Source organism: Myotis daubentonii, chromosome 12 (assembly GCF_963259705.1).
Source record: "Myotis daubentonii chromosome 12, mMyoDau2.1, whole genome shotgun sequence".
In the NCBI taxonomy this organism is placed as follows: domain Eukaryota; kingdom Metazoa; phylum Chordata; class Mammalia; order Chiroptera; family Vespertilionidae; genus Myotis; species Myotis daubentonii.
The window spans coordinates 42947378-43019466 of NC_081851.1; the positions used below are offsets into that span (position 1 = coordinate 42947378).

The following is a 72089-nucleotide window of genomic DNA, read 5'->3' on the forward strand; positions in this document are numbered from 1 at the left end:
TTGTTGATGATAGCCAGTCTGACAGGTGTGAGATGGTACCTCATTGCTGTTTTGATTTGCATCTCTCGGATGATTAGTGACTTTGAGCATGTTTTCATATGTCTCTTGGCTTTCTGGATGTCCTCTTTTGAAAGGTGTCTATTTAGGTCCTTTGCCCATTTTTTGATTGGATTGTTTATCTTTCTTTTGTTAAGTTGTATGAGTTCCCTATAAATTTTGGAGATTAGGCCCTTATCAGATATGTCATTGGCAAATATGTTTTCCCACACAGTGGGTTTTCTCGTTGTTTTGTTGATGGTTTCTTTTGCTAAATACAGCGATCTTAACCCTGAACTTTACTTTTGCTGGCTTTAAAGTTAGAAGTGACTACTTAAGTGAAAATAATTACTCTGGGGGCCGAACCTCTGATAGTGATGATGTTCCTAACAGTTTTATAACTTAATTGTTAAGTTACTAGAAGGCGCTACATTTCTACAAGTCTTAAGATGTGTGTGTGTTGTGGTGGTGGGGGGGGGGTAAGAGGGGGTGGATGGATTTGAGGCAGAGAGTTTTCACTTGAAGGAGGGGAAGAAAATGGGTATTTTGTGATTTAGGATTTGTGGAATAAAATTAAGCAGCAGGGAAGACCGATATATGGGGAGGAAATCAGATTTCACTGGGCCCTTGTGAGTTGTGAGGCTAGGAGTTGGGGGTGGAGCGATGTAGGAAAGACTAAGGGCGGGATCTCCAACAGCACCATAATACAAGAAGGGCCTTGTTCAGTGAGCAGCAGCACTAAACACGTTCTCTTCCTTAGTGTGTCGGTGACCATAGTAACAGTTGGGGCCGAACCCCCGCCCCCACCCTCCACCCCAGCATGCGCAGTGCCGAGCGAGCGGAAAGCATCCTCAACAATGTAGCCCTTCTTGCTTCTGTGGGAGAACTACAACTCCCAGGAGACCACTCGGCGCCGCGGCCCCGCCCCCCGCAGCGGCCCAGCCCGGGCCCCGCCCTCAGGCCCCGCCCTTCCCCTAGTCCCGCCCCTCCCTCCGAGAGTGTGTCAGTGACCCAGAGGCGGTGTGAGGCGGAAGGACCGTCGGGGGGCGCCGCCGCCGCCTCCACCAGCAGCACCCGTCGTGCCGCGCGCTCGGATTTGCGTCGAGCCCTCCGAGAGCGCACCACAAAGCGGCCCGGCGCCTGTCCCTCCGCCCGCGGCACCTCGGCGCTTGGCTTGTCGGCCAACTTCCCGTCGCCCGGCTTGGCTGGCTGGCTGGCGAGGAAGAAGGAGGCGGCGAAACGCCGCGCTGTCTGCTCGCGCTCCCAGCGCACGCACACGGCACCCCCTCGCTCCGGGTCTCGGAGCTGCGCTGGGCTTGGGGCCACCACCAACTGTCCGGTGAGTGGGCTCGGCGCGCCGTGGCGGGGCCGGTGAGGGATGCGGCGAGGCGGGCGCGCAACTTCCTCGGTGGCTTCTTCGGGCGGCGGGCCAGCTCCCTCTCCCTCCTGCGCGGCCGCGCGCCGGAGGCGGCGGGGAGCGGAGTTTGCGGCGCCCGCATCCCGCGCCCTCGCCGGAGGAAGAGCCTTTGTCAGGAGCTGGCCCGGCGCGCCCTCCCCCTCCGCCTGGGAGCCGGGCGCGCGGTGGCCAAGTCCGCGCCCCGCGCCGGCCGGGTGCTGCGGGAGGGCGGCTCCGCGGGGGCCGGGAGGGAACGAGAAATGAAGGGGAAACAAAGGGGGCGGTGGGCTCGTCTTTTGTTCGGGCGAACCCCCTAACTTCTTTCGCCTTTCTTACATAACGCCGACTTCCAAGTTAGTCATTCTTTTTATTGTTCTGATGATGGTCGTCATCTCTGCGTGTCTCTCGCCTTTCCTTTCATCTCTGGCTCGCAGAGCATTTTTAAAACGCTAATGAATGACACGTCCGGGGCCCCTACGAAACAAGTGAACACGCCGGTTTCTGCAAGCGGGTAAACTGAGGCCCGGAAGGAGACCCAACTGATGGGTGGCTGGGGTCTGAGGACCTGAAGGCATTATGAGTTGGAACTCGTCCTCCGATGCCCCGTGGAAAAGTTGAACACGCTCATCTTACTTACAGGTTAACTGAAGTCCAAAAGAAGCCCGGGTAATTGTTAGGTAGTTCAGACAATAACTCTTCTTACATAGTGTTTGAACCTCAGAACCTCAAAGGGACTCTTTAAAAAGGCCCGGAGTGGGGAAAAATGCAGTCAATCATAAACTCATTTCACCGTCTGCTTTTATTTTTGTCCGTGCAAGTCTCTTAAAGGCAAGAGGGCGACAATAAGGGAATGGGAGGGCAGAGATTTTTAAGTGCAGGTTTAACAAAACTGAATCAGTGCACCCAAGGAAATGTGTCTTGGTTTTAACAGCACCAGCAGCCGTCAAACAGTCTATCAACCAATTATCAGATGAGTTATTTTATCCATAGGTGCAGGGTGTGCCAAGGACTGGAGCTTTAAGTGCATGAGAAGGTTATCTCTCTATTTTGGTTGAAAGGCTGTGTACTTGCTCCACAAAATGTTATTTTGTTTTCTTAGCAGCGGATCTTTTGTTTCAGAGCTGGCTTTGTCTGTTTCCACATTGACTATGTGTTACTTTTATGGTTGAGGAGAAACATAATTATTCTTAAAAATTATTAATTTGCATAGTCATGTGAGTTAAAATTTTTTAATTGCGGAAGAGACTCCGTTTCTACAGTTTTGGATTAGTTTATGATGTTTATAACTAATAGAGAAAATATTTTCTCCGAGTGATCAGATTTACATCTCTCAAAACCTTGTCCTTATTGTGCAAATACAACATATGAATTCCTTATGTTTTTTTTATTCATACCAACAGCCTCTTCTGGGGGAAAATAGTAAACTCTGAGGACAAGTTTATGTATTTTTGGTAGTTGAACCAAACTGGAAGGTACCGAAAATTTAAATCAAGCATCTTTTCTACTAGTTATTTCCTGAGGTGAATGATGATCAGAACTGTAGTAACAGCGTGTGCTTTGACTTACCCTGAATTACCTAGTTGCCCCCAGGTTTTAGATTCTGATGTTTCCGTCAGAAAAGGAAAGTGAGACATTTGTTATTTTAACAGTTTTCCCAACCCCCTAACCAATCCCTTTCTGTAGTATGTTAAAACAAACGATTGGAAAATAGAACAGTTAAATATGTGGAAAGCTGCATGTAGTGAAGTGGATATAATGTCATCTAGTAAATATATAACTTTTTAAGTGAAAACTCTCACCTGGGTTTTTATTACTGTTAAAGAAGTGCTGTAATGTAACAATAGTATTTGAGTTGGAAAAAAAGTGAGCTGGAAATTGTGTCTTAGTGGCAGATTTGGGGTGGGGGAGGGGGATAAAATCTGTGCGCTCCTTAAAATTGTCATTTAAGTGAGCTGACAGTTGGTTATGTTGCACTTTTTCTGTAGCATTTATAAACCAAATTTACCAGAGGCATTGAACTTTAAGGAAGCTACTAACATAATACCTTTGCTCAATTACTCCAGTCCATGTGCAGAAATTAGAGTTGACCGGTGAAGGCTGGCATTGAAGGTTTCCTGATTTTTTGGGGACCCCTTAAAAGAAATGACTGAAAAGTACAGGGGAGGGACCTGAGCCTCTAGTACTGCTGAATGGTAAAGGAGAAAGGAGTCTGAGTAGGTTTCCATTTGACTTTGTTTCAGCTTCCTTTCAGGTTTTCAAACTATCGCTTGTACATTAAAGGTTCTGTCGTTTCAGAAAATACCTTGTCCAGTAGGTCATATGATAAGGACTAGAGTAGTCCTACTCTGTGAACGACTGTTTTCAGATAGAAGCTTCCGTAGCTGATAAACTTTTTAAGCCAGCAGACTTAGAACTGAAAACTATCTTTCTAACATTCTTATATATATACATCTTACATGGTGCATAAGTATGAACCTACTCTAGTATTTTTTAAATCAGAAACGCTCATATGGGTTATCATACATTTTAACTATATATTAAAATTTCATTATGACAAGTATTGGCAGCACTGAGATGGTTCTAGGAGTTTCTTTGGAAAAATCATGTTATTCCAAACAAGCCAAGCCAGTGGAAAGAAAAGAGAAAATCAACGAATGAAGGAAACCTGATGAAGATGTTTTAAAAGAGTACAATATTAAAGAGTCCTGGCAACATTATAAAAAATTCTAGCTAAAGTCTATAAACAGTGAATTCCACTCAGCACTTTCTGTTTATAGATTTCAGCCATCTTTTTCAGATTTGCTCTAAATAGATCACACAGGAAAAGTAAATAAAAGTCATTGTTTCCAGGGATTTGGGGTGGTTGGAGATTTTTTTTACACATGTGGTAGTGGTCATTTACTGTTGTTTTTCTTTAAGCTAGACCTCTGCCAGAGAAAAATTTCCCAAGATTAATGCGTGGGAACCTCAAAACAAAAAATATTGGTCCCGGAAAGAACTAGATATATCATTAGCTTTTTAAATGTTATCTTTTTAAAAAAAAAAAATGTTATCTTGAAAGACAACTCCTAATAATTTTTCCCTCCAAAGGTTAAAAATAATTGCCTAACATAATACACTTAGTAGGTTCTTCATAACTTTTGTTGTTGCTGAATGAATTTGCAAATAATAAAGAGAAAGCACAAGATTCCTTGAGTGAATGTCAGGAAATTTCTGCTTTTTTCCCCCCTTTTAAATAGAAATAAGTAATGGAAACTGGACCATCTGATTGGAGCCTTTAAATTAACATGGCTTCCTTCAGAAATAAACTTAGAGGAAAAGAACTTCATCAGGTAATTGAAGAGAAATGAATTATAAATGAGTCTAAGGAGACCTGATTATTTTTTCAGAATATTGTACAAGATGTTTTAGTTTTCTGAGTTTTTTTCCCCCCACAATAAACTCTTTCAGAAAAATAGGGTTCTACATAGTTCTTGTATCATCCCTGTAATACTTTTATACACCTCAAAATACCATTTACAGAAAAATAGATTATGTTTCTGGTGCCTATAAATGGGACAATCCTGACATTCATCATCTCCCAGTTAATCTTGACCATTCATATTGTGTGTGTTTTTAAGTTTTTAATTCAATACACATGTAATTTATTTTCTTTTCAAAAAAATGTATTGCTGATTTCTATTGTATAATGAACCTCTAGGGATGTTACTAATTCTGAAAATATGTGGTACCCCCAGTTTTCCACCGTCTTCTACAGTTTCTTTTTCTATTTTTTTTTTTGGCTATAATTTGCTTTTTCCTCTGAATTGTAAAATAAGCTAAGAAATGTTTAAACATACTTGACAAGTATGACAGTCAATAATTTATTATGCTAAACTTCAGTTCAATTTAAACGTAAAGGTATATATTGAATCTGGAGATAGAAGCACACTTATTTTGAAGAAGACTAAAGCAGAGCCAGCAAATAGATTTCACCTTGGGTACCAAATCTGATTGCTTGGTGGTGGCTGCCTGGAGTGTTAATGTTCAGTAAACTGGGAGACTTAGGACTCAGCAGGAAAAGAGAAGATTTTGCTATTGGATGGGCAGTAGACTTTTGGCATTGATGCCACATACTCATTTGGTAAGTATTTATTGGATATCTTTTATGTGTCAGGCACTGGTTTAGATGCTGATATCACACAGACCAAAATCCCTGCCTCATGGTGTTTATATTCTAATAAGACACACAATAAATATAAGTAAAATATTTAATTTTTAAGGGCAAATGACCTGGATTCTTCAAGAAATAAATAGCAAGAAATAAGAGAGGGAGATGAAACTATAAGATTGAAAGAGACTTAAAAGGCATATCCACCAAATGCAATATGGACCTTAGTAAGATTCTGCTTTTAGCAAACTAACTAAAAAGGCATTTATGAAAAATTGGGGAATTAGGACATTAGCTAGATATTTGATGACAGGGAATTGTGAAGTTTTTAAGATATGACAGTGTATTATGGTTTTTAAAGAGTCTTTACCTTCTAAAGATATAATGTACTTAACGAATTAAACTATGATGGCAAGATTTTTGCTTTAAAATAATTTTAAGGAGAAAGTATCAGAAACAAGATTGACCATATTTAAAATTGTTGAAAGTAGATGATAGATACATGAGATTTCTAATATTCTCTCTACTTTTGTGTATGTTTGAAAATTTCCATAACGAACAGTTTTACACACAGACACGTACACGAAAATAAAATAGAGAAAGGGGAGAGAGGATATGTATATGGAATGAGAAGAGGATGCAGAAAAGACCTCAATGAGAAAATGATAGATGTTTGAGTAAAAACCTGCAGGAGGTGAGGGAGTAAACCTTGCAGGTAATCTTGGGAAAGACATTCCAGGCAGAGGGAATAGCAAGTACAATGGCCCTGAGACAGGAGCTTGACTAGAATGCAAGAAACTACAAGAAGAGCAGTGTGGCTGGGTTAGAGCGAGAGTGTGTAGCAGGAGATTAAGTCAGAAAGATAAAGGGATGGTAGAGGAGAACAGATCGTGTAGGGCCTGGTTATCCATTCTTGTTTTGAAGTAAGGATATTTATACATCTATTTAAAGTAAGTCTACTTTGGTCGCCTTGAAGCTATACCTTATTTGAACAATACTAGATTACTCAAAATATTTTTGGAACTTTTAAAAATTGTCTTCTAAACCAGTTTAAATGCTACATATGAAAATAGCTCATTACTCTATATACTTTATATTTGCTCCTTGTGTTTAAGGAGAGGGGGGGGGGGATTAGCCACATGATATCTCATTTTATTTATCAGATATGACTCAGAAAGGATTTTGACAGAAAGAAAATAGGAAACAACCTCAAGCTATTGCTAAAAATCAGATCCACTCTGAAAAGACTGTGTTTCTAAAAATCAGATCCACCCATAGACTGAAAAGGAGTTTTAATAATTGTAGCATCATTTGGAATAAGTATATAACCTATTGACTAATAGAAGAGATTACACTTATTTGGATACTTAATTTAAGTTCTGTCTGATACATTAAAACATGTACACTTATACACAAGAAGGCCATGCACATTTCTTAATACTTAAGTACTCAAAACAGTTATACAGATAAGTTTCACTTGTGTCATGCATTCAAGACTGAAAAGGTGGCATTTATAATGTAATGAAACTGTATAACTTCCTTGTTGCTTGTCATACCCTGGGGAACTGAAAGACTTGCACACGTTTAGCAAAATGAATCTGGCTCTCAGATCTTGTATTTATGCTTCAGTTCTCAAGTTAGTTGTTGTTTCAAGAACATGCTAATTTTCCATAAAGAACTATTTTTAAATCTTTATTATTTAAAATAATGGGAAAACTGGGTCTCTTGCTCCAAATGTTTGAAAGTACTGCGCCCCGCCCCCCGCCAAAAACCATAAATAGGGATTTTTAAAATCTCATGGGACAGGGTACATGTAGAGATTACTCGTCTTGAATTATTTTTATAGGAATTGTTTTTTAATCCTCACTCAGGATATGTTTTTATTGATTTTAGAAATAGAGGAAGGGAGAGAAAGAGAAACATCGACGTGAGAGAGAAATATTGATGGGTTGCCTCTCAGACATGTCCCTACCGGGGATCAAACCCACAATCTTTTCGTGTACAGGATGATGCTCCAACCAACTGAGCCACTCAGCCACAGCAGGGATTATTTCTTATAAGAATAAATTTTCTAGCCGTAACCGGTTTGGCTCAGTGGATAGAGCGTCGGCCTGCGGACTGAAAGGTCCCAGGTTCGATTCCGGTCAAGGGCATGTACCTTGGTTGCGGGCACATCCCCAGTAGGGGGTGTGCAGGAGGCAGCTGGTCGATGTTTCTCTCTCATCGATGTTTCTAGCTCTCTATCTCTCTCCCTTCCTCTCTGTAAAAAATCAATAAAATATAAAAAAAAAAAAAAGAATAAATTTTCTAACCTAAGAAAAATAAATTTACTTGAATGACTTTTACTCTACTAATAACACTGAATAAAGAAAACCATTTTTAGTTAATTATGCATAACGAGAGGGCAGTGTTTTCTTTTGTATTTTTAGCCAATAATATATAGAATTTAATGGAATTAAGTAAATTTTTATTATATAAGTTATTGCATAAAGTGACCACTGAGAGCATAGGTGTATATAACTATATAAAGAATATTTTAACAAAGCTTCCTACTTGAAACATTTTTCAGAAAATCATTAGGTATCTAGTTCTTTAATTTACTCAGAGTTGTTATCCCCTTGGTGTACATATATGTATATGCATATGTGTGTGTGTAGATAGATATCTAGACCCTTTCTTCATATATTCCACATATTATCAGGATTGAGCTGTTAGGCTGAATTATTTAATGTGCTTTAAATGCTAGCCTATTAGCATAGAACACAAAGCCCATGTTTAATTCCTGGGCTTTCCTTTAACTCTGGAAAGTCTTTAACAGGCTGTCTTTGATTAATCTGGAAAATTTAAATGGCAGCAGTTCTTCACGAAGGACTTTGAAATTCTATGATGGTGACCATACTGGTGTGTGGCTCATTTTAGAAATAGCCTTCAGTCTGTTGATTTGGTGGTAGGATTATGAATCTGGTTTTCATTTCCAATTTTGTGGAATAAATAACTTAGGATGGGGGATAAAGAGATAGGAGGGGAGCAAGATACTTGTATTACACATTCCTGCCTCTTACACTTCTGTCTCAGGTTCATCTCCATCACTCTGCCACTAGCTCTGTTTATCTTCCTTTGCCAGCTTAGCAGTGCCCATTGCTCTTCCACAGTACTTCCTACCTTTGCCTGCCGTTTTGTAAACTTATAAACTAGGCTTGGAATGAATTAAGGCCCTAAAACAGTCATATGTAAAGGGCACTTTAACTAATTGTGTCTTAACTATGTAGCTTCTTTTTACCTTTTTTTGCCCTTGTTATTGGTGTGTGCTTTAGGTGAAGAGATGGTGTATTCCATCCAGTCAGACACCAAGCAATAACTGTGTGACCTATAGGATGCAATGCTTTTTGAACTGAATAATATCAAAAACAGTAATAAACTCATTGATTTTAAATCTTCATGACTTAATCCTGCATCTACCCAAAATCTCTACCTAAACTAGCAAAATTTGGTAGTGGAATTAACACCGTGGTGGAATTTCAAGAGCTATTTTCACCTCTTGTTGTACTAGTATGTTGTCTTTTTCCAAAAATGTCAAATAGACAGGGTCTTCATCATCACTGTAATGTTAGCTTAATTGTAAATGGTCTTGTACATAAACTATGCCTGGACTTCGACAGTCAAGAGGAAAGGACAGAAAGATTAGTAATGTGTTGAAATTTATAACTTCTTCCTTACTTCCATGGTTTAAATTACAAGTTGATTGGCCCTGATTTTTTGCTGGTTGGTAGATGCTCATTGTAATATACTAAAGGACCAAAAACTAGTTAAATTACAAAATCCAAATTACAAAACGAATTAACTTTATCATTCATGAGCAATTCTGTTAAATGTATGTCTGTTTAAAAATACTGGCTGCTTCTAATTAGAAACCACAGTCCTATAGACATGCTTCATGTAATTGAAAGCTTTTTAAATTTACTTAATTCTTTACTGTAATTTTCATTTGAAATGGGATGATTCAGTCTCTAAACTAGTCCTATCAGTTCACCAAAGGAGCAATGAATTATAAGGTCTGTGACTTCAGTGATACCAGACTTTTTTTTTTTCAATCCATCTTTAACACTCCAAAAAAAAAGAAAATCACTGTTTGCTAAAGCTTCTTTGTTGTGTCTCTTTTAGAAATGGCATGCCAATTTATTTGCATGTAGTTCAGCTCTTATAGACCAGTCTTTTAAGGTTTTAGCCATAATTTGCCTCCTGAAGCTCTTTCACATGGCTTCCAAAAAGGATTTGCTATGTTTCAGAACTGAGTAGGCAGTTAATGATTCAATATGCCCCCTCATTCTCCTCCCACTTCTTAAATTGAGAGCTCTTGCATAGCATCTAGGTACCCTGAGTCATCATGGCTAAACACTCAAGAAAAATTGTCATATGGAAAAACTCACCATGAAGTAAAAATTGTCAGAAAACAATTTGAATGAGTGATCATTGATAACAAAGATACAACATATAGGTTTGGGCTTTATTTAAAACTAGAGGCCCGGTGCACGAAATTCGTGCGGGGGTTGGGGGGGCGGGGAAGAGTTCTCCTCAGCCCAGTCTGCACCCTCTCACAATCCGGGGCCGCTGGCTCCTAACTGCTCACGTGCCTGCCTGACCGATCGCCCCCAACTGCCTGTCCCCCCACTGCTGGCCTGGTCGCCTGCAACTGCCCCCTCCCCTGCTGGCCTGGTTGCCCCTAACTGCCTCCCCTGCCAGCCTGGCCACCCCCAACTGCCCCCCTCTGCCAGCCTGGTCACCCCACGCAGCCTGCTGTTCAGTCATTCGGTTGTCCCTCACTAACCCCCCTGCCGGCCTTGTCGCCCCACACAGCCTGCTGTTTGGTCATTATTATTACTGTGATGGCATCCCAGGCAATTTGCATATTTGTCTATTATTAGTATAGATTTTTAATGTACTTACAAGTACATGTAAGTCTTTATTATAGGACTTGTGAATTCTGAGGACTTGTTTATTCCCAGTTAAATTTTAATTGGGTTGGTTTTTATTATCTATTACATGAAAATGTTTTTTAATTGATTTTATAGAGAGAAAGGGGGAGAGAGAGAAAACATCAACGTGTGAGAGACACGTCCATGGGTTGCCTCCCGCATGTACCCCCACCAGGGATTGAACCCACAATCTGGATATGTGCCCTGACCTGGAATAGAACCTGCCACCTTTTGTGTACAGGATGATGCTCCAACCAACTGAGCCACACCAGCCAGGGCAAGGATTTTATTTTTTGATTGAACAAATATATCAGAGAGGAGAAGCAGTGTGATTGAGGATAAAAGCCACTCTACCAGAAGTCAGGAGACCTCGAGTTCTGGTCCTTACCTTTACAAGGTTAGCAACTTTATGATAGCCCTTTTTAGAACCAACTCTTGGCAGGTATAGCTAATAGCTGACCCCAAATAGCTTCAGACTCTTTTTGATATAGCCTGGTCAACGGATATATGGTTGGCATTCTAGATAAAATTTACCTGTCATCTCAGCCTTATATCTCTCCCAGCTCCATGATTCCATCTTTAAATGATTTGCCTGTAGAAAGTATCTCTTGTTTCTGTGTCTTTACTGTCTCTTCACATTGATCAGTCAGGGTTAAACATTACTGTGTGAATTGAAGAATTCTTTGTAGTCACCGGTAGCATGTTTGCATTTCATGTAATGCTATAGACTGACATTTGTGTCCTCCCAAAATTCATGTTGAAACCTAATCCCCAATATGATGGTATTTGGAGGTATAGAGCCTTTGGGAGGTGATTAGGTCATGAGGACACAGCCCTCATGAATGGGGTTTATAAAAGACCCCAGAGAGATTCTTTGGTTTGGTGGAGGAGAAAAAAAAGAGAGGGGAAGATCTGTCCTTAGCCCAGGACCTCCTTCCTGCATTTCACATTTAAAATTTCAACTGCCTGCTAGACATATTAACTAAAATTATTCAAACTTACCATGGTCAAAAAAGATCTTTATTTTTCTTTCCTGATCTGTTTATTCCCGATGGAAGTTAATGTCTCATTCTCTACCTGCACAACTCAGGAACCTATTGGTTCTGCCTTGGTTTTCCAAGTGCAGTACTGCTTTTCTCTGTCCTCACTTCTACCATCTTAGCTAAGGTAAGTTCTTTATAATCTTTCACCGAGGCTGTTTTTAACTGATCTAGCTGGTATTAGCCTGCTCATGTTACTCATGTCCTCCTCCTTTTTCTCCTCTGCACACATCCTCCATACTGCTTTCAAGCTTATTTTTCTAAAAATCCTTTTTTAAAAAACCAATATTTCTTGAACATCTATGTAGAGCAAGCATGTCAAACTCAAAGGCTAACACGAGCCAAATAAAAGAGGCATGTGGCCCGTGGGCCATGAGTTTGACATGCTTGATGTAGAAGGTACTGTGGAGGCATTTAGTATACAATGAGAGAACAAAATGAGACCATTTCTTCCTAATGAAAATCCCTCATTAGTGATGGAGATAGATACTAAAAACAAATCAGGACAAGGTGCTATGAGAGAATAAAAGGATTATATTGGGTGGTCAGAGAAAGCAGTTCTTAACACTTGAATACTTAAGCTACTATCTCAATGAGATGGAGATAGCTAAGCAAAGAGCAGATAATATTGTTCCAGGCTGAGGGTATAGCATGAACAAAGACCCTGTGGTGGGGGAGTTGAGTATGTTTTAGAAGTGAAATGTAAGGATATAGGGATGGTCCAGACATCAAGCATGAGAAGGCAGTATTAAGAACTTCCAGGTTTCTAATATGAGCAATTACTGGGTTAATAGTGCTACATTCACTAAAACAGAAAAGAATAGGGGTAGGACAAGTTGGAGCAGGGGGTGGAATCATAAGTTTAGTTTTTCAAGTTTGAGAATGTGAAAAAAATAAATGTAGTTACATCAGTCCTCTTTTTGGGTCCCCATTTTCAAATAGATCTGTTTCAAATTCTATATTGGCTTATAAAGTCCTTAAATAGTAGGACTTTTGACCCTAACTTAACTTTTCTAACTGCTTCCTCACCTTCCCTTCATTACTGTGCTTAAGCCATAATGAAATTCTTACTGTTCTCAAAACAATTTTGTTTGTTTATTTATTTTTTTAGAATATTGTCATTACTTTTTAAAAATATATATTTTTATTGGTTTTAGAGAGGAAGGGAGAGGGATAGAAACATCAGTGATGAGAGAAAATCATTGATTGGCAGCCTCCTGCACACCCCCTACTGGGGATTGAGTCCGAAACCTGGGCATGTGCCCTGACCCAGAATCATACTGTGACCTCCTGATTCGTGGATCAACGCTCAACCACTGAGCCACACCGGCCAGGCCTCAAAACAGTTTTGACCCTTTGCCAATGTTATTCTGGAATATAAGTCTCTGGCTGAAGCCTTTTTATTCTTCAAAGCCTTGTATGTATTATTCTTCTATAGTGTCTTCTCCAGGTTTAGGTTAGGGTCTCAGGCCTTTTTACTGTCATTTGTTAATACCTCTGTTATAGTACTTATCACATTGTATTAGAATTTCTTTTTTAACATATCTGGACACATTTCACTAAACCATGAGTTATGTGGATACAGATATTAAAGCTTATTCTTTTTGTGTTTCCAGGATTAGCATACAAGGACGTAGGCCAGTGATGGCGAATCTTTTGAGCTCGGCGTGTCAACATTTTGAAAAACCCTAACTTAACTCTGGTGCCGTGTTACATATAGAAATTTTTTGATATTTGCAACCATAGTAAAACAAAGATTTATATTTTTGATATTTATTTTATATATTTAAATGCCATTTAACAAAGAAAAATCAACCAAAAAAATGAGTTCGTGTGTCACCTCTGACACGCGTGTCATAGGTTCGCCGTCACTGACGTAGGAGCTACTCAGGAAGGGACTGAGTGGATGTTGCTTGTCCATAAACCGTCTAACTCCAGGCCCTGACCGGGGATGAGTGTTCTTTGCTTCCATAGGATCCAGATACTACTTTTATCATGTTACATTGACATTAAATTACCTTACATAAGTTTCCTAAGGATAGGGACTGAATATTGCTTTTCTTTGCCTTTCTAGTGCCAGTATGGTGTTTAACTTCCAATCAGGAAAATGCTGATGGTAGATCATAGTTTCGTTATGGAATACCTCACCAATAATGCCCTTGGTGGGTGGGCATTAAGGGGGCCTGAGATAGTAGAAAGGAAGATCCAGTATCAACATATCTCAAATGCTTGCTTGCCATTCTTGATAAAAATACACATAAGGCCGAAACCGGTTTGGCTCAGTGGATAGAGCGTCGGCCTGCGGACTGGGAGGTCCCGGGTTCGATTCCGGTCAAGGGCTTGTACCTGGGTTGCGGGCACATCCCCGGTGGGGGATGTGCAAGAGGCAGCTGATCGATGTTTCTCTCTCATCGATGTTTCTAACTCTCTCTGTCTCTCTCCCTTCCTCTCTGTGAAAAATCAATAAAACATATTTTAAAAAAAAAATTTTTTTTTAAATACACATAAGTATACTCAAAATAAAAATAATAAAATTATTTCTTTGAAATAGCTGTGGAAATCACTTATTATTTCCATATTGCGAAATCCAGTGACATCTTACTTGACCTCTGAGCAGCATTTGACATTTTTGACTACATTGTTTCCTACTTTTGGAAACATTCTTCTTCACTTCCAGGATACCATACACCGTAACCATAACCAGCACCTTGATGCTGTTATTACTTTTTTTATTTTAGGAATTGGTGCTGCTTTTTCAGATTACTAAATTTTTGAATTCCTCAAAGCTTAATCTTAGGCTTTCTTCTCTTACGCTATATGCTTTCCCTAGGTAAAGACATCTGTATGTTAAAGGTTTCCAGGTTTATGTTTATCTATAAAGTGTGGCAAAATTAAGTTTACAATGATTCATATGGGAAATAATATAATAATTAATAAATAATAATACAGGAATAAACTGTTTCACATACTCGCAACTGTAAACCTACTTTTGTTCCAACCTGTATAAATACTTCCATCTCTTCCCATGGATGTCTCAGAGGTACCTCAGATTCCCATGTTCAAGGTCAAACTCATGGGAGCCTCAGAAGTACCAGACTATAGAAGTTTTTTACCCTTCATAAAAATTCATTTCCAGCATTCATTCCATACTAAAGTAATCATTTCTAAATAATAATATAAATATTCAAGTAAATAGAAAACGACTATCAGAAGTACTGTAACAATAAACCTTTATTGAGCTACTATTATGCACTAGGTACTTTGTTTAATTCTTTTAACAACTCTTGAGGTAGGTAATATTAGTCAAAAGTAGTCACCTGTAATGATTGTAAGTATAGACTCTTAGTCAAGACTTCGCAGATTCCTATCCCAAATGCCAGCCCCTACCACTTACTAGCTGTATGACCTCAGGTAATTTACTGATCTGGGCCTCAATCTCTTCATCTATAAAACAGAGATGGCCCTGGCTGGTTTGACTCAGTGGATAGAGCGTAGGCCTGTGGACTGGAAGGTCCCTGGTTTGATTCCAGTCAAGGGCACATGCTCCGGTTGCGGGCTCGATCCCCAGTAGGGGGCGTGCAGGAGGCAGCTAATCAATGATTCTCTCAACATTGATGTTTCTTTTTTTTTTTTTAATAGATTTTATTGATTTTTTACAGAGAGGAAGGGAGAGGGATAGAGAGTTAAAAACATCAATGAGAGAGAAACATCAATCAGCTGCCTCCCGCATACCCCCTACTGGGGATGTGCCCACAGCCAAGATACATGCCCTTGACCAGAATCGAACCTGGGACCCTTCAGTCCGCAGACCGACACTCTATCCACTGAGCCAAACCAGTTAGGGCTCATCATTGATGTTTCTCTCTTTCTCTCCTTCTTCCTTCCTCTCTGAAATCAGTAAAATATATTTTTAAAAAAAAGAGAGAGATGAGCCCGGCTCTTATGGCTCAGTAGTTGAGCATCAACCTAGGAATCCACAGGTCACCGGTTTGATTCTCGGTCAGGGCACATCCTAGGTTTCTGGCTCAAATCCTAGTAGTGGGTGTGCAGCAGACAGCCAGTCAGTGATGTTTCTCTCATCATTGCTTCTATCTCTGTGTCTTTCTCCCTTCCTGTCTCTCTAAAAAAATCAATTAAAAATATTTTTTTAAAACCAGAGATGATATTTATCTCTGAAGAATATCATTGGGAGTTAAAGAATTAATATGTAAAGATCTTTGTAAAATGCCTGGCACCAATTATGATGAGCACTGCATACATGTTAATATTATTACTTATTATCTTAGGTTTACAAATACAGAAACTGAACCTTACTGAAGTTGGTCCAAGTCTCACAGCTATTAAATGACAGTGCCAGGAAACAAACATAGACAGTCTGACTCCAGAACTCCCTTAACCACTCTATTTTACTTTATTTCAACTAATAATTTATCTCATCCTCTTGCACATAGACAGACTCCATATTAATGGTCTCATTGTTATAAGAGTCTTGTAATTCATTACAGTGCTCATACCTGGTGTTTAAAATGAAGATCTCAAATAGGTAGGTAGAAGCTCACTTCAATATGATCTGAGAAGCATGAGGATATACATCTTACTTCCATTCTATTATTTGTTCATTGTTATTCTCCCTTTCTTGTTAGCAGTTAAGTCATCAAAATCCCTAGAAAATGGAAGTACTACTTTTATATTACTCCTAAGTGTGATTTATGTACTCTGTTAAGTCTTATTTTCCTAAACATTTTCAGAATGACTTGAGGGTTCAGTATTAACATAGAGTGCCTAAAATAAATATTTTTGATATGTTTAACTATTTACTCTTTTGAAACTATATAATGATTTTGTCCAGAGTCTAAGATGTTTCAATTTCCCAAAGAGTTTTCCTTTGAATTTGAATTCTGTTAGCTGCTTTTAAAATAGGAGCTTTGATTTTAGTATTTTGGTGTCTTTGTATTAGAGTCTGTATGTAGTTGAACCTGTTTAATTTTTTTTTTAATATATTTTATTGATTTTTTACAGAGAGGAAGGGAGAGAGATAGTTAGAAACATCGATGAGAGAGAAACATCGATCAGCCGCCTCCTGCACATCTCCCACTGGGGATGTGCCCACAACCCAGGTACATGCCCTTGACCAGAATCGAACCTAGGACCTTTCAGTCCGCAGGCCGACGCTCTATCCACTGAGCCAAACCGGTTTTGGCGAACCTGTTTAATTTTATAAGATTTTGTCTTTGACTCTCATTAAGGCCTTTAGTAAAAAAGCACATCTGGTTACTATTTACAGCTTCTATAGATGATTCCCCACACCAACCCTATACTTACTTCTTTTTTCCACAGTTGATTTTTTTTATTCTTACTCATTTGTGGCAAAAAAAAAATTTCTTCACATTAAGGCAAAAGATACAAAGTCTTGTAGCCTTTGAATTTAGCAGGGAGGAGTTCTTCAGAAAGAGTGGACTTTGAAAAACCAGAATCATGTGAGGGAAGAATCTGTTTTTACCTTTTTTGGAATTGAATTATGTAACCTAGTGTACTTACTCTTGTGGAAACAAATACACTTAAAATAGTATTTCTATCCGTTAGACTCTTTCAGTGTGACAATAAAACTCCCCTCAAACTAGCTTAAGTGGGGAAAAGACATTGGTTTGTGTAAACTGGTCCAGGATAGATGTGGCTTTAAGAATGGCTCCACCCAAGAATCAAACAATGCTAACCAAGGCTTCATTTCTGTATATTTCTTAGCACTGTTTTCTTGGTTTTGGCTTTATTCCTCAGCCCTACATGAGCAAAAGATAACTTCAGTCCCTTCAGCCCCTAAATCCTCACAGTGTAGTGTGTATCTGGAAAGAGTGACCATGGTTTTTGCTAGAAGCCCAGCAAGTCTCATTGCATCTCAATGGCTCAGACTGGCCCATTCCCCTTGTAGGGAGGGGAATGTGAAGCTCTGACTGGGACTGAGCCTTATGCCTAACCATCAAGATTGAGGGCGTAGTCAACTCCACCAGATACTATAAACTATTTCCAAAAAGGAATGAAGACACTGTTATACCACAGGAAGGGTGAATGTTTTCTGGGCAGCAGAAAGTAGCTGTCCTTAACACTTGATAGTGTTTTCCTTTTCCATTATAAGGGTTAGCTCTTGTCTAGGAAAGAGCAGTTTGTATGTTTTGTTTGTTTGTTTAGTGTTTAGTGCTAATTTGAAATTTGTATGAATTCAATTCCAAATTGTTTTAAATAAACATACAAATGGGAATTGCTAAGACTTTTCACCTCTGAAGGTCTTTGAGAATATATCAACATAAAATTTGGTGCTACTTTAACAAATACCATAATATTAGTTTTCCTGTTAGCTGTAGTAATCAAATTTGTTGGTAGTTATTGTGACATAAGGCAGTGTCTTTAGGGGTTAACATGTTTTTCCAGGTTAACACTTTGTTTAATGTCTTAAGCAAACTGGGCTTTTCAACCAAGAAACTTCTAAAGAACCATGAAATCTAAGGTTCTGTTCTAGATACTCAGGGTCTTAGGAAGAGATGGAGTAAAGGGAGATGAGGGACACTAACAAAGGCTTTTGTATTAATTTCTGTGACAGATTTTAGTCTGAAAATGAAAAGTCAGTTTTTACTGAAAAGGAATATAAGATACGTACCTCTTAGGGGTTACTCTTCCTTTCTAACACCAAAAATATGAAATGAAGTAGAAAATGACACATTTTAGTCTAATATAGTCATTTAGGTAGCTCCTTCTGTTTTTATGTTTATATATATGAATGAATTAAGAATTTGTCTTTTTTAAGTATTAAGAATAGCAATTAGACAAAACCTATTTTAATTTCTGTTTATTGAGGTATTTATATGAAAAGAGTCCAAATTTGTTTGAACATATAAGGTCTGAATTTATGGTATTCTGAGCCTAGTTAGTATTTTTCATTTAATGTCAAGGATGTACTAACGTGCCTACATTTATATTTCTCTATGAAAGATTATTCTGACAGTAAGTTTAAGTCATTTCCACAATTTATTGCTGTCTAAAAATTTCCCTTGACTTCACATTCTGTTCTGAATGTCTTGGTTTCTTCCCTCCACCTACACAATGTTGAAGGAAAGTGAAGCAAGAGTTGCAAAGTAACACAGTGAATTTGAGAACCCTGGCTTTTTTTCCCCAAAACAAGATAAACCTTTATTATAAAACTGCTTTCTTTTTTGATACAAAAAAAAACTTTTGGCAAATGTTCAATAAGTGTGTGAATAACCTAATTGATTTAGCTAGAATGAATAGGAAGCTTTGCTCTTTGTCCTTGTAGATAAATTTGGCTCAGTAAACATAGTGATAGACTCTGTGGTCAAAGGTATACAAACAACAACAACAAAAACTCCACCAAACATATAGATTTAATATCAGCAATTTTATGTCCAAGTCAGGGCCTCAAAGAGAGAAAGAACAATATGTTAATTAGAATCTTACTTATTTCTATTATGAGAAATAATCATGTTAGCTTACATAGAATCCAGTGCTTTGACAAATGTTAATATGTGAAAATATTAATAGAGAATTTTAAGCTGAGAATTTTAAGCTGTATGAAATTCAAAGATAGGTGTAAAAATTTAAACATACTCTTGTATACTCTACAATCAAACTCTGAAGCTTTTCCTGGATCTTCTTCCACCAAAGTAGTATTACTTTTCTTTGGAATCTTACAATATCTATAGTATTTGCTTTAATATGGTACCTCTCTTACATTGATTTGGATTGGGGTGATTGATGAACACTTTTTTTCTTTTTCATAACTGTACGTAAGCAAGTGGTGGTGGAGGAAATCATACCTTTTGCATTAGTTTGACTACTCCCATAGCTTCTGGCATTGTAGTGAATGCGCAGTAATATTTTTTGCATTAATAATTACATTATTAGTGACTAGATGCACAAAATTATAAGTAGGGAGACTACAGTCCTCAGTTTGAAAATGGCTCCAATACCTAAATTAATTAAACTGCAAGGGAAGCCCATAATTGCTGTTGTTAGAAGAGATCTTTAATAAACATTTAATGGAAAGTACTAATCTAGAATATTGGAAGAAGGGTTGCTCTTCCTAAAACTAGCAATATTAATTTTTAAAACTATTTTTAGCTATTTAGCCAAGTAGGACTATAAGCTAGTATTTCACTTTATAATAAACTGGGAAAACATAAGTAAAGTGTTTTTCTGAGTTGTGTGAGCTGTACTAGTATACTATAGAACATGAGGGGGGCAAGGGAATTCCTGATTTATAGCCAGTCTGTAAGAAGTAAGGGTGGCCTGGACGTGCATTTGGCATCTGAAGTGGGGCAGTCTTGTGGGATTGAGCCCTTTAACTTGTGGGATTTGAGGTAAGTCCAGGTAGTATCAGAATTGAATTGAATTGAATTGTTGGACATCCAGTTGGTGCTAGAGAATTGATTAACTGGTTGGTGTTAGAGAAAATACTCCTCAGTTGCATTTATTGAAAGTGATGTAAGATGTTGGCAAAAACATAAAGCAAAAATTCACGTCTACAATTAAGGCTAGATTGAAACAGAATATGAAATTAAAAATTCCAACCCTAATTGTGAATTTTGTTATTTTGGTACAAAAAACAGTTGGTTTGGGAAAATCTTCACCTCTTTGAATACTTACACTAGAGGCCCGATGCATGAAATTCATGCATGGTAGGGTCCCTAGGCCTGGCTGGCAATCAGGGCCGATCTGTGGGGTGACTGGCAGGGCGATCAGGGGGCCTCCACTGGCACCCGCCTTGGCCAGCCTGAAGCTGCCCACTCGCCCACCTGGCTCCCACCGCCACCACCTGTCACCTCCGTTCGGTCAATTTGCATATTAGGCTTTTATTATATAGGACTAGAGGCCCGGTGCACAAAAATTTGTGCACTCTGGGGGCGGGGGAGTCCCTCAGCCCGGCCTGTGCCCTCTCGCAGTCTGGGACCCCTCAGGGGATGACCACCTGCTGGCTTAGGCCCGCTCCCCCAGGGATTGGGCTTAAGATGGCAATCAGACATCCCTCTGGCAGCTCGGCAGCCCTCAGAGGATGTCCACTTGCCAGCGGGGAGCAGGCCTAAACTGCATTCGGACATCCCTAGCGCTGCTGAGGAGTCGGGAGAGGCTCCCACCACCACCGCTGTGCTGGCAGCCATCAGCCTGGCTTGTGGCTGAGCAGAGCTCCTCCCATGTGAGAGTGCCCTGACCACCAGAGGGCAGCTCCAGCATTGAGCGTCTGCCCCCTGGTGGTCAGTGTGTGTCATAGTGACCAGTGATTCCCAGTCCTTCTGCTGTTAGGGTCAGTTTGCATATTACCCTTTTACTATATAGGATAGAGTCTTGGTGCACGGGTGGGGGCCGGCTGGTTTACCCTGAAGGGTGTCCCGGATCAGGGTGGGGGTCCCACTTGGGTGCCTGGCCAGACTGGATGAGGGGATGATGGCTGTTTGCAGCTGGTCACACCCCCTTCAGGATGGGGGTCCCCACTGGGGTGCCTGGCCAGTCTGGGTGAGGGGCTGAGGGCCGTTTTCAGGCTGGCGGGTGACTGAAGCTCCCAACCTCTCCTTTTTTTCTTTTTCTTTTTTTTAATTCTGGGATTTATTTACCTTCTATGGCTGTCACTGGAACTGAGAGCCGGCTTTAGCTCTGAGGCTTGGCTCCAGCTCTGAGACCTCGGCTGCTGAAAGCAGGTATCTGGGTTTGTTTGGCTTCTATAATTGAAACACTGTTGCAGCTCCAGCTCTAATGCCTGGCTGGCTGAAAGCAGGTTTCTGGGGTTTGTTTAGCTTCTATAATTGCAACATTGTTTCTTAGAGTGCAGCTCAGAGGCCGGCATCGGCAGGCGGGGAACCTTGGCTTCCTCCATCACTGGAGCAAGCAAGCCTCCTGTTCGCTTCAGCTGCCTGGCTGCCAGCCGCCATCTTGGTTGGCAGTTAATTTGCATATCTTGTTGATTAGCCAATGGGAAGGGTAGGGAAGTTACAGTTAATTACCATGTTTCTCTATTATTAGATAGGATATCCTGTGACTGTTCAAATGACTTTTCTCTCAGTTTCTCTGGTTCTAGAAGAAGTGGGAGTTAGTGCAAGTTCTAAAGCTGCATAAGTTTTTCTTACCTCTTGTTTAAAAAAATCAGTATTTGAATTCCAGATATGTTAGCATCCAGTGAATGATCTTGAGTTTATGGCAGTTTTTTGCGTGTTTTTTTTGTTTGTTTGTTTTAATGTAATTAATGCTTTTTTTATTAAACAGCTTTATTGAGATATCATTTATATACCACACAGTGATTTTTAGTATAGTCACAGAGTTGTGCAACCATCATCAGTGTCAATTTTAGAACATTTTCATCACCTGAAAAAGAAACCCCATAACCTTTAGCTGCCACATCCCAATCCCCCTAGTTTCCACACCCCAACCCTAGGCAACCACTAATCTTATTTTCTGGATTTGCTTATTCTGGACATCTATATATATTAAATGCTAATATTTAAAGTATTCCCCTTGGGAGTTCCACCAGGATACCGGGAGTTCGACCGCTTGCTATGATACGTGCTGACCACCAGTGGGCAGCACAGAATGAAATAAGGCCCCGGCCGGCAGCCAGAAGGAAGGCCCCCGGCTGGCAGCCAGATTGGCCCTGATCACCGGCCAGGCCTAAGGACCCTCCCCATGCACCAATTTTGTGCATTGAGCCTCTAGTTTCATATAAATGGAATCATACAGTATATAGTCCTTTCACTTAGCATGTTTTCAAGGTTCATCCATGTTGTAGCATGTATCAGTATTTTATTTTATTATTGCCAAGTAATATTCCATTGTGTGGATGTACCACATTTTGTTTATTCATTCGTCAGTTGATGGATATTTGGTTTACCACTTTTTGGCTTTTATGACTAATGTTCACTGTGAACATTTGTGCATAAGTCTTTTTGTAGACATGTTTTTATTTAATGTGGGAGTGGAATTCCTGGTCATATAACTTTATGTTTGATCATTTGAGAGACTGCCAGACTGTTTTTGCAAAGTGACTACACCATTTGACTTTCCTATCTCAAGATTCCAACTTTTCCACATCCTTGCCAATACTTGTCATTGTCTGTCTTTTTTATTATACTCATCCCAGGGAGTGTCAAGTGATATCTCATTGTAGTTTTGATTTGCATTTCCCTAATGGCTAATGATGCTGAGTATTTTTTGGCTGTTTGTATTCTTTGGAGAAATCTCTGTTCAGATCCTTTACCAGTTTTTAATTTCATCATTTATATTATTTAATTGTGAGGGTTCATTATATATTTGTATCTAAATATAGATATATCTGTATCAGATATGTGATTTGCAAATTTTTTTAATACTCACCTGAGGATTTTCTTTTATTGATCTTAGAGAGAGAGAGAGAGAGAGAGAGAGAGAGAGAGAGAGAAACATCCATGTGAGAGAGAAATATCGATCCATTGCCTTCCGCATACACCCCAACTGGGATCAAACCCAAAACCCAGGTATGTGCCCTGACCAGGGATCGAAGCCCCAACCTTTCAGTGCATGGGACAATGCTCCAACCAACTGAGCCTCACTGGCCAGGGCAGATGCAAATTTTCTTTTCATTCTCTGGGTTATGTATGGCAGTACTTTTCTTTTTCCTTTTTAAAACTTTTATTTTTCCATTATAGTATACATTCAATATTATTTTGTATTAATTTTAGGTGTACAGCATATTAGTTAGATAATTGTAAACTTATAAAGTGCTTCTCCCAACTTTTCCGGTACCTATGTGGCATCATATATTACAATATTATTGACTATATTCCCTATGCTGTTCTTTATATCCCAGTGACTATTTTGTAACTACTCTCTTCACTGTTTTCACCTGGTCTCCCAACCCCCTGCCCCTCTGGCAACCATCAGTCTGTTCTCTGTATCTGTGAGTCTGTTTTAATTTTGTTTTTTTTATTTTGTTCTCTAGATTCCACATGTAAGTGAAATCATATGGTATTTGTCTTTCTCTGACTGACTTATTTCACTTAGCATAATGCCCTCTCGGTCCATCCATACTGTCAGTGGTAAGATTTCATGCTTTTTTATGGCTGAGCAGTATTCTGTTGAATATGTACCACAATGTTTTTATCCACTTGTCTATATGGGCATCCTATATATAATAAAAGCGTAGTATGCACATTGTTCCCTTGAACAGGAGTTTGTCCGGGAGTTCGACCAGGGGGCAGGGCCAGCCAGAGGAAGGGAGGGAGGCCCCAGCCAGCAGCCAGCAGCCCCTAGGGACTCTACCAGTGCACGAGTTTTGTGCACTGGGCCTCTAGCTGTGAATAACACTGCAATGAACATAGCAGTTCATATTTTCTTTTGAATTAGTATTTTGGGTTTCTTTGAATATTTACTTAGAAGTGGATCACTGGGTCATAAGGAAGTTGCATTTTTAACTTTTGAAGGACCCTCCATACTGCTTTCCACAGGAGGATGTGGATGAAAGGGAACCCTTGTGCACCAATCTGCATTCCCACCAACAGGGCACAAGGATGCCCTTTACTCCACATCTTCACCAACATTTGTTTGTTGATTTGTTGATGATAATCATTCTGACAGTTATAAGGTGATATCTCATTATGGTTTTAATTTGCATTTCTCTAATGATTAGTGGCTTTGAGCACTTTTACATATGTCTGTTGGTCATCTGTATGTCCTCTTTGGAGAAGTATGTATTCAGGTTCTCTATGTGGCAGTACTTTTGGTATTTAGATTTCTTTCTTTGGGTTAAGGAGATTTCGAGGTTAGCAAAGTCCACAAAGTGGGAGTGTGAACAGCCAATTCAGGGAGGCCTATCAGGTGAGCAGAAAAAAAGAAATCTCCATGATATGCCAATCATCGCTTTTATTTGTCTGATTTTCAGCTTTCTTTTTATGGTATAAAATTGGAATAACAGCCCAGCCAGCATAGCTCAGTGGTTGAGTGTCAACCTATGAACCAAGAGGTCATGGTTCAATTCCTGGTCAGGGCACATGCCCCGGTTGCAGGCTCGAGTCTCAGTAAGAGGCATGCAAGAGGCAGCCGATCAATGATTCTCATCATTGATGCTTCTATTTCTCTCGCCCTCTCCCTTCTGAAACAAAAAACAAAAAACCATTAAAAATATGTAGAATTGTAACCACACACAGCAAAGAATAGAGCTAGAGGTGAAGATCTGGCCATCTCATATGATAATCTACACTAATAAAAGACAAACATGCAAATTGACCGTACCTTCGCTATGCCTTAAGCCACCCCACCAGCCAATCAGAGTGACTATATGCAAATTAACCCAACCAAGATGGCGGCCAACAGCCACGGAGCTGGAGCAAGCAGGAGGCTTGCTTGCCCCAATAATGGAGGAAGCCAAGCTGCCACGGCAGCTCTGAGCTCCACTCAAAGCAACAAAGTTTCAATTATAGAAGGTAAATAAACCCCAGATACCTGCTTTCAGCCAGCTGTGGCCACCGAGCTGGAGCGAGCAGGAGGGAGCGGCCCACCCTGGCCGGCTCTGAGCTCCACTCAAAGCAACAAAATTTAAATTATAGAAGGTAAATAAATCCCAGAATTAAAAAAAAGAAAAAAAGGAGAGGCTGGGAGCTTCCGTTGCTAGAGGTGCTTGGCCAGCCTGAAAACAGCCATCAGCCCCTCACCCAGGCTGTCCAGGCACCCCAGTGGGGACCCCCACCCAGAAGGCGGTTTAACCAGCTGCAAACAGCCATCATCCCCTCACCCACGCTGGCCAGGCTCCCCGGGACCCCCATCCTGATCCGGGACACCCTTCAGGGTAAACCAGCCGGCCCCCACCCGTGCACCAGGCCTCTATCCCATATAATAAAAGGGTAATATGCAAATTGACCCTAACAGAAGAATGACTGGGAATGACTGGTCACTATGACACACACTGACCACCAGGAGGCAGATGCTCAATGCAGGAGCTGCCCCCTGGTGGTCAGTGCGCTCCCACAGGGGAAGCTCTGCTCAGCCACAAGCCAGGCTGATGGCTGCCAGCACAGCGGTGGTGGTGGGAGCCTCTCTCGCCTCCTCAGCAGCGCTAAGGATGTCCGACTGCAGCTTAGGTCCCCTCCCTGCCGATAAGTGGACATCCCCCGAGGGCTCCTGGGCTGCCAGAGGGATGTCTGACTGCCAGCTTAGGCCCAATCCCCCAGGGAGTGGGCCTAAGCCAGCAGGTGGACATCCTCTGAGGGGGTCCCAGACTGCAAGAGGGCATAGGCCAGGCTGAGGGTCCACCCCCAACCCCCAAGTGCACAAATTTTTGTGCACTGGGCCTCTGGTACTTACATAATGCGAGGTAGGAGTTACTTGTTAGCTGACTGCTCTGTTCTTTAGCATTTATGGTATTGCCTCCAAAATAATGAAACTAATAAAGAAATCAAAAAGATCTATTAACTAACTCTGCTACTTAGCCCTGTAGTAGAGTTCATCAAATAATTTATTCTTCCTAGATATAGATTTTTTTCTCATCTATAAAATGAGGGAATTGAAAGGAAAATTAAGCAAGTTGAATAGGATATTCTTTAAGGTTCTTTCCAGCTCTAAAATGTGCTTATATGATACAGTAGGACCAGTGATTTTTTTCTTCCTGCCTCCAACAAGGAAGAATTAGGCCTTGTTGGAAAATTTTAGGCTGCAATGTACCTTTTCCTCAAAAGGATTGAAGTTATTGGGTTGGGCAAGTAAAAACCTGGACACCTGTAGATAATTCAGGAAAGAATTATTATAGAATGGCAAATGCCTTCTGTGTGAGTTTGCCTTACGGTTTAGAGCAGGGGTGGGCAAACTTTTTGACTCGAGGGCCACAATGGGTTCTTAAACTGGACCGGAGTGCCGGAACAAAAGCATGGATAGAGTGTTTGTGTGAACTAATATAAATTCAAAGTAAACATCATTACATAAAAGGGTACGGTCTTTTTTTTTTTTTTTTTAGTTTTATTCATTTCGAACGGGCCAGATCCGGCCCGCAGGCCATAGTTTGCCCATGGCTGGTTTAGAGGAACATGACCTTAGTGTTACCAGTGAGGTGCAACTAAAGAATGAAGTAATTTACACTCCTGCTGTGGGTGTGGCTAGAAGCAAAGGGATTGTGAGGGATGAGTACTTCATTGCTTCCTTAGAAGTATTCAGAGATCATTAGAGAAGAAGCAAGCTCTAGGAGGTCACATGTGTTGGTGAAATCAAAACCTAGGCTACAACTAAATAAGAAGAAAAATAGGACCATAAGATAAAGAAAAACAACTGAAAAGGCCTAGAAATTGTGAGGTAAGTGCACTTTGTTTTGTTTTGTTTTTCTGGAATGATTTTTAAACATTTTCAGGGTATTGGAAGTTTAACATTGGTCCCTGACCTCAACTGAGATAACTGCCAGAAGTTTAGGCATTGTAATGAAGACAAGGAAGTTTTAAGCCAAGCCAAATATGGAATAAGAGTAGGAGAAAGGTCATTTAGATTCAAGTTCATGTGTCCCATCAGCCAAGAAAGCTAAGTAAAGTTTTGTTTTTGTATTTGAATGGCCTCCATGGAGTTATTAATCAGACATCATTGTAAATAAGGCACATGTGAAAAGCAAAAATAAAGTTCTTTACAAAAAAATCAGAATTCAGATTGGGAAAGAAACACTTAAAAATTTAATTCTAGCCCTCCTCTCCCTTATGAATATGGGTCTTTGTCCTATAAAAATAGTTCATCATACTCAGAAAATATAGAGTATTTTTGTTTGTAATGTCTTAGAGCTCTTTAAGAAAAGTATATTTCCTCAGGAGATTATTTTGTATAAACACAGAGCTTGATATACATAAGGAATTTTTATACTCTTAATGCTCTCTTAATCATTAAAGTAGTTTATGATCATAGCATAAGAGTTGTTGACATCTTGGTTGCCCTAGGAGTTGAGCAAGAAATACACTCCCACAGTTAATAAGAGAGTCAATATGTTGGTCTAAAGTATGGCAAGTCCTTGGGTTTTGTTGTGACACAGTCAGTCACAACTACATTCTGCTTAGTATGAGTATTGGACCTGTCATGTCCGGCTTCTTGAGCAGTTTCATCAGACTAGAATCACATGACCAAGGCAGGCTCACCAATTAGCAAAATCTTTAGATAGAATATGCCCAGATCATTTGTATAGATATGTTTCCTGGACTGCATGTGTGTCTATAGTGGATGAAAGCAGGATACCTGAGCAGATTGTCACCTACGTGGGCCTGCTGCCAACAGAACAAGCAAAAGAAACATGCAGATTTACTGAAAAACAGCTTCAGGGGATGTGGCACAGTTGTGGAATGCTGGGAAGCAACAGAATTAAACCTGCTGCTATATGTAGAGGGCAGTTCATCTTGTGCCAAGGTGTTAGGTGACAAGGTATTACTGGACTTAGGACCAACAGAAGTGTTTTTATATAAGAGAATATCAGCCCTGCACTAGCCATTTGGCTCAGTGGATAGAGCATTGGCCTGTGGACCAAAGAGTCCCGGGTTTGATTCCAGTCAAGGGCACATACCTCGGTTTCAGGCTCCTCCCTGGCCCAGGCCCCAGTCGGGGCAACCAGTCGATGTGTTTCTCTCACATCAATATTTCTCTGTCTCTCTCTCTTCCACTCTCTAAAAATGAATGGAAAAATATCCTCAGGTGAGGATTAAAAAAAAGAGAGAGAAAGAGAATTTAGGCCCTAGACTTAAGTTGAGTGCCAGTTTATTGGGTGGATAGTATAGATCAGCAATTTTCAACCGGTGTGCCAGAGAATTTTTAAAATATGCAATACCTGACTATTTAGTCAGGGACACTGACCTCTTTGCTCTTTTCCCTGAACCATCTATACTAATAAAAGGGTAATATGCTAATTAGACCGAGAGACCTGCCGGACACCCTTCTGGACAAAGCCATGGTGGCAGGGCCGAGGCAGAGGCGATTAGGGGCGATCAGGCCAGAAGGGGAGGGCAGTTGGGGGTGATCAGGCCAGCAAGGGGGGCCAGTTGGGGGCGAGCAGGCTGGCGGGAAAGGCAGTTGGGGGTGAGAAGGCCGGCTGGGAGGAGGGGGCAGTTGGGGGTGAGCAGGCCAGCAGGCAGAGTGGTTAGGGGTGACCAGGCAGGTGAGCAATTAGGAGCCAGCACTCCCAGATTGTGAGAAGGATGTCCGACTGCCGGTAGTCGGACATCCCCCGAGGGGTCCCAGATTGGAGAGGGTGCAGGCGGGGCTGAGGGACACCCCACCCTCCTCTCCCGCACAAATTTCGTGCACCAGGCAACTAGTCCTATATAATAAAAGCCTAATATGCTAAGTGTCTGGTCGGCCATTCAACCAATCAAAGCGTACTATGCTAATGATATGCTAAGGCCACTCAACTGCTCGCTATGACATGCACTGACCACCAAGGGGCAGTCAACCAGTCGCTGTGATGTGCACTGACCACCAGGGGGCAGACGCTCTGACTGGTAGGTTAGCTTGCTGCTGGGGTCCTCCTACCAGGACTGAGTAACACAGGTCGGACACGCCCTGGAGCCCTCCGGTGGTCCTTCCCTGGCCCCAATTGTGCACCGGTGGAGTCCCTAGGCCTGGCCTGCGCTCTCTCACAATCCGTGCTGAGGGAACCCCCCCTCCCCTGAGTGCACAAATATCGTGCACTGGGCCTCTAGTAAATATATATAGGTCATATAATAGAATTGCATCTTATTAACCATGTCACATAATAAGGTTACATCTGATTGGTTAATTCTTGGTACCAGAAATCCTTACATATATAAATATAGGCATAGGCATCTGATCTTTTTTTAAGTCACTTTGTAGGAAAGAGGATAATTATTATTATTAATTTTTTGGTTAATGTTTAGCAAAATATATAATATTTTTTGGTGTGCTACATAATTTTGTAATCAATTTGTGTGTCATGAGATGAAAATGGTTGAAAATCGCTGGTATAGATGGTTTGCATATGCAGCTTATTGAACAGGTATGAACTATCATTTATTCTTGTGACTTGAATTAGCATGTGGGTGTTTTTTTTATTTATCTTAAATGTAATTAAGTACAAAGCAAGTTCACCTTTGGCTGTGTAGAGGAATAGACTAGTTCCTTGCACAACCAATCCTTCACCATAATAGAAAACATTCTTAAGAGAAGATATGGGGGAATTTGGAATAGTAGGCAGTAACTCCTCAAATGAAGGTTACAGGTAGCATAATCTAAAAGCAGCTAAGTTCAGTAAGTATGGTATCTTCGGTAGCTTATTTGATGAAGCTTGTATACTTCCAACTCACCTCTAGGTACTGCTGTCATTCTTCCATGTTAATAAGCAGCAAATTAATCTGATTTATTTTGAAAATGGGATTGAATTTTCACCTGTTCTTATGCCTGTAATATACTGTATAGTGTTGTAAAACAAAACCAAAAAAAAAAAAAATCTGATGTATTTGAGTGCTAAAAGGACACTCTTTCTTCACATGAATTATATTGATTCTTCTGTTTTTTTAAAAGGAGTGTTCTTTAACAGATTATTATACTAAATATGTTCAAATAGGCTATTACACTATCATGAAAAGGTAGTTTAGTATTTCAGCTCTACTTCTGACATTTATAGAGCATTTATATAGTTAATTACATTAGCCTTTTAAGAACCCCTTTTGAAGTACCTAATTCCATAACTTGAGAATAAGCCCATGTTAGAATTTTTTCTGTGCTTCTTGCTTACTTCCGTTTCTTCCCTTTTGGGCCACAGACTTCCTTAAGGAGGAGTTGAGAGAGAAGTGAATTCTTACTTCAGCCAATAGAATCTAGAATTATATAGTGTTTACCTATTTTGCATAACACAGGCTCACCCACACACATTATGAGATGCTTAAGTGAAAGAACACTGAGCAGACAGCTATTCACTGTGTGATTCCAAGTGTAATTGGGAGATGCTTTAAATACTATCTGGATTTTATCCTCTGGTGAGAAGGTTGTTTGTCTAGCTTGTGATAGCGATGGAATAAAGAGGTAGGTGTTTTGTGGCTTAATTTTAAGTGTAACATTGTCAGGGCTTCAAGGTTCCAGGTAAGTTTGCAAAAGGAATGATTTGAATCATAATTAATCAGATCATTTATATTTAATTGTCTCACATTTTTTTCACATTCAGCTTTAGACATGTGTAATGTATGAATTGCATTTTCCGTTTTAGGGAAAAGATAGAATAAATCTTAAATCCCAAAGGCTTTTGTGTATTTAGGGAGGCTTTACACTGTTACTCTCACCTCCATAATTAGTCTTAAAAAAAGCATAAGAAAAATAACTGGGTGTTGATTACCTGTCGACAGGAAACTGGAAACTCTTCCCTTGTAATGTTTTTCCAATCCAAGCTACAGTATTTAGTGTGGGGTTTTTTTGTTTGTTTTGTTCTTTTTTACATATTTGAGAATTTAATGTTATCTGTTGCTTTCTTTTGAATTATTAAATTTGAGAATTTCATTGCTCTCTGAAGGAACTTGGTAGCCAGAATGACGGTGCTGTCATTGTATTTTGGCTAGCCGTTAACAGTTTATTCAGAGTCTAGTTTTTTAACCATAAATCTTCTCCTGAGTTGCTTTCAAAGAGATCTAGGCCTTGGGATAACTGCAGTTTAATATTTAAACATTTTCAGAAGGTAGGGGAAAATATAGAGGATTTTTAAAATATTGAGAGTCTTGCTTTATAAGAATTTTAAGTGATGTTTCTACCTGGATATCTTGTTGTTGTTCTTCTGATATGGTGGGAAGAGATTTAATGATTTTAGATCTGGTGATTTATGGGGGCAGAGGAAGCATCTCTTCCTGCTAAAAAATGAACAATGATCATCCCCAGCAGTGTTGTTTTTTTCTGAGTCATTTTATTTCTATTAAAACAAAAGATATACTTGAGATTATTTTTCTTTCTATAGGAAATTCATGAAAAACTGAATCTGCTTGCTAGGACACTGACATGTTGCCCAGTACTGTGTGTTTATTCTTTATCATTTTCTAATCGATTTGTGAGGGGGAAATACTCTCTTCTGTATATGTAGAAAAGGCAAGTGTCAGTGACGAGAAAAGTTGCAAATTACGATCATAATTTAAATTGATCACTATTTACTTAATTGGAGTGTTTGTAATGAGAAAATACAACAATAATTAGAGTGGGGAGAGAACGTTTGTAGAAATACCCAAGCTATATGTATGTACTGTTTTCCTAATGAAAAGAGTTAAATGGGAATACCATACTGAGTGATTTAAAATATTCATTCTGCTAAAAAATAGATGTTCTAAGCCTCCCACACACAATATCTCTAAATTGCTGCTATAAAAATTTATGGAGAAAACATTATGATTTGGTCAAAGGAAGATCAGCTGCTCCTTTTCAGAACATTTCATGAACCAAAGAGAAAACTAGAACTCGCATAAGAGGAAACTTTTGTTCATTGGTGAGATTAGATAAAGTTATTATTCTCTTTTTTTAATCCTCACCCAAGAACATGCTTAGAGAGAGGAGGGGAGAGAGTAAGATTAATAGAAAGAAACATTGATTGGTTGTCTTCCGTAGGCACCCTGACTGGTAATAGAACTTTCAGGTGCACAGGACGATGCTCAACCAACTGAGCCACTCTGGTCAGGCGAAAAAGTTTTTGTTGTTTGTTTTGTGGGTTTTTAAATCTTTATCCAAGGATGTTTTTCTCTATTGATTTTTTGAGAGAATAGAAGCGAGGGAGGGAAGAAAGGTGAGACAGAGAGACAGAGAAACATTGAGATGTTAGAGAGACGCATCGATTGGTTGCCTCCCGCACACCCTCCAATCAGGACCACGGATCAGACCTGCAACCCAGGTCCGTGCCCTTGACTAGGAATTGAACCCAAGACCCTTTGGTGCATGGGCTAACGCTCCAACCACTGAGAACAAGGACCACGGTGAAATAGTTATTTTATTATGGTGATTTCCCTGTTAGTAGCTAACTTTACTGTTTAGAAACAATATGGGAGATTCAATTGTAATTTGAATTTTCGACTACATTTCCCCCCATATCTTTTAAATAGAGCTTATAATGGAATTGTGAAACTATAAAAGACTTAATGTCCCTGTAAGAGCAGGGACCACATATACTAAATATTATTTTATTTAGATGTGCTGTTGAGAATCAAACATTTATGTAGCACTCAACCTTTAAACAAATTGCAATGATTTTTGAGGCCTTTGGTTATATTTCAGGGCCTGTCATGTATTAAGAGCAGTAGAAAAAGTAGAATTAACTATATGGTGTTGAAGTTACTACAAAGAACAGATTATAACATTTGTTTAGATACTGAAAAATAAAGATGAATCTCTGAGAAAATAATTAAATTTTAAGTGATCACTATAAATTAATGAAGTATTGTTAGGACCTATAATACTTTGTATGACTAAATATATATTAGGTATTCTTAAAAAAATACTTTTTTTGTTTTACATTACATTTGTTCCTTGAAAATCACTGGCTTAACTTTCACAGTTTGAATAATTTCAAGAGACCCACAAATCTCTGTATGACTTGGTGTATTTAGTGAGTGGACCAAGCAGATGGCTCAACATCCAAATTTCAGTGCAGCTTTGTTGTTCTCGTTCGGTCCTCATGACAAATTCTATGAGGTGTGGGAAATACTGTTGTTATTTTATAAGATGAGAAAATCATGTGCCTACAGAGCTAGTTTTAGAGATCTGATAATTCAGAGTTGGCCCTAGGTACACTCATAACTTTCTTAGTCCTTTATACGTGTCTCTTGTAGTTTGAAGAAAACATTATCACAAATGAAATAATTAGTGAATAATTCAGAAAAGTGTTTCACTTTCTTGCTTTTTATAATGAAAGGTATCAAAATTACCCAGCGCTGCGGCTTCCTCACTCTTCTTCCTCCCAGCTCCCCTTTCCATTCCCTTTCATAAATTCTTTAAAGACTAGGATTCATGTAGTTAGGTAGATGGAATTCAAATAAATTCAAATACTGTTAAAGATTTCAGTATACAGCATTAATTCAGAAGCTGTGATATAATTACATATGCAAAGTGTTTTCTAATAAAACTACATCATTCAATAGTAAAATTGCCCTTATATCATAACTTTTGTAATTCCCCAAAGAAGACCCCATGAAGCATGGTTCTATCAAATTCTGCTCAGTATGTTGGTGAATCACTTTGGTTCAGGTATTGCTCAGTCCAGTGCGTGGTCACACTTGTGTAGTAACACTCCTGACCAAAGGGGCTGTGGAAGGTGCAGTTTTACATCAAGAGAGAGGACATGAGACCTGGCAGGCACTGTGATTTCACAGGACCAAATACAGCTTGGAAATCTTGCACCTTTAGGCAGTGAGAAGGCTGAAAGGAAGCAAACCTTGAATCTTGAATCTTGAATTCATATTTTAATGCCTTTTATTAAATGCCTATTTTGTTTGTTTTCCATTATTATTATTATTATTATTATTATTATTATTATTATTATTACTTTTTATTTTGAAATAATGTAGCCTACAGAAAATATGGAAAATAAAAGAAATTAAGTACATATATGCATATATGTACTTAATTAGTGTGCCGGTGGGGTCCCTTGGCCTGGCCTGTGGAGATCAGGCCGAAACCAGCAGTACGACATCCTCCAAGGGGTCCTGGATTGCAAGAGGGCACATGCCAGGCCGAGGGACCCCACCAGTGCATGATCGATCGGGGGCCGGGGAGGACCATAGGAGGGCTCCAGGGCGTGTCCAGCCCATCTCACCCAGTCCCAATCAGCCGGACCCCAGCAGCAAGCTAACCTACCCGTCAGAGCATCTGCCCCCTGTTGGTCAGTGCGTGTCATACGACTGATCAAACGATCAGACACTTAGCATATTAGGCTTTTATTATATAGGATTATATAGGATATATATAAAATGTACTCAACTTCACAATCTGTATAACCAGAGTATATTTATCAAAACTTGGAAATTAACATTGATACAATATTATTAGCTGTAGTATTGAACTGTAGACCATATTCAGATTTAACCAGTTTCCACTGATGTCCTTTTTCTGGCCCAGTATCTAGTTCATGATCCCATGTAGTTGTTGCATCTCCTTAAAGTCCTCCAATCTGAAGATTTCTTTGTCTTTCCTTATATTTCATGAGCTTGGAACCCTTAATGAGTACTGGTAGTTATTTGTAGAACACTCGTCAATTTGGGTTGGTCTGGTGTTTTCTCATGACTAGATTGGGGTTATGCATTTTTTGGCAGCATACCGCAGAACTGATGTGTCTCCAGTGCATCATAGAAGATACATATCAAAATGTCTCATTACAGATAATATTAAGCTCCGTCAGTGGTTAAGGTGATATCTTCCAGGTTTCTCCCACTGTGAAGTTACTATTGTCACCTGTATAATTAATAAATCTTTTAGGGTAGATACTTTGAGGCTATTGTTGTTGCCCTTTTTTTTAATCCATATAATTTGGTCATTGTTTTATAAGGACTAAAGAAAACCCATCTTACTCTATTTCTGGAAGTGATTTACCTGTTCACAATACATTACACAATACTTTTTTTGGAAGGGCCCATAATCTACATAAAATTAATATGGTTTACTCCTGGGATATAAAAATATGACCATGGATTCAGTATTCCATTTTTTATTCCATAAGTTGGTATAGATTTAAATTGATTGGAAAAATTTTTATTTTATTCATTTTTTTCCAAGTTTAAATTTTATCCAAGGAACTTTTTAAACAGCTTTAAATGATTGATTGAATTATTGAGAAAATTAAAATTGTTAGTATTACAGAAGTTTATTCCCAAGTTAGGGCAATAGCATTTATGTAATCTTTTGCTCTTTAATACTTTATACATAGTAGGAAAAGAATTGAAGTATTTTCTTGTTCGTTGTTTAATTTTGTTTCCCAAAGTAGTTCTCTCCTCTCCCTCACACTCCCCCCTACTCATATTTTCAGCAGTTCCAGAGTGTTGATTGTAAACTTATAGTTTTCTTAATCTATAAAATGAGGCTCATAACAGTTTCTGTCTCATGATCGTTCTGGGAAGTAAATCAGTTAATACATGTAAAGTGCTTGGCACAGAGACAGAACCCAGTGTTAGCCACTCTGAGAAAAGGGTAGCGCAAGCATGAGTTGACTGCCAGGTTGATGCTGGCTTTAGAAAATGATAGAATTTCCCATGAATACACTTCTATCCAATGTTTTTGTTCCAAATAACCATCTAATCCCACTGAATTTGGTATTTTCTGCAGTTTTGTTTCAAGGTTTTAATGGTTAAACCAAGGGGAATTTCTAGTTCTGCTTTCTGAGAAGCATATCATCATTTTAGGAACTTTGGTAATCTAAAAGGATGGCAGGAACAATAAACATATCCTTTGTTGTGTCTTTTAAAATACACTTTCTAGATATGGAGAATTAGTGATCATTTTGGGGTAGGGTAGTGCAGTTGTATTTAACCCCCCATTAAACAATGCCCTGCAGTTTTGTCTTGGCTGTCACTTCGCAGGGAGTACATGAAGCCTTCTGTTCCTAGGCTGTCTGGACTCAATTCTAATAGGTATTTCTTCCTGATGGTACCCAGGAATTTGCCTTAGTGTAATACCCTGCTTTTCCTCTTGGGTTCCTTTCTCCCTTCCCCATTTTTAAAATGAACATGCAAAGTCCACTATGGGGGAACATTCTCTCTTCCCGTGACCAGCACCAAAAGAGAGAACGCGAGGGTTCATGAATCTTGAGTAGAAGGCGACAAGGATTAAGGAAAAATGAAATAATGAGACAAGACACAGAAATGGAAGAAGCTGGGACCAGGTGTGGCATCTGCCCTCTGATAGATGAACAGAGCCCCCAACACTGGAAGTAAGTTTAATATATACATCACATCTGGGTGCGCCTTGAGTTCCTGGCAACATAATGGGATCCACCCCCTTAGCACCTGGGCTGGAAAAGGTCAGACTGAGTGGCGTTTTTGCCTCTTGGCTAGGACCGCTCCCGGGGCGTGGCTCTGCCTGTGCCCTGGGTTCAGCTGACATATTTAAAAATGCCCAATGAGCTTGCCAGTGGCCCCCCCACAGTCCACTTCATTTACAGAAGTTTTTATTGTTGGTCACTACCAGGAAACAGGGTTGACAAATACAAGGAACATTGAGGAAGTGACAAAGGTTCAAATAATCTCAAAAAGCACTAGTCATAGTTGAATAGTTGTAACTAGTCTATACTAGAGTATAACTTGATTAGGGCTTATTTTACACAGATGTACTTCCTTTTTTTAGTCTCTCTCTTAACTAGTCCCTTAATAGGGTCTCTTATTCTTAGTATGGAATCAGCTCTACCCAACCTTGTCTAGGGTGTGATTAGTGATATCAGAATACCCAGACTACTTCTAGGAGCAAGCTGATAATTATACTTAATGTAGTTGTGATAGGAATTAAATGAGTTAATGTATGCTGAATCAATATGTGGGTTTTAGTTCTAGCTCTGCCAGATATTACCTGTTTGGCCTTGAACTAGCCACTGGCCTTTCCAACTGACACACTTTGTTCCCTTATCTGGAAAATTGAGTTAAAAAGACTTTCCTACTAATTCACAGGGCTATTGTAAGAGTCAAAGTAATCGTATGTGAAAGCATTTTGCTAATTAACATTCTGTGCAAGCACACTATACACCTCTATCCAAGATTGATTCAGATTGACATCCCTTTTTAATTTTTCTAGACATGGGTCCCCTAGGTCAAAAAGATATTTCCTTATCTGGCCTCCACAGGTTAACACTTCTCTAAACGTCAGACTACCCAGCACTGGCCTTATAGCTACTGCTACTGTCACCCCAGCTCCAGTCCCTTTCCTTCACTTGAGAGAGGTTGTTTAATTATTAAAATATCTAAATGCATAGAAATGTTAATAATTAATCACCGTCATGGTATGATGATAGATCCAATTCTCTCTCCCAGCCACTCTTATCAGTTATAATGAATACTGAAATTGCAGCTACATTTAAAGCCATTCCCTTTACTAACACAGGGTTAATAATAGCCCTTTAAGACATCACTATGATGATGATAGTAAGAAAACATTTGTTAAATACCTTAGTATGCGGCAAGCATTGTGCCAAAAATAGGGAAAATTCCCTCCTAAAAACAAATTGTCATCCCCAATTTGAGATTTAGAGCAGTGATTCTCACAGGATGAACAGAAGGTGAAACTATTTTTTTTTTATTGAGTTTGTTGGGTTGACATCTGTCTATATATATAAAAGCCTAAGCGACCGGCTGACTGTTCGACCAGCTGACCAGTAGCTATGACACACACTGACCACCAGGGGGCAGATGCTCAATGTAGGCGTGGAAACCACAGGCATGGAAACATGGAACAGGCTGATGAATCTCAGAGGGAAGGGGGGAGGGCAGGAAGAGATTAACCAAAGATCTTATATGCATACTAGAGGCCCAGTGCACGGCTTTGTGCCCTTGTGGGGTCCCTTGGCCTGGCCTGATCCCCGCAGGCCAAATCCATGCACCGGGCCTCTAGTTGGTTAATAAAAATTATATGGGTTTCAGGTGTACAGTTCTATATGAGATATTTTTGATGATCACAACTAGAGATGCTATTAGCATCTCGAGGGTGTAAAGGCCAGTGGTACTGCTGAACTTCCTATAAACACAAGCCAGCTCCTTACAATGTCGAAATATTAGTAGTGCCAAGGTTGAGAAACCCTAGTTTAGAGGAACAAATACTGTCCTTAGGTAGGAAAGATGTTAATTGCTTTCCTATCAGGATGAAAATAAGTTATCCTTGTAGGTGATAGAATATCACAATAGCCCTGTTAATTAGTAGGAAAGTCTTATTGACTAGCATGTCATTTGGCTACCCTAAAGGGGAGTGCCTTGTATCATGGGAATAGGAGCATGGACTTTACTTCCTTCATTGCTGTGTTGAAAAAGCTAAAGACACTGGCAAAAGTAATAACCTCATAATTTTATTTCTGAGACTATTGTTTCTCCTATCCCTTCGCTCCTTTTATGGAAAGCTGCTGCTTATTAATCCTGCTAATTGTGAAAGAAGGAAGAAGGTGATTAATTTTTCACTCTTATCAATAAACTACTATAAATTTAACCTCATTCAATTATATCAGCTAAATTGGTTTCATAAAATGGCTCCACTACAGATATACCGAAACAGTTCTTTCTGTTTGAGTTGTCCTTTTGAAATCAACCAGAAAGGACCTCTAGTATAGATGGAAATCTCTTTCATCAGAAATAATATATGCAATCCACATTATATTTTTCACCATAGAGCATCATAACATTTCCTAAAATATTTACCTTTTTTTTTTCTCAACACCTCTTTGTGCCTACTCACTTGCCCACCAAAAATAGAAGTATTAAAGATGAATGTAAATATCTACATAAGGTCTGTTTGTTCCTTGTTTAATATTTGTTTAGCTTTTTATTTTTTCAGGGCAGGAATTTTGTGCTTGTGTTTAGTAGGTAGTAAGCAAAAGGCTGTGTGCAATATAAATAAAAGAAAATGTGTTATGTTGAGGGAGAAATTTGGACAAAGATTGATTTCTCAGTTTTCCTTTATGTGAAACAGACAAATATTGTAAAAAGTCTTTCCTTGGGGAAAACTTGATATGAAAATAATTGTAGTTCACTGGCTTTCAAGAACAAATGATTAGAATGTTGCATTAGCCAGCCTGGCCAGTGTTGAGCATTGACCTATGAACCAGGAAGTCATGGTTCGATTCCTGGTCAGGGCACATGCCTGGGTTGCAGGCTCAATCCCCAGTGTGGGGCATGCAGGAGGCAGCCAATCAATGATTCTCTCTCATTATTGATGTTTCTCTCTCTCTCTCCCTTCCTCTCTGAAATCAATAAAAATGTATTTTTTTAAAAAGAATGTTGCATTAGTCAAATTAACAAGACTATTTCAAATTAATATATATATTAATATATATATATATGCTAACTTTTCATGTTTTTCCTCCACACACAGAAAATAACACTATTCCAGAATATACTTCTTTAAAAAAAAATTTTTTTTGTTTAACTTTGGAAGGTTTCTGCTGATAGAGCAACATATTTAATTTTCAAGGATCAACTAAAGCTTCAAAGTAACAGATATTATATAGAAAACAGCCTTGTTATCTTAGGAAGATCTTTCTCTAACATTATTCCTTAGTTTCGGTTAGAATTAATGGTGCTATTTCATGTTCTTTATGCTAGATCACATTGGAATGGAACTAAGTATAGGAGTCGGGTCTGATTAACTAACTTAATTGAATACCAACAACTGGGGGCAGTAATGGAGGCATTAGAATAAATTTGATTGATATACAAAGTCATTTCAAGTCCTCAAGTGCATGACTTTAGGAACTGATTTTGGAGAATTCTATATCTTAATCAGATTTTAAAACATAGGAAATATATAAAGAGAGTGAGTGCTAGAGCATTTTTGGGCTTTGTTAAAGATTCTACACCAATGTGAAGAGCATCTTTCTTGAGAATACAGGGTTTCCAACTTCTTTACAACAGTCACCTATCAGCATGTATTAGAACCTTGCAATAAAAGACTCAAGGAGAAATAGCTATCCGGGCACATTTTATTCGTAGTTTAAGACTGCCAGTTATATGTAAATTGATTATATGCCATTTAAATTGGGTTGTTTTAACCATGGTTATTGTAACCAATACTATTCAAGTGTTTTACTATAGGTTTTCAATTTTTAGATACATAAATAGAATTCATCCTTCAGTGTGTTCCTGTGATTGAAACTTGGATATCACGGATAAAAGAGCCCAAGATCAGGCCTTTGAAGGACCAAATCAGAGTAAGAATAAGTATACTTAGAAATATATTGTTTTTCTTAGCTAATGTGGCCAAGGGCTCTAGTGGGTATATGCCAGCCCTACTCTTAATTCCTTGTCTAAGGTAAAAATTGTTTATTTTGCTATAGTGGCAGTAGGACTAAATCTATAGTGCTATGTGCACATTACTTGTAAATACTTATTTTAGGACCATGTGGTCGCATATATTTCTAGTTCCAAAATTGTCTTCAGTCTACTTTAGTCCCTTAATTTTTAGAAATGAGGAAGCAGATTGCTTTGTTTAAAGAGAGCTAGAACTAGAACATGAATACTTGCTAGCCATGTAATAGACTAATATCAGCCAATTATGGACATTCACATACCACTGTCCAATGTTTCCCATATCTGTGTACTTACTCATACTATTTATTTATTTATTTATTTATTTATTTATTTATACTGGGATGTCCTTTATTTTTTTAAATTAAATCTTTATTGTTCAGATTATTACAGTTGTTCCTCTTTTTTCCCCCCATAGCTCCCCTCTACCCGGTTCCCTCCCCACCCTCTGCCCTTACCACCCCCCCCCACTGTTCTCATCCATAAGTGTACGATTTTTGTCCAGTCTCTTCCCGCACCCTCCATACCCCTTTCCCCCAGAGAATTGTCAGTCCACTCCCTTTCTATGCCCCTGATTCTATTATATTCACAAGTTTATTCTATTCTATTCACTTGATTTTTAGATTCACTTGTTAATAGATATGTATTTGTTGTTCATAATTTTTATCTTTACCTTTTTCTTCCTCCTCCTCTTCTTAAAGAACACTTTTAAGCATTTCATATAATACTGGTTTAGTGGTGATGAACTCATTTAGCTTTTTCTTATCTGTGAAGCTCTTTATCTGACCTTCAATTCTGAATGATAGTTTTGCTGGGTAAAGTAATCTTGGTTGTAGGTTCTTGCTATTCATCACTTTGAATATTTCTTGCCATTCCCTTCTGTCCTGCATAGTTTTTGTTGAGAAATCAGCTGACAGTCGTATGGGTACTCCCTTGTAGGTAACTTGCTGCTTTTAAGATTCTCTCTTTGTCTTTTGCTCTTGGCATTTTAATTATGATGTGTCTTGGTATGGTCTTCTTTGGATTCCTTTTGTTTGGGGTTCTCTGTGCTTCCTGGACTTGTAAGTCTATTTCTTTCATCAGGTGGGGGAAGTTTTCTGTCATTATTTCTTCAAATAGGTTTTCAATATCTTGCTCTCTCTTTCTTCTGGCACCCCTATAATTCGGATGTTGGTATGCTTGAAGTTGTCCCAGAGGCTCCTTACACTATCTTCATATTTTTGGATTCTTTTTTCTTTTTACTTTTCCGGTTGGGTGTTTTTTGCTTCTTCGTATTTCAAATCTTTGACTTGATTCTTGCGATCCTCTGGTCTGCTGTTGGATCTCTGTATAATATTCTTTATTTCAGTCAGTGTATGCTTAATTTCTAATAGGTCCTTTTTCATATCCTCGAGGGTCTCACTAGATTTATCGAGGGTCTCACTAAATTCATCGGCTGTTTCTAGAAAATTCTTGAAAAACCTTATAACCGTGGTTTTGAACTCTATATCCAGTAGTTTGCTATCCTCCATTTCTGTCATTTGTGACCTGTTTCTTTGTCTCTGCATTTTTTATGCTTCCCTGTGTTGATAGAGTGGCTTTCTGTGCTAGGTGTCCTATAGGGCCCAGTGGCTCAGCCTCCCCAATTACCTGGGGTGGACACTCTTGGTGCACCCCTTTGTGGTCTTTGTGCACAGTCTTATTGTAGTTAAGCCTTGATTGTTGTAGGTATCACTGGGAGGGATTGACCTCCAGGCCAATTGGCTGTGAGAATCAGCTGTGTCTACGGTGGGAGAACTTCTGTGCTGGAGACACCCTTATGGGGCAAGACTTGCTTCAATGGGGCTTTGGTGCTCACTGAGTCTGCCCCCTGAGTGTGTCCCTTATGGATCTGAGGAGTTGTAATCTGGATGGTCCCACTCTGACCACTGGGTATACTGGCACTTGGAAGGAGGTGCTAATTTAGCCTCTGCTTGAGGCTACTCAGCAGGAGCTATGGAGAGATCAGCAGATTCCTCTTCTTTGTTTGGGGTTTGGAGGTGCCCAGATGAGTCCCAGCTGTGAAGCAGTGCAAGCTGCTGTGGGGCCTTGGGCCTTCTTTTGGATGTTCTGGGTCTGTCTGGCCCAGCTGCAGTTTGTTAGGTAATTTTAGATTGCAAAAGGCCAGGCCATTCATATGCAAAAGCCTCTGCACACACCTTGGGGGGGGCTGGGTCTCAGGAAATCAACAGCTATGGCTGCTCCTCAGCCCTGCCCTAAGAGGCCCCAGGTCTCAGTGTCCCGGTAATCGCTGCAAGCACCTCTGAGAGAAGGCCGCCCTTGAGTTCCGCCCGATGCCAGACAGTCCATTTTCTCCCAGTATGAGTCTGGGTCCCCAGAGACTGGCCCGGAACTGGGGTTCAGAACAGTCGGGAGCTTGTGTCCCTTCCGATCCATGTCTTCAGTTGCCAGCCCTTTCCGAGTGCACCTCCGTACTTCTGCACCTCCTCTGAGTCTCAGTGTGCTTTTCTCTTTCCTTCTAGTTGTAGAATTTCCACTCAGCCAGCCTTCCCTCATCTGAAAATGTCTTGATTTCCCCTTGTTTTGCTGGCTGTAGGATTCTGGGTTGACAGTTCTTTTCTTTCAAAACCTGAAAACTATATGCCACTTTCTTCTGGCTTGTATAATTTTGGGTGAGAAATCCCCTGTCATTCAAATTGCTTTTCCCCTATAGATAAGGTGTAGTTTCTCTGGCTGCTTTCAAAATATTTTCTTTGCCTTTGGTTTTCAGAAGTTTAATTATGATGTGTCTTGGCGTGGATTTCTTCAGATTGATCCTGCATAGGGTTTGTGCAGCTTCTTGAATCTATGGTTTTGTTCAGTCATTATTTTTTTTAGTACATTTTCAGCCTCACTCTTTCTCCTCTCTCTCTGGGTTCCAGTGGTACAAATATTAGATCTTTTGCTGTAATCCTATGGGTTCATGAGGCTGTTTTTGTTTTGTTTCTTCAGTCTGTTTTCTCTCTCTTGTACTGATTCTTTACTGTGTCCTTCATTCTGCTGTTGAGATCATCCAAGGAGCTTTTCTTTGCTGAGATTTTTTTTTTCATTTGTCCAAACATGTTTGTAATTGCTTATTGAAGAATTTTTATTATGGTTGGTTTAAAGTCTTTATCAAGTAATTCTAACATATCTGTCATCTTATAATTTTGCATGGTTTTAAATATTTCAGTTCTTAATATAATGAGTGATTTTCTATTGAAACCTGGACATTTTCATATTATGTTCTGAGACTCAGGATATTATCTAAACCTCCCATTTCCACTGATTTTTCCTGACATTACTTTGGTAGGAGAATAAGATGTACCTAGTCCTAGGTGGACATAGAAGTCGAGATTCTCTACTCAGCCTCCATTGACACCCAGGGGAAGGAGATCCTTATTATTACTGCTGGGTAAGGGTGGAAGTCCAGGCTCCCCATGTAGTCTCCCAGGGCACTGCTAGGCTATAAGTGGGGGAATGTTACCAATCCTCAGGGGTGAAGGTCCTGGCTCCCTACTTGGCCTGCCCTGACACTGGTTGGGAGGTTGGGCCTTCTCATTATAGCCTCATGAGGTCAAAGTCTAGGCTCCCACTCAGCTATTGGTGCTGTGGGTAGAGGTAAAACCACAGTTTTCTGTGGTGTTTGGCTGCAGAAGAGCAGCTATTGTCAAAAGTTTTCAGTCTTGCTAAGGCTGCTCCTTTCTTGTTTTTGTTTTTTGACTAGAGAGACTTTGTTGGGACTTATTTTTTTTTTTTTTTTAATCTGCTAGTTGGCATTTCAGGTTGCTGGATTCTTCAGCTCCAAATCTGGGATATATTTGGCAAAAAGAAAACCCAGGGAACTCATCATTGTGTCATTCCTTGGACCCTGAGGTTCCTAGCTGGTCTGCCTTCTCTCTGCTTTTCAGAATCTTCTTTTGTTTGTTTGTTTGTTTGTTTTAAATACATTTTTATTGATTTTGGAGAGGAAGGGAGAGGGAGAAAGAGAAACATCAATGATGAGAATCATTGATTGGCTGCCTCCTGCATGCCCCCTATTGGGGATTGAGCCCACAACCCAGGCATGTGCCCTGACCAGGAATCGAACCATGACCTCTTGGTTCATAGGTCAACACTCAACCACTGAGCCACGCTGGCCAGGCTCTTCTTATGTTTTATATTTAATGTCCAGGGTTTTTAGTTGTACTTAGTGTAAATAATAGGGAAAAGTATGTCTACTCTATCTTCCTGGAGGTGTAAGTCCCCAAATGTACATTTTAATCCATTTAAACAGTTGTATCAAAATATAACCATTATTGGGGGAAATGTTTCATACTTTGAATAATATCTGATAATTTGCATAATACTGTGCTCACAAAGTCAGCTAGAAAATAACATCTTGCCGAAACCGGTTTGGCTCAGTGGATAGAACGTCGGCCTGCAGACTGAAAGGTCCCAGGTTCGTTACCGGTCAAGGGCATGTACCTGGGTTGCAGGCACAATCCCCAGTAGGAGATGTGCAGGAGGCAGCTGATTGATGTCTCTCTCTCATCAATGTTTCTAACTCTCTATCTCTCTCCCTTCCTCTCTGCAAAAAATCAATAAAATATATTTTTTTTAAAAAAAGAAAATAACATCTTTATTTAAACTGAAATTTATTGTTCATATTATTAATGAAAACTTTTCCCCTCTAGGAAATAATGCAAAAGGTGTCCCAAGGCTCCTGACCAGTGAACAAAGATTTGAGAAAAACGACAGCCAAGCTCATGTTTTCTCCTGATCAAGAAAATCATCCATCCAAAGCACCAGTAAAATATGGGGAACTCATTGTCTTAGGGTAAGGTTTCCCCATCTGATGACATAAAATTGAATAATATATGGTAATTTTAAAAGTATTTTTTTAGAATTTATACCCTACCTATTTCCAGAAAGGGCTTAAAGCTGCAGGGTAACATTACCAAATCAGGAGACTCTTTTAATTATCAGTTTTATGTTATCACTTATAAGTGTACAAATACTGCATAAACTTTGCCTCACCCTCACCCCTAGAAAGGACAGAGCTTCTTAAACGTGAAATGAAAAATGTGTCTACAGTCACATAATCATTCCATTTGTCTTTCCTGTTCCTTGTTTTAGAAAAATTTGCTTTGGCTGACTTTATAATTTTTTTATAAAGAGTCAGTACAGCCCTTGCTGGATAGAGCATTGGCCTGCAGACTGAAGGGTCCCAGGTTCAGTTCTGGTCAAGGACATATGCCCTGGTTGCAGGCTTGACCCCCAGTAGGGGACATGCAGGAGGCAGCTGATCAGTGATTCTCATCATTATTGTTTCTATCTCTCTCTCCCTCTCCCTCTCTCTTCTTCTCTGAAATCAATAAAAAATATATGTATTTTTTAAAAGTCAGTGCAGTTTTTACATATGGCAGTTTTTGAGTGAACTCCCTTCTCCTCCTTGTCAACCACTAATGTAGGCCATTTTACAATCACATTCTCCTCCAACCTCAAAATTGTCTCTATTCCCTGCCTCATTTCCCCCCAGACTGACCATGATTTCAAGGTGGGAGGGGGAAAAGTGAATGAAGAGAAATTATTATTAAGCTACTGCTTATGCCATAATGAAGCAGTAAAGAATGAAAAAAAGCGTAACAAACACCTGGATCCAAATTCTAGCTATGCTAGTGTCACGTGTGTGACCTTCAGAAAATATCTTAATTCCTTTGAGTCTCTAAGGAACTTCATTCCTCTGAGGAATAACTTAATTCCTAACGTATAAAAGTGGAGAGTGATACCAGTCTTACAGAGTTTTCTATGAGGATGGATTAAGTGAGGTGCTGTATGGGGTAGAAGCGAAGAGTTCCTACTACATAGTAAACACCAGATGTTTTGTTTTGAACTTTTTCCCTAGTAGTTCAGTCCTTGCTCACTTGCTTACCTACGGAACATATATGTATCTTATCATGGAGAAATGGTCATAATGTCTGAATAACAAAAGTATGTTTAACTGCTGCTTAGCAGGAATCTCAGTTGGACAGGTTTTTGCCAACATACTGTGAATGTGTATATATATGTTCAAGTGGCTGAGACTTAACAAACAAGTCTAAAAATACCATATTTCAAAAGTTCAGCTATTTAAAGTGTTAGGTTCACAATTAAAGGTGATTCTATTTTGAACAATTTATATTGTACTTTTAAAGGTTAGATTAGCACATGCAAACATTAACCTTTAGAAAAAAATAGAATGAGTCATGAGGAGTCAGATATGCCACTGATCATCTCTTTGAAGAAAAATATAGGTAACTTAAAGTAATATTGAAAAAAAGAATGACAAATACCATAATCCAAATTCTAGCTTTATATGTATAATACAAATAGTAGTTCTTTGTGACTTAGAATGTGGCCAGGAGGAATCTCATTTTGTTTTATACTTAGGCAACTGGGAATCAGCAATTGCTAAAAAGAATTTTAGATACTTAAATTGTGCTAATAGATAATTGGGGATCGATCCTATAAGGCAAAGTGACACATTTGTTAGAATTGTATGGTTCTTACAAGAGATCGCCTAATCTTTTTTCTCCCCTAATCAGGTATAATGGGTCTCTCCCAAACGGCGATAGAGGAAGAAGGAAAAGTAGATTTGCTTTATTTAAAAGACCTAAGGCAAATGGGGTGAAGCCCAGCACTGTGCATATTGCTTGTACTCCTCAGGCTGCAAAGGTAAAAAACAAAACAAAAACTGTGAATTAACTTGGAGAAATTGAAAGAGTTGTACATGTTGTTTATATTCTCTAGCATTCCCTTCACATTCTATACCAGAAGTTTCCTTTTGTTTGGATAGGAGAACACACGTTGGAGACATGATATTTGAAGGGCTGCCATATGAAAGGGTGCATCAACTTTTTTTCAAATGACAAACGAGAATCCGTAGGTGGAAATTAGAAAGAAATATCTCTTTTCCTATTAAACCAGAGCAGGGGTAGGTTTGGGGCTTTATCTAATATTTAGAATTGTGTAGCTGTCAGCCCTGCGAAGTAGGGCATTCCTGCTCTTACTAAAGGGCCCTTGCCTAGGCTTGGCAAGGAATGTGGTATATAAGAAGTATATTCAGGTATTAGAAGCATGTTTAGATAAGGCAAATTTAGAGAGGAAGGGAGAGGGAGAAAGAAATCGAAACATTAATGATGAGAGAAAATCATTAATCGGCTGCCTCCTGCATGCCCCCTACTGGGGATCAAGCCCACATGTGCCCCAAGTGGGATTGAACCAGGACCTCCTGGTTCATGGCTCAACCACTGAGCCACACTAGCTGGGCTGGATGAGGCCATTTTTTAAATTAAGGGTTTTTCTCAAAGATTCTGTGGATGCTCTTACTTTTATTTATTTATATTATTGTTTTATGACCTTCATAGGTTTTAGCATAGTGTCTTGAAAAAAGTAGACCTCCATAATTAGTAAATTAAATCAAATGAAAAAGCAAATACTCAGCCTTATCTACAGTATAACTTTTCTATCTACTTGCCTAATGCTTTTAGCCCCTTTTTCTTTCCCTACCAAAATCTCCAGAACCTGGGCCACCATTTCAGGACACTTAGACTTTACCTAGAGTGATAGACAATTAGGGGGAGTTTTAGATCTCCACATTTCCTATAAATCCTGTACTTGCAGTTGTATAACACAAACTGAACTTGATACTGTGATGAGTGAATAAAAATTAAGAGTTCCTTGATTTACGGAAGTATCTGTATCTGTAGCCAAGCATCCTCATGATGTATGCCAATATTATACCATCTGAGGTGTATCTTTGTAAGCTAAGTAATGAGAGACAGAGAAATGGGTATATAATGCCTTGTTTTGGGTCATAACTCCAGTCCCTGGAGTTACGCAGATTTTTGGCTTTGTTTTATATTCAGTATGGTGCCTCAAACAGTCCTCATGCCTTGGCTAGGCCTCCTCTATTACTATTTGAGAACCAGTGAATGTAGAAAAGGGATAGTTTCTTTTAGGTGTTTCTTTTTGCTCCATTGAAGAGAACAGATGAGCTAAGCAAGTGGTGGAAGTGGACAGCTTATTGATCCAATCAGAAGAGCTTCTTTTCAGTATTTCCCCATTGGAATGCTTTGGCATTTTGGATGTGCCAATTACTCTTTGTGCAGGGCTATATCACATATTGCAGGACAATAACTTTTAAGCCCTCAAATCATTCTAACAGCCCAAAAATGCATCTACATAGTTCCAGATGCCTCTTACACAGCTAATATGACCTCTGGTTAAGAGCAATTATCATGGGAAAATATTTCTAATTCCTATATCTGTAATATTCTATTCTGTACCTTTCCATTGTTAGCTCCTTCTCATCTTTACTGGACAACAAAAAATTTAGGGATCAAAGATTACCTCTTTACTATTTCAGTTTTGGAGGAGTGCCGTATGAGGACATGAAGAAAACTGTTTAGTCTGGCAGTCATCTGGGATGAATGGTTAAACCCTGCCTTCCAGTCCAGTGAGACCTTAACTTGACATAGTTCTTGTTCTGAATCTAAGAGTAGGTTTAATCGCTAAAAAAATATACACAGGGATCACAATCTCAAAGTACACAAAAACCTGTTTTAAAATCTCTTTAGCCATTAAGAATTAACTTCCAAAATACTGAGCAATTCTGTGTTTGATTAGCCAGTTGCTTAATGTCAAGTTAAAGTAATTTTAGGTTTTTAAACCTATAAAACAATTACACAATATTTATGAATACATAAATGTGTAGTAAAAAAAGAACTGCATGCATGGGAATGATCTATGCTGCATTCTTGAGGTTGGATACCTCTATGAAAAAGGGAGCCCTAGCTAATTTGGCTCAAGTGTCGGCCTGCGGACTAAAGGGTCCCGGTTCTATTCCAGTCAAGGGCACATTGCCCGGGTTGCGAGCTCAATCCCCATTAGGGGGCATGCAGGAGGCAGCCGATGAATGATTCTCTCTAATCATTGATGTTTCTATCTCTTTCTCCCTCTCCCTTCCTCTCTGAAATCAATAAAAATATTTTTTTTTAAAGAGGGAGTGGGGAGGGACATGCAAACAGCCTTGATTGTATCTGTAGAGTTTAATTTCTTTTAAAAGATCAGAAACAAAAATGACATTATTAAACTTGGATAAAGCTGGGTAGTTAGTACCCAGGTATTTGTTTATTCTCTTTGTATAGTATATGAAAATATCACAATTTTATTTAATCTTAGAGCTATTATTTTAAGGCTTTGTTTATTACAGATTAGCTACAAATTGAAACCAAATAAAATTTGAAAATGCCAAAGCTCTAATTAATAAACCTTTTTTTTTTTTCCATTTAGCCTCTCTGTGTGTAATCATTCTTTGTATCTCTTTTCCTCTTACTCAACCTGTTTCAACTTCCTTTGTTTGGGTTTTCCCCACTCTGAAATTATCTCCAACTCATCTACATAGAATATGCCTGAAAACAAAACTGAAAAGTTCTTTTTAGCAATGTTTTTCATTTGGGATAAGTCAGAAGTACAGTTGTAAGCTTTATATCCATTTCCTTTGGTAATCTTTAATCATTCTATGAATCTCTCTGTATCTAGCCCAGCATATCGCAATCATTTGTCATCTGTAGTCACAGAATGGTTAAGTAAACCAGTTAACTCTCCTTATTGGTTAACATTATAACTCTTAGAGTTACTTTAAAAATAAAATTCCTCTTATCTTGCAGGATTTTATACTTTCTTCTTATCGGAACAGTACTGAGTACTGTTTTCAGATTCTACATGGAATTTGATTTTGATTACTTTATAATTTAAAATACAAGGGAGACTCAATTTTATTCCTTGTATACAATGAAACTGTATTCTTACTCTATAACTACTTTTAAAGTATTCTTCTGTACCTTACTCAACCTGAGAAACTATGTCACAGCTGAGGTTATACAAGAATTATTAATCTCTAACCTAAATTGTTGGGGGGAGGGGAGGAAATATGTCATATGTGTGATAGATTACCCTTTTTTAAAAAAATCTGATTTGATTGACCTGCCCACTAGTTTTGCTATTAAACTTTTCTTTCTTAGGCGATAAGCAACAAGGACCAGCATAGCATATCATATACGTTATCTCGGGCCCAGACAGTGGTGGTTGAATATACTCATGACAGCAACACTGATATGTTTCAGGTATTAAAATATGTGAATTCTTTTTTCATAAAAAAAGTTAAAGCCTATTGTCATTGACTTTTGCTCTGTTCAGATTAAAGATGATCATATTTTCATGTATTTTATTTAAATATATATTGTTTTCTAAACCCCATATGTAGAAGTTAGTGTAGCATAGTTAAGAGATGGTCTCTGAAATTATAATTCCTGGTAAGCATTACTTAGCCACTGTATGCCTCAGTTTCCTCCTAAAGTATGGTTACTAGAACTTCCCTTGTATCACTATTAGGAGGCTTACTAGTAAATAGTTTAGTACATGTAAAGTGGTCGAAGGTATATCAGGTAGATGGTAAGTAAACACTTAGCTATAATATAGATGTAGTAGTTCTATTAGCTATTATTATCCCCAAAAAAAGAAACCAAGAAATATTCTGCACATGTTTATGACCTTTCCCCCCCCCCCGCCCCCCCCCCCACACACACTACTTTTTAAATAAATTATGGTCTTTTTTGTTTTGTTTTATCTTTTTCATAAAGGAATAGAGTTTCCCCCCAATAATAGTAAACTGATTATATCCTTTCTACAGGCATTATACTTATGGATGATATGAACATTTCTACATAAAAAACCTGAAATATATCAGAAACTACCCCGATAAATTAGCCAATTTTTGAGGAACTAGTTTTGTAAGCATTCAAGGACCCACTTACCTTCTAAACTGAACAAGAACTTTATTGTTCAAAACATCAGATATTCAAACTTCAACTCTGTGCATTGCTTAACACTCTGAAGTAAATACAGGGGACATTACAAGTTGATTACATACAGGTGCTACATTGGCAGCCTAAGAAGTACAGTCTTTTAATTGGGTTGAAGAAGGGTGAGGAAAGGCTTTATGGCAGTGCCTTTTTTTTTTTTTTTTTTAATCAAGTTGAGTAGGATTTTGCCAGTCCAACCAGTAGAAGCATTCTGACCAAAGAAATGACAAAGAAATACACAGTATGGTAGAAGATTGATGAATAAGCAACTGGTAGCTAGAATACACTTTCGTGTCAACAGATATAACAGGAAATTAGGCTGGATTGGTAGGTGGGAGGCAAATTGTGAAGTCAGTATTTAATTATTATCAGAAATAAACTGATAAGTTCAGATAGGTTGAAGGAACTACTAAAGTTTTTAATTGGAGTGGGAAAGACATAAGATCTATACTTTTAAAGTTAATAGTAGCAATTAGAAAGAGGAGGAATTACTCGTTTATCTTAACACAATTCTATGTTGGTATCTGAGGACAATCATGTTGGTTTTCTCTTTATAGATATTTCTGATTTCTTCTTACCTGTCATTACCAATATTGCTTTGATGTCTCAAATCTTCTCTAAGACTAGATCAAATATCAGCTCCTCTGGAACAATCTCTCTTCCCAAATAAATGCTGCTTCTGAATATCAATTCTCAATCCAATCCTTGGTCTACATCTTTTGGCTCTAAAACAGCCTTTTTATTTTTGGAACTATTTCATTTTCTTTGGATATCATTATCTTTAAAATAAGGAAAAGGGACATTCAGTCTTACATTTGTTAACCAACCAATTTCCCCTTAAAATTCTCCAAACTAAATAAAGACTTTATACTTGATGATAGGAACAAAACACTAAAGAGTTTTATCCGAAAGTATGCTGATATGAGGAATTCCTGAGACTCAATTATGCAAAGAATGACTTAAAAGTCATTATCTTTGTAGAGGGTCAGGTTTTGTGTGTTTTTTTCAGTACCCACATTATTCAATTTTATGATATTACTTTATAATAAATACATTAATGAACTGATCATTTTAAATGTTTACTTTGAAACTCTGTGACACTTGTTAGTTCTATCATCCATCCCACAGATTTCCTTTTTCCTTTCAACTTTCATCTTTCGAAATGAAATTAATTTATTTACTAGCTAGTACTCTGAAGTTGTTTTCAATTCTCTAACACTTTACCCACCGGAACTCTTTATCTGGGAATCTTGTCTCTGAAATACAGCCAAGAACAAGGAAAAAAAATTAAAAGGACATCTAGGCATATAAAATAAATGTCAGATAGGCCAAGCACTGACATTCCTTTCTCTGCTCCCTGGAGAATCCCTTAAGCTCTTAACAGTAACCTTTTGAAATACTATTCTTTGAAGTTTAGTTATTTGATTTCTCAACCCATATAAGAGTAGCTGGATAGAGGAGGGGTGTGTAGTGCTGGAGACAAATTTGGCCAACAGCAAGAAATGATAACTGACAACCTGGCTGAAAAGGGCAAAAAAAAGTATACATAAGACCGCAAAGCAAGACTATGTAAGGCCTTAACATAAGGATCAGCGTTCTTGTACACCTTAATAGCACCTAAAGATATCACTAGTTCAGCTGAATATAAATGGTATTCTTAGTGTAATATCATAAACTGGAGTCATCATAAATGACTTACTTATATGTCAACTATATTCTGTTAAAGAAGGTAGAGTAGTATATGGTAGACATTTTCATCCAAGTGGGTTAAAATTAAAATCTGTAGCCATCTAGAAATCTCAGCCATCCTAAACTCCTTATTCCCTGAGGATTTCATATATTCTGGGTCGTAACTTCTCACTTAATTCTACGCTCTAAGCGACTGTTATATCAGAGCAAGTCAGATTAGTTTTCAAGAGTATAGATTCCCCCAGAGTTAAGTATAAGTTTGAGCTTTAGAAGTTTCAGAGGCTTAATGATTTCACCTTATTGTGTCTTTTTTTGAATGGGTTTTCCACTGTGTTCCTTTGAATAGGTTTATAGACATTTCTTTTTCCCTTAGATTGGCCGGTCAACTGAAAGTCCCATTGATTTTGTAGTAACAGACACAGTTCCTGGAAGTCCAAGTAATTCTGATACACAGTCAGTGCAAAGCACTATATCAAGATTTGCCTGTAGAATCATATGTGAACGGAATCCCCCCTTTACAGCACGGATTTATGCTGCAGGATTTGACTCATCAAAAAACATCTTTCTTGGGGTAAAAAGCTTTTTTCCTATATGATGGCATTATTTTATAATCACTTCTATTTCCAAATTACAAATAAGCGGAAGCTCTCACTCTTCTTACTCCTACTAGGAGAAGGCTGCCAAATGGAAGACATCAGATGGGCAGATGGATGGCTTAACCACGAATGGCGTTCTTGTTATGCATCCACGTAACGGGTTCATGGAAGACTCCAAGCCTGGAATATGGAGAGAAATATCAGTGTGTGGAAATGTATTCAGCCTGCGTGAAACCAGATCAGCTCAGCAGAGAGGAAAAATGGTAAGTACTGAGATGTAGCTCCTTATTTAGCTACAGTAAATACATAGGGTGAGTTGGACTGAACGCATTAAATATTCCCAAAAATTCTTAAATCTCTTGTTGATACATAATACTGTCTTACTATCATACACTGACTACCAAATACTATACTATAGGATAATATTTTAATATTTCAATTAGAAACTTTAAAAGTTTATTTTTATATTATGTTAATACTAGGGGCCCAGTGCACGAATTCATGCACCTTGAAAGGAACTGTGGGTCTCAAGGCTGCGGTGGGCACAGGGGCAGGTCTTGTCCCATCCTCTGCACCCCCACCCGGCCCCTCCTGCTGCGGCCCCCAGTTCCCTGTCAGCAGCCCCTCCCACGCACTGACAGCACCGGCCCAGCTTGCACCTGCTGACGGCGTGGTGTGATTGAGGCTGGTGCCATCAGCAGGTGCAAGCGGTGGCTACTGCCCCAATCGCCCCTCAGGAGCAGGGGAGGTGGAGAAGCCCTCAGGGGCGATCGGGGCTGGCAGCCGCTGCTTGCACCCACTCACGGGTCCAAGCAATCAGAGCCAGCGCCGGACACCAGCAGTGGGTGCGAGTGCCAGGCAGGACTGTGGCACGTGGGAGCAAAGAATTTTCAGTAACCACCAGAGGCTCGCCCCAATGACAGCGACTGGCACCCCACCTTGGTCTGGCTCCCCCGCTCACCTGCTCCACCATTCTGCCTGCTGCTGACACCTGCCATGTTCCGCACACATCCCCTGGTAGTCAGTGCACGTCAGGGCGACTGGTTGTTCGGCCATCGGTCTATTTGCATATTAGCCTTTTATTATATAGGATATTTTAAAAACGTAAGCTTTCCTAAGTTAAACAGCACTTTGTATTTTCTACTTACATCTGTATTATCTTTGGCCATGATATTTATTGGATATATTTGACCAACTGATTAGCCTTGGAAAATAAGCTTGTGTGGACACATATGTTCAGAAAAGACAACTGCCTATTGATCCCTGCTTTTTCATGGTATTTAAACTGTTTATGCAGCCTATCCCTTTTGTTTTAATCATAAATTATCTTTACTGTAAGGCTGAAAAGAAATACATGTAAGACCAACACTCTTATGCAGATATCTAAAGCACAATGGTGAATTTTTTTTTTAATTCTTGTTTCCTCTAGGTGGAAATTGAAACCAATCAGTTACAAGATGGCTCATTAATTGACCTTTGTGGTGCAACATTGCTGTGGCGTACTGCAGAAGGCCTTTCCCACACTCCAACAGTGAAGCATTTAGAAGCTTTAAGACAGGAAATCAATGCAGCACGACCTCAGTGCCCTGTAGGGTTCAACACACTAGCATTTCCTAGTATGAAGAGGAAAGATGTTGTTGATGAGAAACAACCATGGGTCTATCTAAACTGCGGCCATGTGCATGGCTATCATAACTGGGGAAACAAAGAAGAACGTGATGGAAAAGATCGGGAATGTCCTATGTGTAGGTCTGTTGGTCCCTATGTCCCTCTGTGGCTTGGATGTGAAGCTGGATTTTATGTGGACGCCGGCCCTCCAACCCACGCGTTCAGCCCATGTGGGCATGTGTGTTCAGAAAAGACAACTGCCTATTGGTCCCAGATCCCACTTCCTCATGGTACTCATACCTTTCACGCAGCCTGTCCCTTTTGTGCACATCAGTTGGCTGGTGAACAAGGCTACATCAGACTTATTTTCCAAGGACCTCTAGACTAACAGACAGTTGTCCTACAGGACTGCATTATACATTGATAAGCTAAGTGAGTTGGGTTTTTCAACTTGTTGTCCAAGTCACGGTTTCTCTGATCTGGTCATTTGCATTAAGATGAAGAATTTTTTTAAACATTTATAATAAATTGTAGCAATTTTTGAGCAAAAATCTGGGAAACTCAAGCAAAGGAATTTTCAAAAGTACCTGACTTCTGAATTCTGAGTTTTTAAAATCTATTTTGAGGAGAAAAAGACGGTCTAATATGATGCCTTCATTTTAGTGTTTTTGAATCACCCATCCTCAGTGTTGAAAAATTGTTTTGTATAACTGAGGGTACTGTTGGTTCAAACTATGTTAGTTTACAGTTTATTGCAAACATTGTAAATTACAGCAACATGTATATTAACTTTTTTTCTATTTATCTTTATTATAGAAAATATCTTAGAATGTTCTTGATAGAGTAGCATGGTAAATGATGGTGTCACACTCTTGGTGTGAATGGTAGGTTAGTGAGCATAGCTCAAGGATTTGCAAAGTTAGGAAGATGGACAAAAGGGCCTCTCCCCACCCCCTGTCTAAATTTGGACTTTGGTAAATTAGAATGCTTTGTAAAATGAAATTTATATTAATTACCATTGTGTAAAAGGTATTTGTTTTTAACCACATTGAAAATGATCAGGAAAAGAGCTTTTTTCCTTAAAGTTTCTCTCAAGTGTAGTACTATAACAAAAATTAATGCTAAGAAACATTTTATATGCTCCTTTTGAATATGCAATTTATCTAGATTATCTATTTTTCTCCCGTGATAACTAATCTGTTTTTAGTATCAGCAACATTTGGCAAGTTTATTTTTTAGATATAAACTGTGGTTCATCTGTTCACTGTTTCTAGAAAAAAAAAATCATTCTCATGAGAAAAAGCATAAATTAACAAGAAAGGAGAGTGACTTGATTTGCTTTTAGAAAAAGAAATGCTTAAATAATTAATTATTCTATTTTGGGCCTTATCCAGACATTAAGAAATCTAGAGAGATATAAAGGGTTGAATAATAAATAATAGTGAGCCCCCCCTTTTTTAACCTCACAGATCAGCCTTAGCTTCTGGCTTGAATCCTAAGGAAAGTTGCCAGTGTTAAGGAAATGTTTGGTTGGCAGAGGAGCACCACTGACAGCAGAGTGGAGGGACATATTTGCATGGTCTGTTTAGTCTCTAAGTCCAATAAATTCATTTGCTTTCAGAAACAGGAAAAAGTTTCTTCTCCTCCAATCCCTCCCCCCCCCCCTTTTTTTTTTTTAATACACCACAAGGAAAGTACAGACAGTTGCACTACATCAAACCCTCTGGGGCACTTGTAGAAATCAATACACTTTTAGATTAGACGGAATCATTATTTTAATCTTTTGTTTTCCTTTAGTTTGAGAAGTTGTATAATACTTAATTGACTCTAGCAAAATTTTGTATGTGGTAGCATAGCTTTAATTTATCCTATTATAATGCTGTTCTGAATTTTCTTTCGGTTTAAAAAAAAACAAACAAAACCTGTTGCTTAGAAGCCATGAACTATCTTATTTTACTTCAACTTGTCAAAATTTACTCGTTTTTAAAAACTATCATGTGGGCTCACTCAGGAAATGCATGTCAGGAAATTTGTATTATAAGTTTATTAGTTGTGATGTATCAGTAACTGCTGTTACCCCCTTTTCAAAGAAATATAACTAATTTTGAAGTTTTCTAGATTGTCACATGCTTTGTGACTAATGCAAGGAAATCAAGTCCTGTGTTGTATTTGTTCTAGTCATTTCTATTCAGTCTATATATTGTAGCTAATTTTTATTTGCAATTAATTTATTCAAACTAAGTAAATACTTTGCAAAATAGATATTTGAATTTGTCTCTGTGCGTTTGTTTTTGCATAACTTAGAATGGGAAATCAGAGGTGATAATTTGCGGACAAGACTACTGCACACTTCAAAACTACTCACTTGAAATAGATGAGTTTGCATTTGAGGAATAATTTTAAATCTCTGGTTCTCTCGCATCTCTTACTTATTAATGATTGAATTGAGATCCTTCTCTAAGTTAAGTCCTACAAGAGAGTTGGCTCCTTGCAAGTTGCATACTAGGCTGTTTAAATAGTGCCTCAATGACCAGAAAAGATTCATGTTCATTACAAAGTGCCTAAATTCTTCTACCAACTGGAAAAAAATCTGGTTCATGCCACATCAAATTCATGTTTTGAAAACTCAGGTAATTTAAATCATTCGTCAAGTATTTTTCTGTTTAAGCATTTTGAAAATTTTGTTCTGTCACTTTGCCAATTCCAAATGAAACACTTTCACTTACATGCTTGTATTAGGGCAATGCCAGTATTCTGGCCAAGGGAAAAGAGTTGTATTCCTGTCTCCTAAGTGCACTCTCAAGAAAGACATTCTTTATGGCTTAACTCTTTTATAAATATCTAATACCTAAACGTCTTAATATCTAAATGTTCCTTAATTTGTACAGAGGATTAAACTTCCCTTCATCTAAAATGTTAGGGTCATGAAGCAAGACACAGTAGCCAGAAGGAGAAGTCTTTACCAGGTTATCTTCTTGAAGCTGAAATTGCTCATTTTCAACATATAAAAGTCTAATACATATAAAGCAGAATAGGAATAAGTAATGATGTAAACATATAATTACATCTAACATAGTATTTCTACTCCACTCTTCCCTCAGGGTACTTCAAGAACCATGTGTGATGCATGGCCTTCTAAAACATAGAATTAGTAAGGGCTTCATGGAAATTCATCTTTAAATTTATAAGATAAATAAAATTCTAACACTTTGGCCTCCTCATTTCAATGGATCAGGATCATCTCGTGCTACCCTACTATAGAGACCACTGGCTAAAAGATCTGTGACCCACACTTGTGTGTTTATGTTCTAAGTATTAATCACCAAGATAATATATAATTGAACAGTATTATTCTATCTCCCACTTTCGGGATTACTTTTATATAAGTATACTTTAAGGCCATATGCCCTCAAATTTTATCCATTCTTACAACAGATATTTGAATATCCACTATGCACCAAGCCCTATTCTAGTGGGGAAAATAGAAATGAATAAGAAAAATAAAAGATAAAGCATGATAGCAGTTTTGAAGGGACAAATAAAGCAGGAAGGGAGATACAATGTGTGTGTAAAGTGTTTGCAATATTAAATAGGGGAATGAAAAGCCCACTGGAAAGGTGATACTTGAATTCACCAGTAGAGATCTGAAGGAGCGGAAGGATGTGGCTACTTAGGAACAAAACATTGAGCCAGAGGAACAATAATTGTAAGGGTCCTAAAGTAGAAGCATGCTTGGAATATTTCTATAATAGCAAAGAGGCCAGTGTGGTTTGTTGTATGGAAAGAAGAGTAGTAGATAGAGCAACAGAGGGTAAGTGGGGCATGGGGATGAAACTAAATCTTGGAGGACCTTCTGAGACTTCTGGCTTTTATTTTAAGTGAGATGGGGGCCATAGGATTTTGAACAGGGAAGAGATGTGATCTGACATATTTTTAAAAGATTTAAATAGACTGAAGTGGGAGCAGGGAGACCAGTTTAGAGGCCAATACAGTAATCCTGGAGAGAGGTCATGTGATGTGGATCAAAGTGGGGCAGTGGAGCTAGTTTGAAGAGTGGCCAGAACCTGGGTATGTTCTGAAGGCGATAAGAGCTGACAGTATTTGCTGGCAGATCAGATATGGGGGTGAAAGGAGAGTCAAGGCTTTTCTCAGCTTTGCCTAAGCAACTAAAAGGATAAAATTGTCATTTATTGCAGTGGAGAGGAAGATTATGAGCGGTTTGGGGGGAGGGGGAGTGTTACACTGCTTGTGGAATTGGGAACTTAGCTTGGACGTTAGATTGAGACTGCTTTTAGACATGATGTTTGCCAAAGGTAAACCTCTGCTTTTTTTTTTTTTAAACTTAACTATTATGATCAGTGTTCTCCATATATTCTATGCTTGCTTAGAAACAAACAAAAAAATATTTCTCCTGATTAGTGGTGAACTTCCTTTCATTGAAATAGAGAGTTGGGACACCTCTCCAGTTTCTGTCTTTGTTTTGGCAGCCTTCTCAGGAAATGAAATTCTGTTTTCAACTGCAGTAGTAACTTCCTTGAGCCAACATGTTCTGATACAGTTTTCCTCTCTTCTCACTCATGTATGCCTTCTTCTTTAGCTCTTGCATTCATGTTCTTAAAAGTCCTCAGTTTTATTGAATCAGTATTTTGCTACTTCAAATCTTTTTTGGCAGTGGCCGAGTACATGTTGTGTTTTATATTTTTATTTTTTATTTTATTATTTAAATATTTACAGAGTTCTTAAGCCTATTACTAGTATATAAGCCCAGATCTTAATATCCAGTTTCCCTTAAGGAAATATGCCTGTGTTTGATAATGTCAGCAGTAAAGGGAGTAAATAAGATAAAAATTTTCCTAGTAATAGTAAAGTATCATGTCCAAACATTGTTAGATGATATGTTAGGAATGCTGATTTGACTGTAAACCCAGCTATGTATGCGAAAGGATAAACTACAGCATAAAATAATTCCTCACGGCTAATGTTTGAGTGTTTGCTATGTGTCAGGCACTGTTCTAAAAGCACCATTCTAAGTACAAAGTGGAGCAAAAGTAGGTTTACAGATGTGAGTATGGGAATATTTATTCTTGCATTATTATTTATTTATTATTGTATTATTTTCCATATGAACAACTGTAAACCTACCTTCGTTCCACCCTGTATTTTATTGATATTATTTAAAACTCAAAACAGCACTATGAGCTAGGAACTATTGTCTCATTTTACAATGGAATCCAGACACAGCAACGTCTAGTAACTTGCCCAAGGTTCACATGGTTTGTAACTAGAGGAGTCCGTTTGAACCTTTGAAGTCTTGCTCCACATCTGTGTAGGCAGCCACCACATTTTGCTGCTTCCCTCAGCCCCCCGCCCCTCCTTTTTTTATTTATTTATTTGAAATTTGAACTCTATTTCTTTATCCCAAATTTTCAAAAATGATTTAAGGTGGCTTACAAACAAAAATTATAATTAAGATGAAACATCAACAGCAAAAATCTTTGAAAGAAAGAAGAAAAATAGTTTGGTATTACAACAAAATAAGATAGAACCAGAGTGGCATGAGTACATGAATGGATTTAATGAGAGCCTATAAAGTTGCTATAGGTTAAGTCACAAATCAATTTAGTGTAAAGGTGTTTAATAGGTTATTTAACAAGGGAACATGATCAGTTACAAAATCTGTGCAACTGCCTGAGAAAGTAGCAATGGATACACTGCTGCAGAAACTCATAATCAATTCTGGCCCTGCAACCAGAGAAATTCACATCCAGGAAGTAGTGCCATTCCTTTATAAGTGGATTCATGCAGTACTTGTCTTCCTGTGACTGGCTTATTTTGCTTAGCAAATGTCCTCAAGTTTCATCCATGTTGTCACATGTTGCAGAACTTCCTTCTTTAAGGTTAAATAGTATTCCAATATACGTATATATTCTATTTTTGCATTCATCTCTTGGACATTTAGGTGGTTTTCACATCTTTGCTCTTGTGACTAGTGCTACAATGAAGGTGGGAGTCCAAATATCTCTTCAAGCTTCTGATTACACTTATTTTGGATAAATAACTAGAAATGGGATTGCTTGGTCATATGGCACTTCTATTTTTAATTTCTTGAGGAACCTCCATACTGTTTTCTATAGTGGCTACCCCATTTTGCATTCCCACCAACGGTGTACAAGGGTTCCAATTTCTCTACATCCTCTCTAATACTTTGTTGTCTTTTTATAATAGTCAACTCGACAGGTGTGGAGTGATATCTCATTGTGGTTTTGATTTGTATTTCCCTGGTGATTAGTGACTTTGAGTATTATTTTCATATATTTATTGGCCATCTGTAGATCTTTAGAGAAATGGCTGTTCAAATCCTTAGCCAATTTTTTCATCAGGTTATTAGGGTGTTTTAAACTGTTGAATTATAAAGTTTCTTGTGTATTTTGGAAGTTAATCCCTTATCAGATATATGGTTGGCAAATATTTTCTCCCATTACATAAGTTGCCTTTGCAGTGTTTCCTTTGCTGTACAGAAGTCTTTTAATGTGATGTAGTCTCACGTGTTCATTTTTGTTTTTGTTGCTTGTGCTTTTGGTGTCGTATTTGCTGTTTCCCTACTTTAATGATGGAACACATTGAAGGAATTGTTTCCCAAGTTAATAAAGGACTATCATGGCACCTGGCGCCTGGTAGATACTCAAGAGCTATTTCTTAGATAATTATAGAAAACTGTTATAACTCTGAACCATTTAGACACCAAAACAGTTTCTGAGTAGTAGCATTAGCCAAAATAGTCAAAAGAATGGAGGTTACTGAAGCTATTTATGTGATCAGAAAATGTGTTTTCATTGGCTGAAAAGACAAAAATGGGAAAAAGGTGGGGATACTGCAAAAAGTGACAATACTAGAAGGTTGACAGGGCTACAGGAGAAAACCCATAGGTGGTGCCAGAAAAGAACAAAAGAATTATCCTAAAGAAAGAGAAAAAATATCAACTATAGCCCAAAACATGCCATCCATACAGTCAAGGGTGTTTTTTTTGTTTGTTCGTTTTTGTTAATCCTCACCCAAGGATATTTTTCCTCACCCAAGTGGAAGAGAGGGAAAGACAGAAATATCAATGTGAGAGAAACACATCGATTGGTTGCCTCCTGCACACTCCCTGATCAGGGCCAGGGCCAGGGAGGAGCCTGCAAGCAAGGTACGTGCCCTTGACCTGAATCGAACCCAGGACCCTTTTGTCCACAGGCTCTATCCACTGAGCCAAACTGGCTAGAGCCATACAGTCAAGTTTTTGAGCCTGTTAATGGTTAGGAAAGGCACAGAAGGTAGCCATGATTGAAAGGGAAAACTAAGATCTACCCACCTTATAACTTCCTAAAGTTGTACCATATCATTAGTGTATAACTATTAATAAAAATATAGGATCTTAACAAGTTACAGATGAGAAACCAAGGCTTACGATGAAGTGCCTACTAATTGATAAATCTGGTACTAGAAGCTCGGTCTCCTGTGTCTATCCTAATACTCTTGATTATCATGAACCTGAGTCACCAAGATTCCGTTCAATGCCCATGTTTTGTTTGTTGAAACAGAAGTAAGTACATTGCACTTTGATAGTTTTTATTTTTAAATTAGAAGTGTCAGCGGAGTCAAAACATCAGCTCTTGTCATATAAACAATGGCTCCCAAATGTAGGGGATCCTTGCTTCAGAAGTCTTTTCACTAAGAGGCTGCCTAGTTTGGAAATGAAAGACAGGAGTAGGAAGAGAGAATCAAGAGTTGTCCAGCAGCCCTGGCCAGTGTTGCTCACTTGGTTGAACATTGTCCCATGCACTGAGAGGTCCCTGGTTCAATTCCCAATTGGAGCACATGCCTTGGTTTCAGACTCGATGCCCAATGTGGGAGTCAACAGATCGAGGTTTCTCTCTCCATGTTTCTCTCCCTCTCCCTTGTGTGTGTCTCTGTCTCTGTCTGTCTCTCTCTCTCTCTCACAAAACAAAACAATAAAAACGTATGTTAAAAAAAAAAAAGAGTTGTCCAGCAGTTTCACTTAGAGCTCTTCGGTACTCTACAGGAGTCATTCAGCCAAGGTGAGTGCTCACTCAATGACAAAGCTCTTACTTTACTTTTCTATTTACTGTGAAGTTAGCACAGTTGTTCTGCATACCACTCTCTACAGGAATGCAACACATTCAGATACTCTACCTTCAATTGGTTTCCTTGTCAAATGATCTTCAGAAAATGAGTTATTTGAAATATGGTGATTGTAATGCTTTGCTAAAATTATTTGTCAAGCACCTCAGAATCTTTATTAATCCACAATATAATTGAATAATAATAGTAACCTAAACCCCAAGTGCCCAGAAAGTTGTCTAAATCTTGAATTATGGTGGGCAGATCCCTAGGTGGAGAGACAGGAGTTGAATTGGCTAGGCATACAGCGGGGGGCAAGAAGAGGAATTTCCTACAGAATGGATCCAAGAGCTCCCAAAGCAGGGATGGGCCAGGTGGCATTTGAAGAGTAATGGTAGGAATTCCTCACTGAAGGTCTTAATAACATGATAGGTGCCCTAAAGTAAGTAATTACTTCCAAAGTTGAGGTTGCACAGGGATTGGGGTTGGGGTGCAGGGTTAGAGAACTTACTGTAGCCCCATAGTAATTATCCAAATGTCCAGGTGTGGAAATTATAGGAAGGAATCATATTAAGAGACAAGACAGTTTCTTAGAGATCTCTCTCTCTCTCTCTCTCTCTCTCTCTCTCTCTCTCTCTCTCTCTCTCTCTCTCTCTCTCTCTCTCTCTTTCTCTGACACACACCAAACAGCTGTCCCTAATTTTGGAATAAGCATAGCTTTTCAAGATGACTTTTTAAAAAGAAACAGTGTTTACCTGAGTATGTAAATTCCAATAAGTTTGTTAGTGTAATTTCTATATCAGTTACACTGCATGAATGCAAATGTTAATTATATTTTTGATTAATGTTATTCCAATAACTCAACCATGGCAAGAATCCTTGAATTGGGTGTACCGTGCAAAGTTGATATCTAGTTGCAGAGGTAACACAGTTGTGACGTGATACGTGTGATGTGATGAAATGAAAGCCAGAGGCATTACTCTTGGGATGTGGCCCTTTGCAGAGAAACAGTAAATGAATGTTTACAGCTTTGGTATAGGCTATAGGATTCTGAAAGTTTGAGAGTTAACCATCAAGAGTTTGTCTGAAGGTGCTTTTATGGTTTCATTATTGCTACTGACTTCAAATATGGCCATATTTATTTACCAAGGTGTTTTAATTCCTTTTTAAATACAAAAGGACCATTGAAAATGTCTGAGTGGAATTTTACAAACAGAAGGAATTCTTCAGACAAGGCTCAAGTCCAAGCCTTAATCCAGTCTGGCCTCAGATACCAGTCCTTAGATGTTCCTTTATCAAAGTAGGTTACAATAGGCACTTATTCACTGTAAATAAACTAGAGGCTAAGTGAGTGAGGGGAGTTAGAAAATAGCAAGATAAGCAATCCTCCTTCAGAAAGGATCCAGTTATACTGAAGCCAGCGTCTCCTGTAATTTTGTAGCAGACTTTTTTATGTGTCATTCCTTGGCTTTATCTGTGGTCATGAATCTCATTACCTGCTATCCTATGGGACCAAAATAATGCAACTCTTTGGCCCCAGTGAATTAATACTTACTTGTTCTACCTCGTTTTAGTTTCTTAGGACTTTGGTGCTGGTCCTATGTAAAAGCAGATGGTCTCAGACTAATAAATTTATGGCCTCTTCAGTTGGGGAGCTCAGTAGCCTCTTTGCAATATAACAAAGTCAAAGAATCTTAATTATAAAATTATCTAAAAACGTCTAAAGATGTTTTTAATCATTCAATGACTAATGGAAAAGATACGCCATATTATTTATAGCTGAAACACTTCTGAAAAGATGGACAAAGCTTTTAGAGCAGTGACCCAACATGTCAAATTCCCTAATAACAAATTCAAAGGAGCAGTTCCTGTTTACCCATATTGGAACTTAATTATATGTTGACACGTGGCACTGGTTTGAACATCTTTTTGATCTGCAAAAACGTTTGATTTAATGGGAATTCAAATAGAAAGTTGATCTTAACCTTTTCATGCATGTCTTCATTATGATGAATTAAACCTGCTTACAAACGAAATATACTGCAAGATGGGAAAGACATGAATGAAAGGTTTGATGTAACATGTAGTCGGTTAAATTTTTACTCTGAGAATATTACATTAATTTTATTTTGGTCATTATTATTGCTCGTGATGGCTGACACTTTGAGCTACCAATTAACCTGGATTCCCAAATACCCTTGGTCTGATTTGTAAGTACTCCTGTAACCACAGAGCCCAGCATTTGCTAGAGAAGATTTACACACAAACACGAGGCTCACATCTCATTAAGTATAAACATTTTCAGAAAAAAAATGGTTTGTGCCTTTGTTTCTTTAAAGTTTCTTTTTATGTAGAAAGGTGATAGGAGTCTTTATTTGGGGAACTAGCTATAATTAAACAAAATTGAATCTTCTGTGGAGACACCACCATCTTCCTGGCTGGTAAGAACACATTGACTTTTCATTTACTTCTGTTTGCATGGTTCATTTCCAGCTATCACAGCGTCTTTGAAATGCTAGCATTTGCTTTTTGTTTTCTGGTGTTTTGTCTAAGCAAACTAAACTTATATGGGTGCCAACAAGGTAATGCTATGTTTTTGTGGAATTTTAGGATATCAGTTCTCTAAGTGAAATTGGAGAGAGTGGAGTAAGTTTATTAATCTAAAATTTGATCCCTTTTCTGGACCAATTATTTTCTCATGGAGAAAAACTATTCCATGAGCAGCAAACATGTACCAGGGACCAATATATACTAGAATGAATGGATATGAGAGGATAGTGCAATAGTGCAATGCATCATGATCAATATGACTAGAAAAACGGCTCAGAGCAAAATTATTTTGGGGGTCTTAAATCAGTAATGTGGTTTGAACCTGTATGATTGGGATTGAAACTACTTATCTGATTTCATTCTGCTTCTTATAGACCAGGGAGTCTTTGGCAATAGAATAAGGAACGCTTGTTAAAGGGGGGAGGTCTATGTGAGAAAATAAAATAATTGCAGAGCCCTAGCTGGTTTGGCTCAGTGGATACAGCGTCGGACTGTGGACTGAAGGGTCTCAGGTTCTATTCCAGTCAAGGGCACATGCCTGGGTTAATGGCTCAATCCCCAGTAGGGTACATGCAGGAGGCAGCTAATCAATGATTCTCATCATTGATGTTCCTATTTCTCCTCTCTCCCTTCCTCTCTGAAATCAATAAAAATATATTTAAAATAAAATACTTGCAGATCCTTTATAAGACCTGAGAAGACATCAGAGGATGTCTTGCATATAGTCAGCCTTCAGTTAAATATTCATTGAATATTTGAGCAGAACTGGACTCCTCATTCTTCATGAAGGATGAAGAGCTATTTTAATTTTCTAGCCACCTTGAGATCACAAGATAGGAGAGAGGAACTCTTGAGTGGAGTAGGACAGTAATGAGTGTCTTGGTGACAGTTATGATACACCGTTTTCGCTCTCTTTGTCCTTGGGAATCCTGGGGAAACCTCAAAGAAGAAAGCCTGTTGACGACTTAAATTAGAAAGTGAGAGCTGACTTTAATTTGATTTTTTTCCCTACATGAGCACCACAGTTTATAGTGCTCTGGTAAACTTAGTGGTTTTTTAAAAATTAAAGAAGTCTGGAGAACAGAATTCTTTTTTTCATTCACCATGAGAGAGGTTGTTCCACTGACTATCTCTTTATTATTACTAGAGGCCTGATGCACAAAAATTTGTGCACTCGGGGGGGGGGGTCCCTCAGCTTGGCCTATGCCCTCTTGCAGTCTGGGACCCCTTGGCGGATGTCCACCTGCTGGCTTAGGCCCGCTCCCTGGGGGATTGGGTCCCAGCTGGCAGTCAGACATCCCTCTGGCAGCCTGGCAGCACTCAGGGAATGTCCACTTGCCAGCGGGGAGTAGGCCTAAGCTGCAGTCAGACATCCTTAGCGCTGCTGAGGAGGCGGGAGAGGCTCCCACCACCACCGCTGTACTGTCAGCCATCAACCTGCCTTGTGGCTGAGCAGAGTTCCCCCTGTGGGAGTGCTCTGACCACCAGAGGGCAGCTCCTGCATTGAGCGTCTGCCCCCTAGTGGTCAGTGTGTGTCATAGTGACCAGTCACTCCCAGTTGTTCTGCTGTTAGGGTCAGTTTGCATATTACCCTTTTATTATATAGGATAGAGGCCTGGTGCACGAGTGGGAGCCGGCTGGTTTACCCTGAAGGGTGTCCCAGATCAGGGTGGGGGTCCCACTGGGGTGCCTGGCCAGCCTGGGTGAGGGGCTGATGGGTGTTTGCAGCTGGCCACACCCCCTTCAGGATGGGGGTCCCCACTGGGATGCCTGGCCAGCCTGGGTGAGGGGCTGATGGCTGTTTGCAGGTTGGTTACACCCCCTTCAGGGTGGGGGTCCCCACTGGGGTGCCTAGACAGCCTGGGTGAGGGGCTGATGGCTGTTTGCAGGCTAGTCAAGCCCGCCCGCCCAGTGGGGACCCTCACCCCATGGAGGTTTGGCCAGCCTGGGTGAGGGGCTGTTGGCTGTTTTCAGGCTGGCAACACCCCCTTTAGGGTGGGGAGGTCCCCACTGGGGTGCCTGGCCAGTCTGGGTGAGGGGCTGAGGGCCATTTTCAGGCTAGCCAACCCCCCCAGCAATGGAAGCTCCCAGCCTCTCCTTTATTTCTTTTTTCTTTTTTATTCTGGGATTTATTTACCTTCTATAATTGAAACTTTGTTGTCTTGAGAGGAGCTCAGAGCTGGCCAGGGCAGGCAGGAGGGAAGCCTCCTGCTCGCTCCAGCTCCGTGGCCAGGGCCGGCTGAAAGCAGGTATCTGGGGTTTATTTACCTTCTATAATTGAAACTTTGTTACTTTGAGTGGAGCTCAGAGTCGGCTGCGGCAGGAGGGAAGTTGGCTTCCTCCATCATTGGGGCAACCAAGCCTCCTCCCTGCTCCAGCTCTGTGGCTGCCGGCCACCATCTTGGTTGAGTTAATTTGCATATAGTCACTCTGATTGGCTGGTGGGCATGGCTTAAGGCATAGCAAAGGTATGGTCAATTTGCATATTTGTCTTTTATTAGTGTAGATAATTATTATTATTACCTTCATTTTTTTATATGTAATTGGCTGCCTTCTGCAGGGGAGGGGAAGAGGGAAGTGGTGAGCCCGCAACCCAGGCATGTGCCCTGACTGGGAATCGAACCGTGACCTTTTAGTTCATAGGTCTACATTCAACCACGAGCCACGCCAGCCAGGCAAAGACAGAGAATCCTTTTTTAAAAATCCTCACCGGAGGATATTTTTCCATTGATATTTAGAGAGAATGGAAGAAAGAGAGACACATCAATATGAGAGAAACACATCAATTGGTTGCCCCTGCACACACCCTGACCAGGGTCTGGGCCAGGGAGGAGCCTGCAACCCAACCAAGGTACGTGCCCTTGACAGGAATCAAAGCCAGGACCCTTCAGTCCACAGGCCAATGCTCTATCATCCACTGAATCAAACCGCCTAGGGCCATTTTTAAAAATACATTTTTATTGATTTCAAAGAGGAAGGGAGAGGGGGAGAGAGAGATAGAAACATCAATGATGAGAGAGAATCATTGATCAGCTGCCTCCTGGATGCCCCCCTCTGGAAATCGAGCCCACAACCTGGGCATGTGACATGACCTCCTGGTTCATAGGTTGAGGCTCAACTGCTGAGCCAAGCCAGTCGGACCCAATGACTATCTCTTAATTGCCTGAATAGTCCGTTGTGTTTATCCATTTGGAAAGGGAAGCATGTATTGAATACTGAATACTTACTTTGGGTTCATTTATTTAATAAAAATAGATTAAGCATCTACTAAATGAGGCACTGGAGATATAAAGATGAATAAAATGGACATGGTACCTACCCTCACAATGCTGAAAACCTAGTAGAAGAAAGTGGGTAATAAGCAATTACAATATGATGTGTAAGTGCCATGTCAGAAATAAAGATCCTCTGAGAGCACATAGGACAGGCACTGAACCAGACTTGAGAAGCTCTCTAGATGAAAGAAATGCCAGGGACCTGACAAAACAGGGACGTAGCCAGGATGGGGAGACAGTGAGAAGAGGAGTCCCAGCAGAGGAAACAGCTGATTTTGTGGAGAGGCTCAGCACAATAGAGAGTAGCACATGTTTGAGGAACTGAAATTAAATGTAGTTGAGTGGAGAGTAAAAGGAGGGGATAGCAAGAGAAGGGGCCAAGACATGGGCAGGGGACACAGACAGGAGCTCTGTTGGAAACACCAGGAGCTTTTAATGGAATAGTCATAGGGAACTGGGGAATGATCTGCACTTCTGAAAGATCACTCTGCTGTACCGTGGGGAATGGGTGTGCAAGACTGGAGGCAGAGAATAAATGTAGCTTGAGATCACTGTAAGATAGCCATGATGCCGTAATGTTGGTAGTTGAATGTGTGAGTGTGAAAGCACAAAACGAGATCCACCTTGCAAATAATGGATTTGGGATCATCAGCCTAAGGTACTACAAGTGAGTGTGATCTCCTAGGAAACTGAAACTTTTAATTGATTTTTTGAATAGTTAATGCTGACACATGGTACAAATGCAAAAGGTACAAAAGGTGTACAGTTAAAAATGTGTTACTCTCTCCTCTGTCCCCCAGTTACTCTCCCTGGAGGCAACCAGTGTTGACAGAATCAATCCCTGCCCTTCCCTTTCCTCCCACACCCCTTCATTATTGGCTGAGGTAAATCAAGCCAAGTTCTCTTCATACAATAACAATACCGACCTTCCTAATATAGATCTTGAAATATACACACTAAAAGATCAGATATATATATCAGAGGCCCGGTGCACGAAATTCATGCAGGGGAGGGGGGGGGAAGTCCCCTCAGCCCAGCCTGCACCCTCTCCAATCCAAGACCCCTCAGGGGATGTCTGACTGCCAGTTTAGGCCCGATCCTGGGGATCGGGCCTAAACCGGCAGTCGGACATCCCTCTCACAATCCTGGACCGCTGGCTCCTAACCACTCACCTGCCTGCCTGCCTGATCACCCCTCACTGTCCTCCCTGCCCTGCTGGCCTGATCATCCCTAACTGCCTCTGCCTGCCAGCCTGGTTGCCCCCAACTAACACCTCTGCCGGCCCAGTTGCCCCACACAGCCTGTTCGGTCATCCGTTCAGTTGCGATGGTCGCTTAGGCTTTTATATAGATAGATAGATAAATATATATATTATTGTCTATCATGACTTCTTGCTGAAAAGTCTCCATTCCTGAAAACATTTGACCTTGCAGATTAAAGATATCTTGGCCACTTTAGGTTTAAAACAGTCTCCCTTGAGAAATCATTCTGTCTTTCAGGGTTTTTCCATTATCCCAGAACTCTCCTCTCCCTCTTCCCTTTCCCAAAATGTGGCCCAGGTGGAGGGGAAACTACAGGGGACTTACAAGGAAAGTCAGTCAACCTCCTAGCCTTCCCGGCCTTCCTGGCCTTTGGGCTACATTGATGGATTCCAGCTCCTGGCAGCCACAGTCCCTGCCACCATGCTCAGTGGTCAAGCACTTGCACTTTCAAGGCCAGGCCTCTTCCAGCCGTTCACCCTGTCAGCCTTCATCATTTTCCACTGGATCCTCCACAGACCATGCACCGACCTCCAGCGCCTGGGGGCACTGTCTCCAGGCCTCTGGCTGCCTAACCATAGCACTCCCCCTTCTCTGTATTTGGCCTAGTTCCAAATGGAAAGCCATACGCACTTCTGCTTTAAAACACGTCCCCCCCCCACCACCACCACCACCACCACTCAAAAGGGGCAACCCTGTGCTTATAATTTTTGAATCGCCCCACTTCCTGCCTGCTGCTTAAACTTTTATCTTCCTTTGCAGTCATGGGAAAACGGCTCTGCCATCATATCCTGTGTTCTTCCTGGCACTATCTAAGATCTGTTCAGGGGCAGTCCTCCAACCTCTGTCTCACTGGTGTATACAAAAACATTTTTTTCTTTCAACAAAGTCTGGCTTTTTCTAATCAAAAGCACTTGATTTCAAACACTTGCTATGAATTTTTTAAAATCGCATTTTGAAATTCAAAGCCAAATGATGACTAATGCGTTCTTGGCTGGTTTTTTTCTCTCCCCATGACTCAATGCGTGCCATTGACTCAATGGGTGGGGAGCCAAGGACAAGGGTTTACTGAGAAGGTAAATGGTAGGTTGAATATCTCACAACCGTTGTTTCCATTACATCGGCATAAGGTTTCCAGGGCAGGCTGAAGGAAAGCCAATATCAGCACTGTAAGTGTTACTAAGTTTTTATGTTGTGACACAGGTACACCCACTTCATGTGAACATTTCATGGTCCAAAGTGAACACGATGAAGACTGAACTATTGATTCCACCATTATCCACGCAATTATTCAGATGCAAACTTGAGTCGTCCTGGATTCCTCTCTTTTCTTCATACCCCGCATTTAATCCAGCTGCTCCTAGGGACCACTAAAGAAAGGGGAGACATCTTCTAATTTTTACAAAAGCATCGTGTGGGCCAGCAGCGGCCTCATTGCTGAACCCCTAAGCCAAGCCACCAGCGTATGTCACTGGACTTCTGCCCTTTCCTTCTTTCTGGTCTCCCCATTTCTGTTTGATCTCCTACAACCCTTTCTCCACAAAGTAGCCAGACTTGACCTTTTTTGTTTGTTTTTTTG

The 72089-nt window shown here is 39.4% G+C and overlaps 1 protein-coding gene across 4 annotated transcripts; it reads left to right on the top strand.

Moving 5' to 3' along the window:
* Positions 1 to 1235: 1235 nt before the first annotated feature.
* On the top strand, positions 1236 to 57567 carry PELI1 (pellino E3 ubiquitin protein ligase 1). Of its 4 annotated transcripts, XM_059659654.1 has the most exons (8): positions 1236 to 1375; positions 2833 to 2904; positions 45203 to 45345; positions 47093 to 47222; positions 50573 to 50674; positions 53475 to 53672; positions 53772 to 53960; positions 55127 to 57567. In XM_059659654.1, exons 3-8 carry the CDS (start codon positions 45275 to 45277, stop codon positions 55691 to 55693), a joined length of 1257 nt encoding a protein of 418 aa, XP_059515637.1. In that variant the 5' UTR covers positions 1236 to 1375; positions 2833 to 2904; positions 45203 to 45274; the 3' UTR covers positions 55694 to 57567. The 4 variants fall into 4 exon arrangements, with proteins under 4 accessions (XP_059515637.1, XP_059515640.1, XP_059515638.1 ...); XM_059659657.1 differs by lacking the exon at positions 50573 to 50674; XM_059659655.1 differs by lacking the exon at positions 2833 to 2904 and having other exon boundaries at positions 1238 to 1375.
* Positions 57568 to 72089: the final 14522 nt, after the last annotated feature.

Excerpts from the sequence above, each read along its gene's own strand:
- PELI1 (XM_059659654.1), top strand. The coding sequence starts at position 45,275 with ATGTTTTCTCCTGATCAAGAAAATCATCCATCCAAAGCACCAGTAAAA. Across the intron at positions 47,223-50,572 it reads GTACTCCTCAGGCTGCAAAG|GCGATAAGCAACAAGGACCA; the intron begins GTAAAAAACAAA and ends TTTCTTTCTTAG. Across the intron at positions 53,673-53,771 it reads CAAAAAACATCTTTCTTGGG|GAGAAGGCTGCCAAATGGAA; the intron begins GTAAAAAGCTTT and ends TACTCCTACTAG.